At 34.6% G+C, this 70590-nt stretch overlaps 7 protein-coding genes and 1 long non-coding RNA gene across 13 annotated transcripts; 2 read left to right on the top strand and 6 right to left on the bottom strand.

The window, feature by feature from the left end:
* Positions 1-26168: 26168 nt before the first annotated feature.
* LOC132064196 (uncharacterized) lies at positions 26169-28957 on the top strand. The gene is made up of 2 exons (XM_059457102.1): positions 26169-26441; positions 28465-28957. The coding sequence occupies exons 1-2, from the start codon at positions 26292-26294 to the stop codon at positions 28858-28860; spliced, it is 546 nt and encodes a 181-aa protein (XP_059313085.1). The 5' UTR covers positions 26169-26291; the 3' UTR covers positions 28861-28957.
* Positions 28958-29634: 677 nt separating this feature from the next.
* LOC132064194 (UMP-CMP kinase 3-like) lies at positions 29635-34840 on the bottom strand. Of its 2 annotated transcripts, XM_059457101.1 has the most exons (10): positions 34673-34840; positions 33629-33694; positions 32927-32978; positions 32107-32224; positions 31655-31811; positions 31474-31554; positions 31171-31278; positions 30971-31042; positions 29962-30012; positions 29635-29851 (listed from the first exon to the last, which is right to left on the bottom strand). In XM_059457101.1, exons 2-9 carry the CDS (start codon positions 33656-33658, stop codon positions 30001-30003), a joined length of 630 nt encoding a protein of 209 aa, XP_059313084.1. In that variant the 5' UTR covers positions 33659-33694; positions 34673-34840; the 3' UTR covers positions 29635-29851; positions 29962-30000. The 2 variants fall into 2 exon arrangements, with proteins under 2 accessions (XP_059313084.1, XP_059313083.1); XM_059457100.1 differs by lacking the exons at positions 33629-33694; positions 34673-34840 and adding an exon at positions 33206-33360.
* Positions 34841-38395: 3555 nt separating this feature from the next.
* On the bottom strand, positions 38396-41639 carry LOC132064193 (pentatricopeptide repeat-containing protein At1g06270). Its single transcript, XM_059457099.1, has 2 exons — positions 41436-41639; positions 38396-39834 (listed from the first exon to the last, which is right to left on the bottom strand). Exon 2 carries the CDS (start codon positions 39602-39604, stop codon positions 38609-38611), a length of 996 nt encoding a protein of 331 aa, XP_059313082.1. The 5' UTR covers positions 39605-39834; positions 41436-41639; the 3' UTR covers positions 38396-38608.
* A 5203-nt stretch (positions 41640-46842) lies between these two features.
* Positions 46843-48468, bottom strand: LOC132064192 (uncharacterized). Its single transcript, XM_059457098.1, has 2 exons — positions 47498-48468; positions 46843-47147 (listed from the first exon to the last, which is right to left on the bottom strand). The coding sequence occupies exons 1-2, from the start codon at positions 48282-48284 to the stop codon at positions 47029-47031; spliced, it is 906 nt and encodes a 301-aa protein (XP_059313081.1). The 5' UTR covers positions 48285-48468; the 3' UTR covers positions 46843-47028.
* A 2209-nt stretch (positions 48469-50677) lies between these two features.
* On the bottom strand, positions 50678-53478 carry LOC132062091 (protein FAR1-RELATED SEQUENCE 5-like). The gene is made up of 8 exons (XM_059454735.1): positions 53095-53478; positions 52883-53048; positions 52709-52768; positions 52503-52662; positions 51842-52384; positions 51231-51699; positions 50819-50881; positions 50678-50734 (listed from the first exon to the last, which is right to left on the bottom strand). The coding sequence occupies exons 1-8, from the start codon at positions 53476-53478 to the stop codon at positions 50678-50680; spliced, it is 1902 nt and encodes a 633-aa protein (XP_059310718.1).
* A 1244-nt stretch (positions 53479-54722) lies between these two features.
* LOC132064191 (phosphatidylinositol N-acetylglucosaminyltransferase subunit P) lies at positions 54723-59285 on the top strand. Of its 5 annotated transcripts, none has more exons than XM_059457096.1 (6): positions 54723-54913; positions 55965-56030; positions 57219-57485; positions 57981-58053; positions 58520-58638; positions 58814-59285. In XM_059457096.1, exons 3-6 carry the CDS (start codon positions 57281-57283, stop codon positions 58933-58935), a joined length of 519 nt encoding a protein of 172 aa, XP_059313079.1. In that variant the 5' UTR covers positions 54723-54913; positions 55965-56030; positions 57219-57280; the 3' UTR covers positions 58936-59285. The 5 variants fall into 5 exon arrangements, with proteins under 5 accessions (XP_059313079.1, XP_059313080.1, XP_059313077.1 ...); XM_059457094.1 differs by having other exon boundaries at positions 54724-54913; positions 57233-57485; XM_059457097.1 differs by lacking the exon at positions 55965-56030 and having other exon boundaries at positions 57233-57485.
* A 1560-nt stretch (positions 59286-60845) lies between these two features.
* Positions 60846-67905, bottom strand: LOC132064189 (phragmoplastin DRP1E). The gene is made up of 15 exons (XM_059457092.1): positions 67573-67905; positions 66994-67057; positions 66782-66889; positions 66342-66443; positions 66134-66184; positions 65986-66047; positions 64925-65015; positions 64774-64838; positions 64405-64599; positions 64200-64319; positions 64043-64113; positions 61894-62119; positions 61747-61797; positions 61290-61673; positions 60846-61184 (listed from the first exon to the last, which is right to left on the bottom strand). Exons 1-15 carry the CDS (start codon positions 67702-67704, stop codon positions 61056-61058), a joined length of 1851 nt encoding a protein of 616 aa, XP_059313075.1. The 5' UTR covers positions 67705-67905; the 3' UTR covers positions 60846-61055.
* On the bottom strand, positions 62794-63151 carry LOC132064190 (uncharacterized). Its single transcript, XR_009416518.1, has 2 exons — positions 63086-63151; positions 62794-62962 (listed from the first exon to the last, which is right to left on the bottom strand). It is a non-coding gene; the product is annotated as an uncharacterized LOC132064190 (long non-coding RNA).
* Positions 67906-70590: the final 2685 nt, after the last annotated feature.

Here is a 70590-nt window from a genome sequence, read left to right as displayed (position 1 = left end):
ATATTTCTAAAAAGAAATCCGTTATGCGCATGCTTTTAGATTCGGTTAAAGGTATGATCCGACTCATTGACCATTGCTATAGCAAAGAGACTTACGTAAGAACATATGTGCGTGTTCTTGACCGATCCTGAGCATGGAAATGTGGCTGTCTCTACCCGCCCTAGTGTGGCTCCACCGGACATAAAAAGCATGCACAGTAAGCCTCGGACCCGGAAAGAAAGGAGGCGGTTTGCGAAAACCCGGAATGGCCATGACTTGTAATTTTTAATAGAGAGGCCACGACTGAATGTCCAAAAAGACTGATGGACCCGGCAAGCTGCTACAGCGGTTGGAAGGGCAGCACATCCAACCACCGTCTTCGAGCAAGGTCATGGGGAGACGAAGAAACCGCCAACAAAACTAGTACTGTTGAAAAGAGGCGAGAGGAAGACACTAGAAGCGCAGACGGTAGGAAATAATCTACTTGGTGAAGTTCATTGTCGCTAATTAGTGACCCGGCTGCTAAAGGAGGAAGAGGCACTAGTGCACCGTATAAAAGGCCTTAGAGTAATGGGAATGGGTGTTTTCCGGGCGAGAAAATGGGTTAAAACAGTTAATGTGAGTGCCTTAATACGCGCATGTTCTTTTATGTGTTGTTTCCATTACTAAGTGTTATTTTATGTGTTGTTTCCATTACTAACTCCTTGGTATAATTTGCGTGAACGAGTGTCAAATTGTGTCAGTAGTAAAAAAAGGTGACCGAATCGGCGGATTCACGTGAGCTCTGGCTTAGAGTGCAAATTTTAAATGGAGAGGCGATGAAGCAATCACAACCCGAGAAACTACAAGAGATACATGAGAAAATGACAAAAGGTAGAGGTAAATCGGCAAACCCAAGCCAAGAAAGCATTCCGACACACATGGAAAATATAATTATGATGAAAATGCCCAGCTTCTTGATGTACACGTTTATGGATTGACATTTTAGTATTTTGTCTTGTTCGTTTAATCAAACAACATATTAGTATTTTGTCTTGTTCGTTTAATCAAAACAACATTTTAGTATTTTGTCTTGTTCGTTTAATCAAAACAACACTACGGTACATAGTAACGTGTTCGATTCCATTTCGGCTTGACATAGGCATAATGTACAAATTCGGCAAAGGGCAATTCGCGGTGCCATTCTGGGGGCGGTCTTTAAATTTTGCCCTTCATATTTGAAATCTTTAAATTTTGCCCTTCGCTAAATCCCTGAAAATTTTAAAAAAATTCGCAAGGCAAAGTTTAAATTTCGCTATGCCCCCATCGACGGAATTATAAGTTATGCGGACAGATACTTATGCCTTATGGGCAACTTGACATAAGTATCTTGCGGTTCGTTATAACTTTGATAATTCTAATCCGTAGTAAAAGTTTGCTATTTATGCCCCCGTCGGCATAAACTTGAAATTTACCAAACTTATGCGGGGGCATACTTATGCCTTATGGGCAAACTTTGCCTTGAAGCATATATATGTATTTTTCAAGCATATATACCCGTATGTACAGAAGGTCGGCTTGACTTTGGAAGTTTTTTTGGATGGAATAAAATAGACTTTCAACCAAAAAAAAGTTTGCCTTATAAGGCAAAGTTTAAATTTTATATGCCCTCCCGCTTTTAGTTATGTTTAACTAAAGTCCGCAACTTTTAGTTATGCTTGGATCCGCATAACTTTAACTTTTTCTTAAAGATTGTATCTTGGATATAGTCCCGCCTTGCGAAATTATTTTTTTATTTTATGCTTGAGCGGGGGTTCGAACCGAATTTCATGTATTCGCTCATCTTTCCAAGCAAAGGGCAAAATTTAAAGACCACAATATGAAGGCAAAATTTAAAGACCACAAATTTGAGTGGCAAAATTTAAAGACCACCCCAAACGAAGAAGCAATCCGTGCAAAAAAATGTTGAAACCATCTATATAACACAACATACACACACACACCATATCACACATTCACCACACTAAACTACAACAACAACATCAACGCAACCAAAAGAGCAAGCACAACAAACACAACAACTAGTGCACCCGCAAAGAGACAACAAACACAACAACATATAACATCTACATCATACCAAGATGCTAGCTTTCTTTGTGAAAAAGTTAACCCGTTCTTACGTGTAAACGACGATTTTGTAAGTTTTTTTATATTTGTTATTATTATTTGATTTACGTGAAAACGAACGATGTAAACTTTCTTTTTTGTTCATTGAAGATACTTCCACTAACATCATGACATTTTTCCAACGACAACAACGCATGCCGTGTTAAAGTATCAAGATGACACGTGACGTTCGAGAAAAAAAAGCTCGTTTATGTGTGGAAGGCATTTATAGATTCAAAAGGTTTGAAAGAGGGAGACACACTAGAGATTTGGGTGTGTAAATGTGAGTGTGGAGATGGCATAGGATTTCATGTATTTAAAAAAGAGATAGAGATCATAAATATTGATTAGTAGATCTCTATTATTCAATTGTCTATGTTTAACATGTCCATGTATGCTACTATTTTGATTAAGACAATGATTAATGTTATGTGGATGTGATTTTGATTTTAATTTTAATTTCGGATAAATACTTCAAAACACCTTAACATCAAACTTCTTCATTCATACATGATAAAATAGATGTATATGTTAAAAAATTTGCCATAACAAAAGGCAAACAAAACATAACATAGCCGAGACACTACCACCACTACCACTATCTATGGCAATTTGATTTTTCCATTGTTTGAATTGCCACTACGAATACAAAACTTATGAACACAACAACAACACAAACAACAAAACAAAAAATGAAATTCCTATGGAACCTACCCCTTTAGTCTTCCTTGTGTCTTCTTTTTTTGTCCATCAACCTCGACCAAACCCATGTCAACACTAACCGAGATTATTATCGTTAGTAGTGATCTCATCCAATTCCATCTTCAAACTCCGATATTGCATCAATTCCTTCTCTAATTCTAATTTTGTTAACCAATTTTGGGAGGATAAATTTTGATCTTGGATCAACTTCATCTGTCCCCCTCGGCAATTTGCATTTTTGAGCACCTCAAAAATAGCAAAACGAGCATAATTTTACAAATTTAATTTTTCAATAAATCAAAAAATGGGGAGCAAAACCATACACCATAATAGGGACAAGACCGGATTTTCAGACCAAAGTTTGCATTTGCAACAAATTCCCGTGTTGACATTGGACCACGGTTCTAAGCATAGGATCACTCTCATCCATACACAATCGACCAAGGTCAATTTTTTCCATCTAAGAAATGAAAAATGACTAAATATGAGCAAGAATCACTCAGAAATTTAAAACAATAAATTTCACATGAACGAAAATTTAAAGAGAAATAAATGAGAAATAAACCTAGCTAACGAACCTCTTTCCAACGATTGGAGCGATTAAGGTGTTGATTTTTAGAGGTATAACGATTGGAGTGAAGTTGAGTTATGGAGTTTTTTTGACAAAAAAATGGAGATGGGTATTAAATGGGTCAAGATGAAGTAGTAGTTTGGTGTAAAAAATGGAGGGAGTTCAAATTAATCTTTCCATCTACGTACCGCCTTGGCGCTCCAAAACACGTCACATGCTCTTTTAAAGGTTATAACGCGCCACCAGGCGGTATTTACGCTTCCACATCAAGAAAAAGGTATTTTAATACCAAAAAAAAATTCGGGGGTAATAGGTCCAACGCAAAGGTTAGGTGTGTAGTTGGCATTTTGGTCAAACGTTGGGGGGTATTTTGACTATTATCTCTAAGTACTCACCTCAAATAAAATTTACATCAGAAACAAAATTTCAACACTTTTTTGTAGTTTAACTTGAAAAAATGATTTTATTTTCACTTCACCTAAGTATTGTCCAAACGTGAATTGTGTTATTTAACCTATTATAAATATAATAGCTTAACATACCTGATTTCACAGGTTACTAATTTCACTTATTTTGGACATGAGTTATATTTATTTATTTTTGTAGATGACTTAATAGAATAGAAATTCTTAACAATAACATATAGAAAAGTTAATCTCATATAAAAAAAAGTGCGGATTAACCAAGTCCTGTCACAGTCTCGCAAAGTAAAAGTGAAGAGTGTTTAAGCTACAACCACAACTTTTAAGTAAATCACAACAATAATTTCAATATTTATATTGATAGTTCTGCTTTGACAGATGGTTTGGATTAAAAGAAAGGAAAATAATGGACTAAAAAAAAGGGTGTTAACGGTTTTAAGACTTACCCAAAGGTCAATTGTATAGCTAACGCTCGATTAAAATTTATGGATAGTTATGCCTTTTTCCTTTAACCAAACGGGGAACAGGTACTTAATATTATTATTTGTTTGTCCAGTGGTTAATTTTAACAATAATTCAGACATAACAAAACAAAATTTCCTATAAAATATACTCCCCCGATTTATAATAAGTACCTACTTAGCTTTTTTATTATGGTCTAAAATAAGTGTCTTTTTATTATGGTCTGCGTAATCAAAAAGGATTTAAGCATATTTCTTCCAAAAATAAATGATTTTTTTGATAGTCAAGAAATATATCAATTAGGTAGTATTTAATTAAGAATAGTTTAATAATTTTTTTTAAGAGTTAGTATATAGACACTTATTTTGAACACAGGAAGGTACTCCTTCCGTCCCAATTTATGTAGTACCATTTGATCAGGCAAAGAATTTAAGAAAGAAAGAAAGACTTTTGAAATTTGTGATTCAAAACAAATTTTAGATAATTGAGTGGCGGTAAATCATCTCATAAAATTAAATTATTTTTAAAATAAAAAGGTGATTTTTTTTTAGATAAACTAAAAAATGTAAAACGCGTACATTGATCGGATGGAATATAAGCGATTCTTAGACTTTCGCTTCATAATAAGTGGTTTTTAGGTTTTTCAACTTTTTTCAAAATAAGTGATGCTTTAGAATTTCAAGATTACTTTGGGCAGATTCTTTCAAAATTGTCCTTATTTAAATAATCAAAATTCATTAATTATCTTTTCTTTTTCTAGGCATTTAATTATGTAAACACAATTTAATTAGGAGTAAATTAGTAAAAACACTCATAATTTTCTAAGGGTGATGTGCATGAGCTAAAAGAACCACTTATTATGGAACGAAGAGAGTAGCTTAATTAGTTTACTAAACTTTCACCTTGTTAGTAAAAACACATTTTAATCCGCTTTCCATTTCCCTTTCTCCTACCCTGATTTTTTTCTAAAAACAAACGGACGGAATATAAAGTCAGATACCGCAAGTTTACTAATGTAATCTATTTTGAAAAGAAAACATATACACATACGCAGCGTTTCGAAGTTCCTCAGAAAGCTATGGATTTTCAATTTGAGCTACTAATCACTGCCACAACCGCCATTTTTTTAATTTGCGGTATCAAATTCTGGTGGTTCCGCCGCACCGATAACCACCTACCGCCGCCGTTCACCGCCGACAACAACAACAACGGAAGATACTGTGCCGTCTGTCTCAACGACGTGGTCGGTGGCGAGAATTGCCAGAAACTGCCGAAATGCGGCCACGTGTTCCACGGCGCGTGTGTGGAGGCGTGGCTACAGTGCAACTGGACGTGTCCACTTTGTAGGAGGCAAGTTACTGATCAGCTTCCGAGGCAACAAGGTGAAAATGTAACTTCACGCGTGGAGGATTTTATAGTGGAAAAGATTTATAATCGTATTACGGAGAGAGTTACTTTGGTTTTGTTTGGTGGCATGTTCCTTGTTCATCCTTGAACAATTTATACAATTAGTATTAGTGTATTTTTTTTTTGGTTCTCCTTTATTATCTGGCTAGGTAATTTTCAGATGTAAAAGGTGGAGTAGTTTCTTTTCTCTCTCTTAATTCGTGTATCAAATTTAGTGTTGTGATTTGAGTTGGTATTATTAATTAGCATAGTGAAGTACTGTATATTCATCGGAGGAGATGTGTTTTTCTTTTCAATACTTGAATTTAATTGTGTAAGCTTCGGGAAAAAAAGATCGTGAAGCATAAGTTTTGAGTTATTTTTTGCCTCATCCGCCATTATTTAGGCAAGGAAATGAAAATTAATGGTCAAGAAGGAAAAAGAAATGAAGCTTTGGGTTCATATCTTCTTTCTTTCTCTTCCTATGCTGTGAATTGTAGTATAATAATGATATGTTGTAAAGCACTCCCTCCGTTTTAATTTATTTTCCATACTTTTCTTTTTAGTCTCTTTAAAAGATAAAAGAGACTTCATCTTTTCTTAAATATTTTATGAAACCCATCGCTCGAACATCTTTGTCAGTCCACTCTTTCACTAACACCCTGCCGCCTTGTTCCATTTAGATAATCTTGATTTAATTATTTTGCGTGACCTCCACACAAAACATGCGTGAAGAGCTTAATTTACGATTTTTAATTTTTATGTTTTTCTTCTTTCTTCTCTTTTCATTCCAACACTTCCTCCACCATAAACCATCAACTTGCCACCGCAACACCATAGATAAGTTTTCCCAAGATAACATTTTGACAAACCCTTCCACTACAAATTAACAAATTGACACCACCACCTTTCAAAATTTTTTTTCACCACAATAAGTTCCTCATCAAACCCAAATCCAAAATCATTCAAACAACTTTGATTCTCAACCAAACTCCCGAATACATCATGAACAAGTTCTTAATGCTCTTAAGAACAATATTTAGAACCTAATTGATTTAATTATTTTCTCTTTCCGAGCTTCTAAGCTCCTTCCATGGAGGTCACATTTTTTCTTCTTTTAAACACAAATTCACCGCAATTTTTTTCCCGAATGTAGCATATCTCCATTGAAGAAGAAAATTTAGAAGCCGCTATTGTTAAGCTCAAAAGCTTCCCGATTTGAATTTTAGGTGCCTCAAACGGGCTCCATTTTTTAGTGGGTGATATCTCAAAAGAACCGGAACGTCGTGAGGAGTTCGAATCCGAAATTTGGTTCTATTTGGTTGAGATTTGAGGAACTCGCCATTAACGTAACTTCAAAGCTTCAAATTCGAAAATTAAATTTCCGAATTGGAGGAATTTGGTAAAAACAAAAAAAAATAATGAATTGGGGGCTATAGATTAATTTTAAATTTTGAATTATATGCTTTCAAAATGGATCAAAATCTAATGAAAACAAAAAAATAAAAATGGAGCCTTTAGAAGAAAAAAAATGGTGTGCGGTAGTAGAGGTGTAGAAAGGGGGAAGGAGGGTGGGTGGGTGGGGAAGTGTGTTTAAAAAGTAGGTAATTTATTTATTTATTTTGGTGAAAAATAATTTTTTTCCTTTTCTTTTATCTTGTAATTGATTTTTAAATTATTATTTTTACATCCAATTGCCCACGTCCTATTTTAATTAGTCACCCTCCCACATCATTCGCGAGTGGATGACACTCATTTTGCAATTTTAGGCGATTGTGAAAAAAGTGTCTAAATGAAACATCCGATTCCCACCCGATGTTAAATGGAAACAAAAGTCGATTTATGTTGATGAAAGAAGCTGACTAGTATGTCCTTGGATACGTCACGACGATGGGTTTTAATTTAAGATCACAGAGTTCAAAAGATCTTTACTTTTTTAAAATCAGACAAAAAAATTAAAAGGGAAGAGGAGCATTAACTGCAAACTAGAGAATAGTATGAATTACTGAGAATGAACCTAGACATTATGGGAGAAGTGAAGTAAGAATCCATGAGGCAAATGTATGTAGAAAAATTGAATACTGTAGTAGACAAAACTTAAACTCTTCTTGATTATGTCCCGTGACAACTAATCCTTTAATATTGATAGTGTTAACAAGATGTAAATTTGCCTCTTTGAACTAGATATATAACAACAAATAATGCAAACATGTTATATTTTTACATTAAAATTTTGAGAAAAGACATCATTTGACCCTTGAACTTGGCACGAAAATTCGTTTTGGCAACTAAACTTAACTTGTATTTATTTACCCCCTTAACAACTTTCATTTTAATTATTTACCACCCTGAAAAAATAATACCACTCTCACAATGGGAGGTATATTACACTCACGCCACGTCGTTATCACGTCATTATCATGTCAAAAATTACTAACCCTTCATTTTTTGTTTTTCTTTTATTATTTTTTCTCTTTCTTCTTCTTTCCCTCTTTTCTCTTCCTTCTTCTTTCTCCTCAACCCCCCCCCCTCCGCTGCCGCCACACCTCCGCCGCCGCCGCCGTAGCTGCCATGATTGAGCATAGCTCAGTTGGTCATCCTGACCACGTCATTACCATGTCAAAAATTACTAACTCTTCATTTTTTATTTTTCTCTTTCTTCTTCTTTCTCATCCTACCATAACCACCCATAAGAACAACACCCACATCTTTAACCCACACCCACCACCACCACCATCATCACCTTTAAATTTCATCCATTCCTTCTCAAATTGGCCCAAATTGGTTATTTTGGTTGTTATTGTTAGCTATTATTATTAGTAGCAAGAACCCCATTTTTTCCATAATCATTATTCCATAACTTTATTTTTGAAAGAAAACAAAATCAAAATCAAGAAACCAAAAAATGGTGAAAATGGTAAGAAAAGAATGATGATAATATAGAGAGAAGGAATTTGTGAAGAAGAAGGCGGAGGAGGAAGGTAGTGGGGCGGGGTATGGAGCGTGGGGTGGGGGTTGTGAAGAAGACAAGGTCGTGGGGGAGGGCGTGGCGTGGGTGGGGGAGGGGTCAAGAAGAAGAAGGTGGTGGGGGGCGGGACGTAGGGCGAAGAAGAGGGGGCGGGGGGCGTGGGGTGGGGTGGGGGGCTGTGAAGAAGAAGATGGTGGTGGGGGCGGGGTTGTTTGGTGAAGAAGAGGGGCCGGGCGTGGGGTGGGGTGGAGAGAGAGAGGGTGGGGTGGGGGGGATGCATTTTGATTTTTTTTTAATTATATATTATTTTTATTTTATTTTTTAATTATATAATAATATATATATATATATATATATATATCAACGGGCCCACCTTTTTGTGTTCTTCACTCTCTTAAATTTTTTTTTTGTTTTTTTTTGTCACGTTAGCATTTGGGGTTATATTTAATTAAAATGAAAGTTGTTAAGATAAATAAATACAAAGTTAAGTTTAATACAACCGAGATGTTACTCTTAAGTTGGCCAAATAATGTCTTTTCTCTAAAAATTTTGGATCACTAATTTTTGCAGTATCAATACCCACATTATTTCCTAATTACTATATTTATGCATTATTAATTATTGCAGGACTCATCTGTCAACCAAACGACCCCTAAGAATATAATTATATGGAAAGCAAAGAGGGAGAAGCCAACTGCATGGCGCTTTGTGGAAAAACCACAAACAACATACTGGAAATGCCCCACTCCATGGCCGACCTAAACGTGGCATAACCACGTCAAGCCTGTTTGCCATGTGTAAGAGCAAAATTTGTGCCACCATATATTATTATATCCTTAAATACAAACCACTAAGGTTTCATTTTCCAAAGCTTATCATATTCTTTCTAGAACTAGAACAATATTTTATGGGGTATCTGTCCACAAATCATGGCTTAATTATTGCCTTCATGCTAAATTTTTTGTTCCCAACCTTATTTTTGCAGCGGTTGGGTGGGTGAAGAAGTATCCTGCCTTTTCATATCAGTGCAAACAATTTGGTGCTCCTATTTACCCCCTCTGCTTCTTTTATTTGTGAAGTTTTGCATTTTGCACTATCTTTTTTTAAAAAGTATTAATTATATTTTTAATTAATTTTATAATATTTTAAAATATTAGTCATGAATATCCTAATAATAGAATTAAAAGATAGTTATGCAATGATAAAGATAGAATGAAAAAAATCTCACTTGATTTGTTAAAGTGGACAAAAGAAAATTATTTTCCGAATATTGGACAAGTAAAATGAAACGCAGAAAAAATTAATAGGGGTGAAGACTATCTATAGCTGAAGTTACATGAAATAAATAAATGTATGACATATGTTTGTATATACACTTTTAATGCTGAGTTATGACTAAGTAATATATATTTTCACCTAATTAAATTAATTAATTATAATAAATTTAAATAATTTGACGTAAATACTTGATGCGTGTATATTTACGAAAGTCTTTGTTTAGTTCTTTAATTAGTGATGTTATTGATCATCAGTTCCATTGTTCTTTATTTTCTGTTGGCCTGCTAAAATCATGTGAACTCACGTGTAGGCTTCGGTCGTTGAAATTTTGAGTACATTGTACTTTGGATGTTTGCAAGCAATAATTTCAATTAGGTTTCCCCCTTTTATTGACATTTTGCCCCACTTTAATTTGACCTTCCTAATAATCAATAATGTACGTACTATGATAGAACATTCTGATCTGTTCCAAAAAGATATATTGTGTAAATTAACAGTATGAAATTTGATGGCGCAATAGTCAATAGAGTATGCGAGAATTGTTGTTTGTGTCACCGAAAAGAAAAGAACAAAAAAAATGCATATAGTACAAAAATTTTAGCTCATATTAGTATGTTCATTTTAGGTTTAAAGTTTTTTAGAAGTCTTATAATCCTAACAGAGATATATACCATTAAAGATATATAAAAAGATCTTTGATATTCTTTCCAATACTCCATATGATTAAGGATGTAAATAGTAAAAAGTCATGTGGCGATTTCACCTTGTTTTGGATTGACAATAATACTTGTTGTATTGAATTAAGGAAGGTACAAATTATTTATAAATTGAAATTGATGCTGATCATTGGGAGGACATTTCAGAGTATATAAGAGTGGTGGTGGCATTAACGGAATCTATTTTGCGATATGAATTGACAAAACGACTCATATCTAATTTGTTTCAATGATTTATTGTGATAAGATGAAAGATTCTTCTTTTAAATAGAAAAGACAAAAGTGAAAGACAAAGAAGGCTTAAAACAAGTTTTGGGTGTTTAGAATAAAAATGTAATCAGATGCCCTAGGGTTATATCCAACAATAACAATATATTCAGTGTAATTTCACAAGTGGGATCTGAAAAGGGTAGAATATACGCAGATTTTACCTTTATCTTTGGTAGGTTGTTTTTGATCGACCCTCAGCTCGAAAGAAAAGAAATCGAAATATGTTTGTAAGAAAAAAAATATGACAAAGACAATAGCAAGATAAAAAATAACTAAAAACAAAATATCAAGACAGGTTAAAAAGGAAAAGAATAACAACAGCAAAGTCGCAAGGTTGACACAGCAAAAAAAGCAACATGTAACAATAAATGTAAAAAATACTAACCATGAATACTGCTAATACTAAGGAGAAAAGGGGAAGAGATCTACACTAGCACCAATTGAAACTAGAAATATTGAAGTTCCAATGCATAAGTAATTTCAAACATTTGATAGGAACATATTACGGCATATTTGTGGAGACCATTCTAGTAAGATTTATGTTGACAATAACAACCACCAAGAACTAGGCAGTGATATCCTAGTGGAGGTTTCTTTTAAATTAAATCCACCTATTTCATAATTATCTTCTTTAATTTCCAAATGTGTACTGAGATTTAAAATGTAACAGGCTCCAAAACTCTTATCATAGAAAGAACAATTCTCTCCCACTAAATCTAGCATGGTGAACCCAAAAAAAAAAAAAAAAAGCCACATTAATTAACTGGAGGCTGAACTCCTAGCTTTACTACAAGGACTGAAATCACATTAATTTTTAATCTGGAAATAAACATTGATTAGTAATAAAAATGCTTTATTTAGGTAATGATAAGTACTCACATATATATTTTATCATTACTTCTTGATTAGTTTGGGGGGAAATAATCTTACGTGACAGATATAGGGAGGACAATCAAATCGCAGAAAATTAATTGGTCTGAGTATAAATGAACTATTATGTTCAAGACCTAGAGGGATCACAAAATTCACTAGAATTATCTCAATATAACATGATATATTTATAACATACCATAAAGTATCTTTTGAAGAGGCACATTAACTTTATAGGGATGGTCATCAGTAGTCACATGCTTGATAGATCATGGAAGGCAATTACGTTTACTTTCTGTATTGGATGGCACGTTAACTTGTTTTCTGTCCATAAGTAGAGTTGGTTATATCTATAATCATGTGGCTTGCACTTAATTGTACTCTCATAAGATACATAGTTTGGAAGCAATAATGTCGTGGCTTTAGGAATGGTCCCCATTTTGATACTCCCAATAGGTATTAGGTAGTACTATGATAGATTGATAGGGCATTCTTTATCCAAAATGATTAAACTATACATGAAATTAGATGCAATTCTTTATTTTTCCAATCAACTCAATTTAATTAATTAGGCGTATGGTAGTCTTCATTTTATATTGGATATTAATTTACATATTAAGGCATACTTGACAGTATAAATATATGGGTTAGTTAATCAAGTCTTGTTACAGTCTCACATAGGAAAAATAAAAAGTGGTCAGCGATTAAGTAATCGCAGTGCTAATATTATTGAAATTTACACGAATAGTTCTACTTAACAGATGTTTTAAATTGAAATAAAGGAAAAGAAAGGACTATAAAGTGAAAGAACGTGGAGGCGTAATGACTTGGCTTCTGGATTGGTTTTTAAAAAGAAAAGGAAAAATGAACATGCATATAGATATATATATATATATACATATACATATACATATATGCACACACTAGATGATGAAAGCCCGTGCTAGCACGGGCCCAACACAAAAAAATAGTATCACACTTTTCTTTTTAGTCTGTCTTAAAAAGAATGATATATTTTTATGTTTAGAAATTATTTAACTTGAAACTTCCCCTTTTACCTTTAATGAAATGATTTAAATCCACACAAATATTTATGACTTGTTTTATACCACAAGTTTCGAAGATCTTTCCTTTCTTTTTAAAGTTCGTGCCTGACCAAACTATGTCACATAAATTAGAACAGACAGAGTACCTTTTAGTAATATAATTATGAAATTTTTATTATAGAAAATATCAATAAATTATTTTACTTAGTCCGCTTCTCCCATATATGACTTTCCTGGTTTGGTTATCCAATTGAAAGATTTGAAATACACCTTCTCCTACCGAGTTTCATGCCATCATCTCTTTCTACTCAACAACACTGAAAAGCGCTTTCATGTGTTAGCACCTATTGTAGTATTAAATTTTTAAGTATAGACCAACTTCACCATTTTAAGAAAATATGTGTATACGTTTAATGACCGTTTATATTTCGTCTCGCGACGTTATTCCTCATTATTTGTGTGAGACGTATGTGTCTAAACTTATACCCAAAAGTATAAGTTTTAAATCTTTTGGTTTTATGACTGCTTTAGCGATTTTTGTGTTCAATTTAAATCGTTTTTTTTCATGAATTTCTCTTCTTTAAATTTTCTCTAAGCGTACCTTTACCATTTTCTAAACTTATTATCATTATTTAAATGTCCTATTTATTATCATTATTTAAATGTCCTCTTTATTATTATTTTTTTTGTAATTGTCTCCTAATTGTTCACGTGGACCTCACATTAATTTTTTTTTAATTTCTACTATTGTAAAAGAGTGAGCCCCACCTTAATTTTTTATTTTATTTCAACTATATTAGAAGAGTAGGTGGACGACGATCCAACCCACTCTTCTAATATAGTAGAAAAATATACACATTCTTTTTGAATTATCACACATTAGTATTCACCTTGGTATCAATATTTTAAAAGGCGGGGGCGTGAGGTGGAGCATTTTACTTAGTACGGGGCGAGGCGTAAGCCCCGAGACACGGGGCGTAACCCTCATGAATCTTTAAATTTTTAATTTATAATGTAATAAATAGTATAATAACACAAAAAATATAGAAAATACATATATTAATAGCTTTAAAAAATGAAAAACATGATTTGTTATATGCCGTATTTTTGTACATTGGAACAATCCGGAATTAATTATGATAAGTTAAGGACGAAACCATTTGGGCATACAAAGTCGAGATTTTGGACCTTCGATTTTATTTTGAGACATAAGTTGTTCATGAATTTGTTTGCATTGAACAATTAGGAAAATTTGGGACCAAAATTGGAATTAATGGAAGTTGAAAATCATTCATCTTTCCCTTGTTTTGCCGTGTGATGTGGAGTTGGCCCACACAAATTGTGGACAATTTTAATTGGTCCAACACTTGTGTGGGCCAAGGGAGACTTGTGCACTTCATATTATAGGCACAAAAGATGACCAACTACTTCATTCTCATCTCATTTCAACACTTAGAAAAAATTACCAAGAAGTCAAGAACACCACAAAAGAAGCTCTCGGCCAAGGAGCAAAAAAAAAAAAACCAACTTCATTTCTAGCCTTGCCAAAATTATTTTGTTGATGCTAACCCACTATTTTGAGGTCCCTAAGTAGCGTGGAAGTGTCGTTGGAGCGATCAACCCGCTAGTTTTCATTATCGCAAACCCTAGCCTATTGTGGAATTGAAGAGGAAAGGTAAGATTTGATTATGTTTTGTATGTTATAAAGGTTGTATGCATGTTGTAGTATGTTAAAATATAAGGAAATTCATGAAATATAGTAAGTTGGAATTGAGGCCATGTGTATGAGGGTTGGGCGTGTGAAGTGTGTATACGTTGTGTTATGTTTAAGTGATGAATTAAGTCCTATGTAGTATGTTGATGGTTGTAGTGTGAAGAAATGAATGAGAATTATCCATATGTATATATGTTGTGTGATGGCCGAAAATGATCATGGAGTATGACAAAGAACGCATTAATTTCGCTTAATGTTTTAGTCGTCGTCGTTATGAATTCTATGTTGGAAATGAATGTTTAATGACTCAAATTGATGTTGTAATTGTTGCGGACTGATTTGAGGTTATTGTACATTTGATGTAATTTGTATATTGACGAGAATAAAGCATTGCTAGAATGTGAATTGTTGATGCAAATCATGGTTTGAAACGGGGAATGTGTTAAAGTGAGGTTCTCGGTTTGGGACCGATTTCGGTGAATTGGAGAAATTGTTGGATTGTTGGAAATGTTATATGAATTGCTTAGAATGTCTTTAAACATTGTTGGTATGGGTTCGGGTTAGTATTTGAATGTATAAGCGTCGATATTGGCTTGAAGGTAAGCCGTTGAATTGAATTTATGAATGTTGTTGAATGATGTGAAAGAGAGCTATTAATGTTATATTGTCTTCCGGATTGGTTTTTGATGTTGCTAGGTTGGTTGTTGTTGTTGTTGTTGATTGATTTGGCCGAGTTAAATTCTCGGGGCCTATTTACGGGGAAATGCCGCCCAAATTTCTCGGAGAATTGGGCTAAAATGAATTAAATGCCCAAAATGTCTATAGCTAATGTTTGGCATATTATGAATTATTTGTGACCTTGGGCAGCCCGAGACGTAGGTTGGATTTAGCTTGAGTTTGGATCATATTGAGAGCGTTTGAGGTATGTAAAGCAACCTCCTTTCTTTGGCATGCCTTAGTTAAAAATATGGCTATGACACGAACTTCGAGGAAACTCTATTCTCGCAATCCGAGCATGTCTATGATACGCATTTGTTTCTTGGTATTCATATGTTTGATATGATGAAATATTGATCCTTATGTCCTTAGAAGTATTGATTTACCAAAGTTATATGAAAGTTTAGTTTTTTCAAAAAGGTTTTTATTCTTAAACGATTCTAAAACTACAAACGCCCATAACTTTCACAGAAAAGCTCGAATTGCCTTGAGATTTTCGTAGAAGGTTGTATGATGTTAGACGAGTGTGTTTTCCATGAGCGGGCCCAGCTTGGGTCTACACCCGTCCGTGGGTCCCGCGACGCTCCTTTATGTAATTTCGACAACTTTTGAAAGAAAATGTTGTAATTATTATTCCGATTTCAAATATGACTATTTTACTTATCTTTTGGATTTATGACAATGATTTTATGCATATGATTCCTCACGACTCCGCTCGTGCATTCTATTATATCTTTCTCCGAGTCCCGGGCCGGTTCTGTTGTCGTGCGCACTTTGTTATACTCCGTGTTATGCCGTGATTATGGTTTGCCGAGCCTCGCTCGAGGGCCGGGTTCCACTTATATTCGTGCGCGCCGTGTACGGCGTTATCTCGTGTATGATATGCGACGGGATACGGAGATTTGAAACTTTCGGTGTTATGTTGTGTTATGTCGACGGGCGCGACCATATTTTTCTCGTGCCCTATGCATGATTCGTATTTTTAAAGTAACATTGTGATATTTTGGAAATGCATTTATTTTCTCGTACTCTATTTTATACCACATTTTCTCGCTTTGCATACTCGACATATTTCGTCGACCCCCCTTTCTTCGGGGTCGCGTTTACGGTGGCGGCACGCACGCTGGTGATCCACCCGTTAGACACCCTCTTCGCCGTCGAGTGCTCCCTATTCCGAGCCACATTTTGGTATATATTTGTCCGTTGCATCGGGGTATATATTTGTTCATGGGTACGGCGGGGGCCCCGTCCCGTCATATGATTCTCGTTCGTCCGTTTGAGGTAGACATGTTTAAGGGACGACTTGTGTGTGTGTAATATTGGGAATTATTTGTAATGATTCGTATTTGAAAAAGTAACATTGTTTGCGGCTGATATGTTTGAAAATGCATTTATTTGTGTTTGAGTGCCCAATTCGTCACCTTGGGTCGTGGCTATTTGTAGACCTTTTGTCTAGTAGAGTCTTGGGCACATATTTGTCTTAGACGTAGGTTGGATTTATGCTGAGCCTTTTTCGCGGGGTGAGACTAGCCGAGCCCGTTTGATGCTCGTGCCGTATGTAAAGCAACCTCACCTTTCTCCGATTCCCCGACGGATGATGGGACCTTACGAGAGGCAATTCTTGACTCGGTTAGTAGCGAGCGAGTCCACGGAGTGCTCGTGTGAACGGGCGCGACGGTCATGATTTTCTGCTTTGTGGGCCACATTCTTCGGGTCATATATTCGTCGCAATCCGAGCATTTGTATATATGCTGTCCGGACGCATTTGTTTCTTGGTACTCATATGTTTGAGCGATTGATCATTACGAAACATTACATATATTAACGATCCTTATGTTGATAGTTCTTTGGTGATGGCGGCCCGGCCCAGAAGTATTGATTTACCAAAGTTATATGAAATGAAGATTGTTTAATTTTTGGTTTGTCAAAAAAAGGTTTTTATTCAAAACGTAATTAATGTCGTCACGGAATGTGCGGTTTCTCTCGAAACATTCATCTATATCTCCCTTGCTAATAAAATTGGTGAAGATACGGCCCGATAGAGCCCTTTGAGGTAGCTACACCGGATTGCCGCCGCATTTTTGAGATTGTTCGGTTGATTATCCGTGGCCGCCGTAGGCCGATCCGCAGTTAGATATGACCGAGTTCGACGTGATTAGACGGATTGTGTAATTGGTCCAAAGAAGATAGTCCGTTCCGCCCAACCGCTTACAAAGATCGCAGGTTTATTTCATACCTCAAGGCTAGGAAAATGATCGAAAAGGCTATATTTATCATCCGGTCCGTGTTCATGGGTCCACCGATTCTTCTCGCCGTCCCGTGGTTAATGAGTTCTTGGATGTATTCCCAAATAGAAGCCTAAGTCTTCCCCATAGAGTTTGCCATTGATTTGTTGGCATCTCATCTCTATTCCTCCGTACGAATGGCACCTGCGGAATGAAAGAATTAAAGGAGCGGTGAGAGATTTATCGGAGAAGAGGCTTTATTAAGAAGACATCACCCCGGGGAAAAAAGAAGGATGGATGTAATTATTGATTACCTACCGAATAAGGTAACCATCAAGAATAAATATCCCCTCCCAGATTGATGATTTGTTTGATCGGTTGCATATGACTATTTTCTCGACTTATCTTTGGTCGATTGTATCGGCACGAGAGGTCGATATTCTGACATTCCCATTATAAATTCGCAGTGATGTCTTTTGCCGACTAATGCCCCACTATTTACGGACCTCGATGAATCGGTATTCGACCGGCTCAGACATGTTCGTGATTGTGTTTATCGATGATATCTTTTTATTCTCGATCGATGCATCATTTGAGGACGGTCACACCGGCACGCGTATGTAAATTTTCTAAGTGTGAATTACGTGACTTCGGGGCGTTTCTGGGGCATATTATTTGGCCGACGGCATCCGGCAGAAAAGATCGAGGCCGTAAAGAATTGGCCTCTAGGCCACGACGCCAAGGTGCGTAGCTTTGGGATTAGCCGTTGTCGACAGGAGATTCGTAGAGAAATTTGCTTCGATTTCGCGGCCGCCTTTGACAAGCTTCGACTCGGCGGGAGCTAAGTTTCAAAATGGTCCGACGTTGCGAGCGTAGCTTCCGATTCGAAAGAAGTTGACTACGGCTCCGATCCGATCTTCCCGAAGGTCCGGATGGGTATGTGATTTATTGTGATGCCTCCGGTATTGGTTTGGGGCGCGTGTTGATGCAAAGACGGCGAGGTGATAGCTTATGCTTCCGCGACTCGAAAACACGAGAAAAATTATCCTACTCACGATGAGATTATTCATGCTTTGAAGATGTGGAGACATTATTTATATGGTGTTCACGTTGATATTTATACGATCATAAAGCCTCCAATACATCTTTAAACGTAGAGCGAATCACGGCGGGGCGGAGGTGGTTAAGTCGTCGAAAGATTATGATATCGATATTCTCTACCATCCGGAAAGCTAATGTATACTCGCCCGCAGTCTATGGGCGATGCAGCGTATTAGGGGTGGGCATAAACACCGATAACCGAAAAACCGGACCGAACCGAATTAATTCGGTTTTTCATTTCGGTTCGGTTTTCGGTTTTTTTAATAAAAAATTCCGGTGTTCGGCTTCCGGTTCACCGGTTTTGCTTTTTCGTTAAACCGAATTTAATTTTTTTTTTTTTTTGAAAATTTACTACATGAATACAATTTATTTTTTTGGGAAAAAAAACATAAGTAGACGATAATATTATAATATTTACATACTCTTAGCAACTAAATGTTATTAAACATTACATGACAAGTTAAATGTTTTATAGTAAATCAAATTGCTATATATAAGGAAACCCTTCGTACGTGAATAACTCCAATACCTATTTGTTGTTCATAGTATAAATGTATACAATTTCATACTTCCTCCTTATTCGCAAGATTTTTTTCCAACGTTTTTTTCTTACCTTTTCTACTTCCTCCTTATTCTCAACTTCTTTCATTGTTCCGTAAAAATAAAATCTCGCTTTTCATTTAACACTACAGGATATTGAATACAAGTATACTAATAATTTTAGTGTTGATTTTTATTATATATAGTATAATAAAAATGTTATACATAGAATAATATTCATATAATTTATTTCACCTATTATAATAAATTAGATATAACTCACATAATTTGATTATACACTATATAAAATTTTATATACGTCGTATGATTTTATTATACGTTATATAATACATTATATTTTGTATATAGAAGATATTATCTTGTATGTGTGGATGATCACTATGGTTGGATTCTAAAGTCATCAAACCTTCAAACATTTAGTCTAGCGTAAACCTCCGTAACTCGAAGCAATCAAGAAGGAAAAATGGAAATAAATGGAAAGATGTGTAATTGCTAAAAAAAAACCGAATTAAAAAACCGAAACCGAACCGAACCGAACTTCAAAAAACCGAACCGAACCGAACTAATTCGGTGCGGTGTTCGGTGTCCACTTTCAAAAAATCGAAACCGAAAAACCGAACCGAACTTTGAAAAAACCGAACCGAAAAACCGAACGCCCACCCCTACGTGCCATCGGAGAAGAGAAATAGTTCGCGAGATCTATCGCCTGGCTAGTCTTGGAGTTCGTTTGGCCGATTCTGGAGATGTTGGGGTTTCGGGCCGAGGTATCAGGAATCTCTATTACGAAGATATTAAGCGATCAAGATGAGGATCCTATTCTAGCACAGTATAGGGACACAGCCCTTGAGAAGGAAAGGACCCCGTTCGAGCTTACATCCGAGGGAGTACTATTACACAGAGGCAGATTGTGTGTACCAGACGTTACAGGGCTGCGGCGACAGGTTATGGGCGAGGCACATTATGCCCGATATTCTGTTCACCCCGGGTCGACGAAGATGTATCATGATCTCAGATGCTTATATTGGTGGGATGGTATGAAAAAAGAGATATTGTCGCTCGGACCGAATTGCCAACGAAGTTAAGATTGGCACCGTTTTTGCAGAGACGGAGATACCGACGTGGAAGTGAGAGATCATTAATATGGATTTTATTACTGTGTTTACCTCGCTGGTATGATTCCATTTGGGTTATTGTTGATCATCGACAAAATCAGCCCATTTTCTTCCGGTCTGGACTACCACCCTACCGAGGATTATGCCGTATATATTAAGGAGATTGTGCGACTTCACGGAGTTCCCCCATATCTATTATCTCCGGCCAGGTGCCCGGTTCACGCCCACTTTCGAGATCCTTTCGGTGCAGATTGGGGACGCAATTCGACAAGATTCCATCCCCGGTCCGATTGCCGAGCGCACTATTCGGACATTAGAAGATATGTTGCGGGCTCCGTGTTATTGATTTCGCAGGTAGCTATTTGCCGCCGGTTGAATTTGCTTATAATAACGCCTACCACTCGCGCATTCGGATGGCACCGTACGAGGCGTCGTATGGCATAAAGTGTAGGTCACCGATCGGCTGGTTTGATGTCGTGGCAGACCGAGTCGATTGCCCGTACGTGGTCCGTCAAGAAAGTCAAGGATAAGGTGAAACTCATTCGAGAGCGGTTGTTAGCGGCTAGTCGGCAAATCATACGCAGATAACCGCCGTCGACATTTAGAGTTTCGAATCGGAGATTGGGTATTCTCATTTGTCACCCATGAAAGGTGTTATGAGATTCGGCAAGAAAGAAAGCTTCCGAGATATATTTGCGTATTGTTCGAAAAAGGCAAGGTTGCCTATGAATTAGATCCGCCAGATTTTAGGAGCGGTCACCCGTATTCCATGTTTCTATGCTTCGTAAATGTATTGGTGACCCCTCCGCAGTATTTCGGTAGATGATATTCGTGTCGCGCAGGGAGTTATCTTATGAGGAGCAAAATTAGCCATATTGGATCGTCAGTAAGAAAGTTGCGGAACAAAGATGTGGCTTCTCGTTAAAGTGCTGGCGAAACAATAACCGAGAGGAAATGACTCAAGAAGAAGTATCCTCACCTATTTCCATTACTTACTCCAAATTCTTTACTTGACTTTGTGGTTTGATAAATGAATTGTTGGTCAATGAATAAATTGTTGTGATAGTTGAAAAAGAAACTCCCCCAAATTGTTGTATGACCCGCTGGGTTAGTTTAACATTCGAGGACGAATGTTCTAAAGGTGGGGAGGATGTTATATCCCGTATTTTAGTACATTGGAACAATCCGGAATTAATTATGATAAGTTAAGGACGAAACCATTTCGGGATACAAAGTCGAGATTTTGGACCTTCGATTTTATTTTGAGACATAAGTTGTTCATGAATTTGTTTGCATGGAACAATTAGAAAAATTTGGGACCAAAATTGGAATTAATGGAAGTTGAAAATCATTCATCTTTCCCTTGTTTGGCCGTGTGATGTGGAGTTGGCCCACACAATTTGTGGACAATTTTGATTGGTCCAACACTTGTGTGGGCCAAGGGAGACTTGTGCACTTCATATTATAGGCTAAAAGGATGACCACTACTTCATTCTCATCTCATTTCAACACTTAGAAAAAATTAGTTCTCGGCCTAAGGAAAAAAAAAAAACCAACTTCATTTCTAGCCTTGCCAAAATTATTTTGTTGTCCCACTATTTTCGAGGTCCTTAAGTAGCGTGGAAGTGTCGTTGGAGCGATCAACCCGCTAGTTTTCATTATCGCAAACCTTAGCCTATCAGAATTGAAGAGAAAGGTAAGTGATTATGTTTTGTATGTTATAAAGGTTGTATGCATGTTGTAGTATGTTAAAATGAAGGAAATTCATGAAATATAGTAAGTCAATCGACGTGAAGTGTGTATACGTTGTGTTATGTTTAAGTGATGAATTAAGTCCTATGTAGTATGTTGATGGTTGTAGTGTGAAGAAATGAATGAGAATTATCCATATGTATATATGTTGTGTGTTGGCCGAAAATGATCATGGAGTATGACAAAGAACGCATTAATTTCGCTTAATGTTTTAGTCGTCGTCGTTATGAATTCTATGTTGGAAATGAATGTTTAATGACTCAAATTGATGTTGTAATTGTTGCGGACTGATTTGGAGGTTATTGTACATTTGATGTAATTTGTATATTGATGAGAATAGCATTGCTGTAATGTGAATTGTTGATGCAAATCATGGTTTGAAAATGGGGAATGTGTTAAAGTGAGGTTCTCGGGTTTGGGGACCGATTTCGGTGAATTGGAGAAATTGTTGGATTGTTGGAAATGTTATATGAATTGCTTAGAATGTCTTTAAACATTGTTGGTAATGGGTTCGGTTAGTATTTGAATGTATAAGCGTCGATATTGGCTTGAAGGTAAGCCGTTGAATTGAATTTACGAATGTTGTCGAATGATGGAAAGCAGAGCTATTAGTGTTATATTGTCTTCCGGATTGGTTTTTGATGTTGCTAGGTTGTTGTTGTTGTTGTTGTTGTTGTTGATTTGGCCGAGTTAAATTCTCTGGGTGGCCTATTTATGGGAAAATGCCGCCCAAAATTCTCGTAGAATTAAGTAATAAATCGAATTAAATGCCCAAAAATGTCTATAGCTAATGTTTGGCATATTATGAATTATTTGTAGACCTTGGGCAGCCCGAGACGTAGGTTGGACTTAGCTTGAGTTTGGATCATATTGGAGAGCGTTTGAGGTATGTAAAGCAACCTTCTTTCTTTGGCATGCCTTAGTTAAAAATAGGCTATGACACGAACTTCGAGGAAACTCTATTCTCGCAATCCGAGCATGTCTATGATACGCATTTGTTTCTTGGTATTCATATGTTTGATATGATGAAACATTGATCCTTATGTCCTTAGAAGTATTGATTTACCAAAGTTATATGAAAGTTTAATTTTTCAAAAAGGTTTTTATTCTTAAACGATTCTAAAACTACAAACGCCCATAACTTTCACAGAAAAGCTCGGATTGCCTTGAGATTTTCGTAGAAGGTTGTATGATGTTAGACGAGTGTGTTTTCCATGAGCGGGCCCAGCTCGGGTCTACACCCGTCCGTGGGTCCCGCGACGCTCCTTTATGTAATTTCGACAACTTTTGAAAGAAAATGTTGTAATTATTATTCCGATTTCAAATATGACTATTTTACTTATCTTTTTTGGATTTATGACAATGATTATGTGCATATGATTCCTCACGACTCCGCTCGTGCATTCTATTATATCTTTCGCCGAGTCCCGGGCCGGTTCTGTTGTCGTGCGCACTTTGTTATACTCCGGTGTTATGCTGTGATTATGGTTTGCCGAGCCCCTCGCTCGAGGGCCGGGTTCCACTTATATTTGGTGTTATGCCGTGTATGGCGTTATGTCGTGTATGATATGTGTGTGACGGATACGGAGATTTGAAACTTTCGGTGTTATGTCGTGTTATGGCGCCATCGACAAAGCGGGCGACCATATTTTCCGTGTCTATGCATGATTCGTATTTTTAAAGTAACATTGTGATATTTTGGAAATGCATTTATTTTCTCGTACCTCTATTTCGATTATGACCCGTATTTGTATACCACATTTTCTCGTTTTTTGCATACTCGCACATATTTCGTACCGACCACCTTTCTTTCTGGGGTCGCGTTTCTTACGCCCGCGTACGTACGCACGCGCTTGGTGATCCACCGTTTTAGGACACCCTCTTCGTCGGAGTGCTCTCCTTATTCCGAGCCACATTTTTTGGTATATATTCGTCCGTCGCATTTGTATATATTTGTTCATGGGCACGGCGGGGCCCCCGTCCCGTCATATGATTCTCGTTCGTCCGTTTAGAGGTCCGTGGACATGTATGGGGTTATGCCCATTCGTACGCTGTGTGTGTATGATATATGTTCCGGGCGATCCCATTCGTCGGTGCCTGCGTCGGCTTGCATTTGTATATGTTTTGGGCCGATGCGCCATTTGATAGCCTTGCCGGCTTTGGATATATATGCCTTGTGTTTGAGATGTGTTTGCGTCGATATATTCTCGAGACAAATGGATATTTATGTCCGTATAAGCCATCTCGTTTGCGACTCGGATTTGTTTGGGTGCCCACCGGCACTAGTCACGCTCAATGGTCAATGTGACAGATTAAAGAAACTCATAGAAAACAAAACTTCTAACATGATTTTAGTATAAATAATCCAATGATTTAAAAGTTATTATGAGATGCAAACCAACTCTAACATCTTAAGTTTCAAACAATAAAAGACTCACAATATCTTAAAGCATACTACTATCATACTATGAAATTTACCTCCCTAAAAGAAAATAATCAATAAAGTTTATCATATTATAATTAAAACATCACTCCTTCATGAATAAAATAAAATTACTTTCAAATAGCAAAATAATAAACTATGATAAATTGAGACATATGACAAAAACGTGAAGACCAATGACAAGTGAAGATGTAAAACTCGGCTATGTATTTTTAGAAGAAATGTTAACTGATATTCACCCTCACAGTTTTCTCAAATAGTAAATATGCAATACTACGGTTTGTTATTTAAATTACTCTCAATCGTCTTATTTCTATAGATGAAGAAAACTATTAATAATCATTCATTTACTACAAAATTATGAGGGTCAATAATGTTAACTGAGGAATTTGACACATAATTTGTGTAAGAACTCTTAGGCGAGGCCCGAGCTCTGGGCGTTATACCTGTTTAGGGCGTACAGTCGGGCGCTTAGTGCGTAAGTCTCACAGACCTAAACCCCACATATAAACCCCGAGGTATTTTATCAGTACCCCGCTCCGGGGCGAGTCCTGAAACGAGTCCCAAAATCGCCTTTTAAAACACTGCTTGGTACTTGCTTAATTTGGATTCATACCAAAAAAATTCAATTTTGAAGCAAAGCGGTTTAATAACTTTAGGACTCGATTCAAAAGCTCTAAAAAGGAATGAAATGCAAGAGATAATCTCACTCTAATTCTTTTAAATCTAGATTGATTTATAAAAAGAGAAAAATCGAATATCATCTCACCTTAGTACTCTTAGTGACATATTCTTCTATTGATGCACAAAAATTCTGTTGCCGCATTACAAAGTTCATTTTCTCTCTAATTTCAACAATTTTCCATGAAAACCAAACTTGATTTTTATTTATAACCACGCTTCTTCATTTCTCTTCTACTCCTTTTTTTTTTCCAACAATTAATCCAAGAAACATCGATTAGAGTCACACTTCTTCTTTCCTTTATTCAACTAATATTGAATTGAGTTGATTGATGTCATTCACTCTTTTTTCAGTTTTTCCATTGTTCGTTTCAATTCGAACAAATATACACTAATCTGTCTAAAATGAGGTAAAAGTATTCTTTCCAATACTTTGTATGAAGCTCATTTTTTCACCGTAAAGTGCAATGTAATAGTTGTACAAGTACATAAGTAAAAGTTGTTTCTGACTAACTTGAACAAAGAGGGAAATATTTAATCGACTAAAGTACTTTCTTTTCGTGAATGGACTATAGTATTTTATACCCAAAATTCGTTTACTTTAGTAAATTAAGAGAAATTGATTATTATCTTTTCAATTACGCTCTTATTATTAAATAATTATTTTTCATTAAAATCCATATTTTTAATACATAGTCAATAGAAATAAATCAGTAAAAAAATACTTAATTAATATTCTTTAAGGAAAGGGACAAAATGCATATGGCACAAGTGACAAGTAAAAGGAAATTGAGTTGAGGGAGTTGGTAAACACTCACAAAGACATTACTTAGTACTCCGTCCGGATAAAAAAAAAAAAAAAAAGTATCCACTTAAAGATTCTTTTTTTTTATCAAAAAAGTGTCCGCTCACTAAATCAAAAAACATAATCAATTTACGTTTTTTTTCCGAGTGAATAATTTTTAAAAGGTATGCAAATAGCTAAATGGACTTTTTTTTTTTTTTTAATCCGGAGGGATTACTAGTTTCTTTGTTGGGTTCATCTTCAATGTGGAAAAAAAAAAAAAAAGTAAAAATCATAATACGGCTATCCTATGTATTGTTGGTTCATTTCTTTAGACAGGAATATGCAAATTAAACAACGAGCATACTGAAGAATAGTGAGCAAGAATGGCTACTTGTTCTTCTTTATCTTTCTCCCTTTCGTCAGAATTGCTTCCATCTGCCTCTACACACAAACCCAATTCCCTTTCATGGTCTTCTTCTTTACCCCAACTCAAACTCTCCATTCCATGCCCTTCAAATCTCTCTCTCCACAAGGTATCTTCTTTCTTTCTGATTCTTGGTTTATTTTGTTAGAGAATCTTTTTGGTCCTGTAATTTCTTGCTCTAATTAGAATCAACCTGTATACACATTTCATATTTGTTTTTATGAAGAGTGAAAAGGCAACATGAGATGAGAGACAAAATTTTGAATTCCATATACTAATTAAGTATGTACCTTTAATGAAATTGGAATATTATTGACTCTAGATAGTAACTTAGGTCAAACAAAATGTGAAGGAGGGTGTAATAGCATGTAACCACTTCTTCGAATTTATGCTTAATTGCAACTGTATGTTTCCACCTTATCCTGATTGATTTATTTGCCCCCCTTATTTTTTTGTCTTTTGGATTGCCAAGGGGGCTTAGCTGAGGAGTAGGCATTAATTGTTCAGTTTATCAAGATTGGTAATGAACCCTTATATCAGTTGATTCAAGGAGATTTTTTTGCTTTTTCTTCTGACATCTGCTTGATTGATGTGAATTAACATACAATATTTTGATATATTAGAAAGGAAAAAGGAGCTGGATGTAAAAGAACCATCCAACTTCTAAAATTCAGCTGAAATGACAGTGTTCCTTTTGAAAGATTAGATCTTTATGCGATTTAGAATTTTTGAGACATTTCGCACGATCAATTTGAGAAATTCTGAAGCAAAATGAGAGAGCAAACCCCATTCTCAGGCAAAATAGAGATTTGACTGTTATGGTTTCTAAGTTTCTGAATGATGAAACCTCCTTTGGGGGAGGGGAAAAAGAAGGTGGTCGAATGAGGACATAAAGGTGGGAAAAGGAATTGTTCAAACAGTTGTAAATATGTTCCGTTTTCTAACATAGCTATTTGTATTCTTAAGAGTCTAAATATCTGCACATGATTGTAGGAAAGTAGAGAGTGCTCGATGAAGTTCCTGATCCGTGTAAATATTATTAGACCAGAACTTGAATATATCTGCCTAATCTAATAAGACCTTTTTAAAAATTGTAACTGAATGCTCACTGCTGCTTTTATGCATCCTGACATAAGGTTAGCTCGGCCCACTTGTATTGCATTTGCATTTTGATTAAGCTGTTAATGTAAAAGATATTCATACATTGAGCTTCAGAATTGGCAACCAACTTTTTTTTTTTTTTAAAGAATTATGTTAGGATAGAGTTAATACGTACCAGGCACAAGATAAGCCAAGGACTTTTTGGGATAAGCCAATTCATTTGGAACCTTGTAGATCCACTCTTTTTCCTATTCAAAGATCGCCCCTTGGCTCTGTATTTTCACAGCCAGAGTTATTTGCGAAGAAACCTTGTTGTAGTTTCATTCATTATCTCACCTTTATCTGCAATTATATTCCGCAAAGCTATATTCACCTGCAGAGGTTTCCTTTTATGAGTATTTTGAACAATGTTTTAAATCTCTTGGTTGAACTTATATCGTGCTTGACTTGGATACATGTGCCTGTTATGTTCCTTTTATTATATAATATTAAATAGATGTGCTGGTTTGCGGAAAATAACTTCTAGAATTGAGCATATGTGATGTACAGAGATCGGTCATGTGAGTGAAATTTGAATATCTTTATCCAGCTTTTCAAAAAAAATTGTAGACTTCAAAATCGTAATCGTATTCATTCTGTTTCTTCATCGCTTACCTAATAGCAAAGCTACTTCTGCTAACTTTTTTCTGCAAGTACATATCTTTTTGACAAAGTCGTGGTTAGAAGAGAATTTTTTGTTTTAATAGTATAAAGAGGTCAGGAGACAAGATTCTTTCAAGTTGGAGAACTTTTAATCTATGAAAGAGGTTTATCTTTTGGTCGCATAAGGTGCTTGCTCTAAGAAGAGATAAGAGTTTGGATCAAAATATGAGGTATTCATAAAACATACGATTTCCGAAAGTGTGGTGTATTCTGACATGTTTATATCCTAGCTTAGCATGGATAACAGATAGAAACAATAGGACTTAGAAACTGCTGCATGCATAGATGTTTCATGCGGATTTGAGAATGTACTTATTCATGTCTTGTAGAAATTTGTCATTGAGGCTGCTTGGACAAGAAGATCTCGGAGTGAAGCTGCAAAAAGGCCCAACAGGAAATCATGGAAACAAAGAACAGATATGTATTTGAGACCTTTTTTACTAAATGTTTTCTTTTCAAAACGATTTATCCATGCAAAAGTCATGCATCGAGGAACCAGCAAGGTGATCTCTGTTGCTACCACAAACGCGAGAGACTTAAGGAACTCATTGCCATCCCTTACTGATAATGATGCTGCCAGGGTTATAGGCAAGTTGATTGCAGAGCGATCAAAAGAAGCTGATGTCTATGCCATTGCATACGAACCCGGGAAGAATGAGCGGATAGAAGGCAGACTTGGGATTATTCTTGATACTATTCAACAAAATGGCATCATATTTGTTTAAAATTTCACTTTGTGTAATTCTTACTTGCAACTAGCTATATTAGTTTTTTCAGGATCAGTTATTCTCAGCTATTGGAACATATACGTCTTCTTCTGTATTCTTCAGAGCTCGTCGCCGTAGCATATGATAGTGTTACTAGTCAAAAGATTGTTCTATTACTGCAGTACCGGTGGGAATATTTACCTAGAGTGTACAGTCTTTCTTGGGGAAAATGCTCTGACAGGATCAAGATAGGGCCATTGTTCTCACATTTGCACAAATGAGAATGGTGCCTAACTAGCCGAATTACCGAGTTCTAAGGATTTATTCATCATAAAAGCTAAAAAAAGAAAAGAACTGTTTTTGTTTAAATTTTGTGTTCCAACAGTTCTTCCAACACAAAACAATCCCTCCAAACCAATTTGTTCTCAGTAAACCATATGCATCTACTTGTTCTCCGATATAAAAGCATTGCTTACTTTTGTTGGTATGGTTGCCGAGAGTGTCGAGACAGCCTCTCTATCCCTATCCCCCAAAGGGGGGGTAAGATTTGAGTATATTCTTCTCTCTTCAGACCCCAATTGTGGAATTACACTAGGTATGTTGTTTTTGTTGTACTTTTGTTGGTGTGGGTGCTGAGTTGGGGGGACGAGGGGGAATGGGAGGATGTAAAAGCATTTCTGGATCTGTCAATACTACCATACGTTAAGCCCCAATTCGTAATTCATTCACAACAGGCCCAAATATGTGTGTGTGTGTGTGTGTGAGAGAGAGAGAGAGAGAGAGAGAGAGAGAGAGTGAGAAACTCATATAATCTTATTTATCAAAATTCAGTCTCGACAATGAAAACCATACAGAGGCAATAAGCCAATAATACAACATCTTCAAAAGAACAAAAAATATCAAAAAGAGAATTTTGCCATAAACTTCTATAAAAGTAGAATCTATAAAGATACATCGTCTTGCTAAAGGCACCAGAGCAAGCACCAATATGCAAACAATACTGGTATACCTGGGGAGAATGGAATGCCATAAGAAAAGGTTAGTTAACAGTACAATCAATTCCGAGAAGCAGAAACAGATCACACATTAAAGCAAGGCCAAAGTTGAGTTCTCAATTACCATAACACTTAATCGTAATGCCTCTCTACTAATGAATTCTTAGGCAGCAACCTGTAACATACAAGAAAAATCTGTACAAAATTCCCAGAAAAAGAAAGTAGAAGATATGGAGAACCAAAAATTAATTATTTTGACAAATAAATATAGGTCAGTAGGTCACAATGGAAAAACAAAGATCTACATGTCTGCCATACCAATCAGTTGCGAATATACTTTAGCCATGTAAGTGTGTTTACTTTAGGTTCAATGCTTTTTAGGAGTCTCTTAGCTCTAGTAGGGATTTTTATGCCGGCAGACAATTGGAGAACTTCTAGTACTTTAAGTGTTCTTTTTGTACAATGCTAGTTTGAGATGAATTTTAATTGGAGAAACATGGTCAGTGAGAATTAATATAGCGGAACCCAACTTGTTTGGGAATGAGGCCAAGTTGTTTGTACAAATAAACTGGGGATCTGCTCATATTATGAGCTCAATCGACAGCCAACCACAGTGAATCATCTATCTACTCCACTATTATGGAGATAATTCTCCTGCACAAGGCAAAGTTTAGGAGCAAATCTAACCAAAACAATCATGATAAATTAAATAATGCTCCAAAGACTCAAAAATATATGCATACATTGTTTGAACTCTTGTAAGGCATGATCATAAAAAATTGACAGTTATTCCCAGCCCCAACAAGGTAGCAGTAACTGGTAAGTTCTGCGTACGACCTACCCTCCCCAGACCCTACTTGTGGGATTACACTGTGGTTTTACACTTTAGAAATGTTGTTGTTGTTGTGATCCCCAGCATCACTTCTAACAAGTTCACAGGATTCTCAATACCTAGGTGTTAATTTACACTGATCCCATAATGTAGAAGAGATCTAGCTCTGCATTAGCCCTAACATTTGCAACACAGGAAATTTACTTCCAATTATGATACATATGCCAGATATCCTTTTCCATGCAAGTTACTAGGTATTAACATCCTTGTAATGTTTACTAAGCCATCATTAGTACTTTACCTTCTCAGCAGCTGGGGCAAAAACAGCTTTAACTGCTTCAAATACTTCTCCAACAGGCTTTGCAGCATCAATCTGAAGGCAAAAAAGATGTCAACTTCTGTTTATTATGCAGAGTCTCTCTCTCTCTTTCTCTCTCTCTCTCTCTGCGAGGTGGGAGGGAGGGAAGGAAATAAGTAAAGAGGCTGAAAGATAAACAGTACCTTCCGAACCTTCCCCTTGGAGTTGTAATATTCGATAACAGGTAGACTAGATTCCATGAAAACCTTGAATCGCTTCCTTATTGTTTCAATATTATCATCTTCTCTTCCCTATAGAAAGAAGAATTAAAGTTTATGAGAAGAAAACCAAAAACAATACTAGAAAAGAAGAAACAAGAATACCATAGAAGTTTGAAGAAAACAATACTAGAAAAGGAAATTACAAAGAAGAAAGAAGAGTACCATAAAGTTTTAAGAATTATAAACATGAGGAGAAGTCTTCTACCAAGAAATTATATGTCTAACCTGGTTCCGACCCAAAAGGCGTCTCTCCATCTCTTCTTCGGGACAATCAAAGAAGAGCACAAATTCAGGCTCAATTCCAGTCTGGAAGACATTAAAGGATGATAGTCAAATTTTAACAACTTTTAACGAAATAGGAGATTTATCAGGATGCAGCTAAAAGAGGGTGTACTGAGGAACTCACAACTGCCTCAAAAGCAGCACGGTTCTCCTCATTGCGGGGGAAACCATCAATCAGAAATTTGTCATTGCCATTTTCCTGAATTGCTCGTTGGAGAAGCTTAATTGTTACTTCTGATGGTACAATTTTCCCTTCTTTAATCATGTTTGAAATCATCGTCCTGTACATAGAAGAAATGAACAGTTTACAATGCTGACACAATAAGCAATACTCTAGGAATTTGATGAAATACAAGCAAAACTATGACAGTTTAAACTATATGCACCACATTTAAAAGCACACTAATCCTTTGTGTGCAATAAACATTGCTTGAACAGCTTTTGAACAAAATTCAAAGAGATGATGCAACTTAACAAAGAGCTATTATGCTACTACACAGATTGTTGGTTGAAGTTAACAAGGGTAGAAAGTACGGAGAAAGATAAAACAACACTATCAAAACACAGATATCCTACCCATTCTCTGAACCAGATTTTATTTCTGCTCGAAGAAGATCACCAGCACTTAGATGGGTGTACCCAAAGTTTTCAACAATATTAGTACACTGGGTGCCCTTACCACTGCCTGGGCCACCTGTCCAAGTTAATAGGAAAACAAATCTTAGCACAGGATAAAAATCACATATCAAGGGTACAAATTGCATCAACAAATATGCTATGTCCAATGCGGATGTGTATTTGATCCACAATTCCGTACAGTTCGCATCCCCCTCGGTAATGTCCTGATAAAATTTTATGGACAATGTCCGGACACAAAAATTTGTTCTCGAGTGAGTATGATAAAGAAGAAGCGGAGCAACTAGTGGAAGAGTATATTAAATTTTAGACCCTTCAAGTTTTCTTCTGTTAACTTGTATGTAAATAATCAAAGATGAAGCTCCGTTACTTCAGAATTTCAATTCTAGCTTCCTGCTTCATTTGATAAAGCTGGATGTAAAAGGCCAAAGGATCCGGATGGGCATACAGCCAGTCGTGTATTAATACAATAACTGGATTCTGGCGGTTTGAGCAAAAGGAGTTAAAGACTAGTGGTGTCCCATCCTAAAAGTTAAACAATTTATAACTGCCCTAAGGGCTGCATTATAATTGTTATTAGTGGTAATAATAACTGAACATGAAGATCGGATAGCGGCTACAATGGGAAACATATGATTGTCCCATGAGTTCCACCACTAATCCTCACAACTACATATAGGGCCAAAATACTTTCCCATTCTATAAGGTGCAGTATCGAGAATGCCACAAGATCATGTGACGTTGATGTTGAAAAACTCACCTAGAACAAAAATAACAGTGACCTTCTTGTTGGTTGGCAGGCTTCCTGCTCCCTGCAATTCATCATTAAGAAAGAATATCAAACTAAGGAGCATGCTGCATCTGTGCGGTACTACTATTTATCAAGAGTGGAGGTAGTAACTTATGTAGGGGAAAATTTTCTATATTAAAAATAATATTCTTGTTATAATAGAATTAATGCCTAGCGAGAAGAATTCATAGAACTATATGAGAACTTTTTACAAATTTAGAACTTAAGGGAGGAGAATGGGAGTTGGACCCTTATTTCCGCTCTTTCTTGGTGTTGCTGTTGGTACATGCATGCTGCAAATCTAGAAAATCGGTATCTAAATTCACAGTGCAATTGTTGTAGCCCCATCTGTTGTAAAACACCAGAACTGGACACCGCAACTCCACTATTTAAAGCCTCTAAATCTCATAATTTTTTCAGCAGGCTTTTTTAATTATAGTAGAATATTTGTGAATTCAGATTATCAATGGAGAAGTTAGTGATAGCTTAAAGGTTAAGCATCCCTCCAATAATGCCTTCTAGTGCAGAAGGCATTGTACCCTTTTTCAGATTCCAGATTCTTAGATCATATAAAAATGAGAACTCATTGACAATAGGAGTGGACACCAATAATCAAGGTAATAAGAATATTCTTTAGATATATGAAGCACATTTAGTTGTAAAGAAATCTACCTGGTTAGCAGAATCGACAACAGTCCCCATGGATGTCTGGTAAGTAACTTGGTCTTATGAAATTGTCTGCAGAAAGATAGTCAATTGATTACTCAGGAACATTACATGCACATTCTTCTATGTTTGAAGTAAGTGAAACAAAGAGAGATGATGCCGACACTAAAAATATAGGGGGGTTGAACATCATGAAGGAACAGACTTGCACTTTCATTTCTGCATCACGAGAATATATACAGATCGGATAATGGAATCTTAACTTAAATATAAAAGAGCTTCAGATCACATAAGAAAATTGAACGTGCTCACATTAGAAGGCTTAATACTACAGCTCCTAATTAAAAAAAAAAAAAAAAAAAAAAGAAGATCCAATTGACAAAGCGAGAGGGAAAAAAAAACTTTTGTAGTGCTGCAGCCACAATGTCTCCAGAAAATGTACATTACTTAGCTAGAACTATATAAAACATCAATCTTTACAATAGATGACAATCAAAAGCAAAAAGCCAGAGCCCCACGTCACTAAGTATGTTTTGGTACATGCACTCGCCTTAGCATGAACAATCACTCCGTCCCAAAATAAGTGTCACCCCAAAAATCACGCCCATTAAGAAATTAATAGATTACAATTCAGATCACCCCCCCCCCCAAAAGAAAAGAGCATAAATCAAGATTTTACACGAAAAACATTGAACTAAAATGAGCAGTGGGTGCAAAATTGAGCAGACGCAAAACGAGATGAAATTGCAAGAGATCAATTAAAGTAAAACCGACAAAAAAGGAAGCAAATTCCTAATCAGATCATCAAAGCAAAAAAGCGCCAAAAAAATACAAAATCAAATCTCAAGAAGAAGAACATGGAGCCTAATGAATCAACCAAATGAAATCCACGCAGATCAGACACTAAAATGAAGAATTCAAAAATGCAGTAGTAAATCGAACAATGCCAGTTTGAAATTCAAATTCAGCTAATGAACGAATAATTAAATCAAATCAAAAGGCGTAGATCGGTAAATGAGAAAATAGGAGAAAGCGAGATCTGAAGCTTACCAAATTAGAGATTTGTGTGAGGCAGAAAAAGGGAGGGAATGTAATGAGAAGAGGGAGGTCGGTAGCGTGTTTGAGGTTTATTTATAGGGCCTAAACGAAACAACTGAAATTTGGGGCAACCATTTTGAACGGTAAAAATTCTTCCCTTTTCGCTTTCTCACTCCACACGTTGCGTTGAATCGTCAGTCTTCCTTCAACTTTTTAGTGAATCGACTACTTAACATTATTTTGCAAATCACATTTTTGGAATTTCTAAAACAGAATGATATTAAAAAAGTTATCGGACACGTAAATGGGAGTCCCATTTTATGAACTACTCCCTCCGTCTCAAAATAAGTAGCCGTTTGGCCATAAAAATTATTCACTTTTTTTCGAAATTTTTTTCACTTTTTTTACTTTTAGGCGTTTGGCGTAAATATTCGGAATACAACTCCGGAGTTGTATTCCGAATAATAAAAATAAGAAAAACTTACTTTTTAAATTTTTTTCACTTTTTTACACTACATTTCACCAAAAACTACAATTTCAAAAAAACTACTTAAACACAACTCCAACTTCAAAAAAAAATTCCAAAAAAAAGTGAATTTATTTTGGTATTTATGGCCAAACGGCACAAATGTCATTTTAGAAACAAAAAAAAAAATTCAAAATAATTATCGCTTTAGAAATTCAAAACAATACTAATTAGTAATTGCTTCCAACAATATCCTTAAATTAAAGAAATATTTTTTATTAATAGTATTAAATACTCAAGAAACATCTAATAAATAGCGGCAATTTAATAAATAATACATTGTATTTATTATTTTTCTTAATGGCATGAAGAGAGCTAAAAAGACACTTATTTTGGGACGAAGAAAATATCATGAATTCAGTATGTACAAACTGCAGATGCATCCAAACTCAGTATTTTTAATGTGGTATACAAATTTAACAATTATTAGATCTAAATTCATAATTTTAAGATACATTGAATTCAGTAGAAGGAATTTAAACCGGATACATCATTTTTGACATAAACTAAATAAGAAGGGACATATTCAATTTTTGATAGGATTGTTTATGTATTTATTTTGGAAGTGGCTTGTCGGTAGAGGAAGAAAAAAAAAGGTTGTTGTACGAGGATCGAAACTTGAAATAAGAAAATAAAACTGTGAGCTACCATTCATTCTTCAAATAGACAATCACAAATTGTCTCTTAAATAGTATTTAATCTTTTGTTTATGCTCATGACTCGTTGATAGATCCTTTACACTTGTTTTTCCTCTTTGTTTTCTTCTTTTTGGCAAACCAAAGATATGCTAATATTTTTAATGGCATGTAGAGAAAGAGCTGGTTTGGCGTTTAGCTAAGTTCCAGAGCTCGGTCTATCAAAATAAAAATTATTAAAAACGCGGTGGTTTGCAGGAGACATTGTTTACCCTTAATAAAGATTTGAATTTTAATTATTTTTTATTTTATTTAGATCTATTGCGTGGTTCTAAAAAAAACTTCACTTACTAATGAATTATGAATCTGAATAATTAAAATTTAAACCTTAATTAAATGCAAACAAATAGTAAGGTATACCAGCTCTAAGAAGGAAATATTAATAGCGAAAATTAAATTAAAAGCTTCGTGTAATAAATGATTATGATTGTGGTACTTCACCCCCAAGACTTGTTGTGACCAGAATTACCAATTGGTAGACCATCATATCTGTCCCACTCCTTTACCATCAATTATTATTCTTACCTAATTCTTACCTTCACATACCTGGGTCAATAAACCCCATGTTCTAGATCTTGACTCCACAGAAAAGAGAGAAGAATATAATTACTTAAAACAACTATTGTGTGAGACCACAGACTACAAATCTAGTAGTAGTTTTCTTTTGAAACAAAAGAACGTTTGATTCTAAAGCAGATGAGACCAACAATTAGCTAAAACATCTCTTGCTAATTGCTATTCAAGCCCGTCATATGTTGTAATTTGCAATAAAAACCCATAAAACTTGTTATGATCAATTTTCTTATTATGATTGTCCAATTAGAATAAGAAATTAGCAATTGTAAGATATGTTGTTCCCTAATCCTTTTCGTAATCCCATTGTTGGTAATTTTTAATTAGCACTCTCAAAGTGTGTATTCTACTGTTAAAAGGTCTGACTTCAACATTGAAATACTTTCGACATTTTTTCCAAATTAAAGAAATATTGTAAACATTATATTTATATACCTCATATAAGAAAATATGAAACTTTAAGAAAATATGAAACTTTAAGAAAATATGAAACTTTAACGGAAGAAAAGGTCAAAAAGAGTACTTGTCAAGACAACAATTCGTTGAAAGTTCAATGATAGTAACTTTATAGTCCAGCAAATTCCAAAGTTCAATGGCACGCTTAAAGAACAAAGTTGCTTTTATGCTTGCTAACATGCTTCCATGTGATAAAAGCTTTTTTTTCTTCTAAACAAATTCTTTCCCATATAGGAGTAAAAGAAATTCAGAAAGGTCTTTATCACAAAATCCTGAAAATAACACGCACCCGGATTGATTGCCTAAATTCTTTGGCTATTGGCATTCTAAGCAGTTGTTAGAATATGTAACTTTCGCTCGAAAGAATATGAATATTACAATAGCAAATAGAATAATCTTGGTTTTTAGTAATGACAATAGTGTCTTAGCCAACTTGCCGCACCTCAGGTCCTCAGCTATTCCATCGGGTACCTGTATCTTCCACCAGTAAAAGTACCAAGTTACTCAATCTACCAAAGACTTAGACATAAGAAAATTCCAGTATATATATACTGGCTATTGGTCATATACATCAAAATGTAACTTCGTTTCAAATCATTCTAGATCATAATGTACAAGCACTCCACTTTTACCCAACTGTTTCTCTATTGGGGAATGCTGGAAAAGGACCTGCAGACATTGGAATCTGGTTAAGTACCGGATTGCCAAGTAGAACTTTTCAATTCAACTTTATTCTCTCATAAAACTTCTACTCATTTTATTTAAAACTTGTCATGGTTTTCTTTGTCATGTAGATTTCAAAGGATGACATTGGACAGTAAAAAGAGTTCTTGATTTTAATAGTTTATCACATGCTTTTCTTATATCTTAATGCAGAACTTTAAACTATTGAACCGAAATGAGAAGTCATGATTTACAAATTCAATCAGCTACATTTCAATCTCAAATTAATTGGAGAAGCTATACAACTTCTGTATCCAAACATTCAACGGATTGATCCTAATTAGATTGTTTTTTACTGTTACAATCAATTTATCGCAACCCTCTTTCTGGTCGTGCTCATTAAACAACTTCATGGGATATTAAGTGACAGATCATCGGATGCTTTAAGGATGAACTGAATAAACACTAAGCCATGAGAAACCATTTGATTCGCATACCAGTGGAATTGGGTCCTGGAAATCCAAATGGGCAATTGGTTTCTATTTTTTAGTATTCAGTTAGGAAACAAAATACAGCAAATTCTCTTTTCCACTCTAAAGACTGAAGTCTACGTCCAAACATTCATAATATATAATTAAGTAGAACAATTTTTCCAAAGCTATATGTAGGAGATTAGATATGTGTAACATAATTCAACTAACTTTTCTGTGTTTTCATTAACAATGAAACCAAGTTTACTCATATGAAGTAAAAGGTCATGCCACTAAATGATACTCCACAGAAGCAGAAAGTGTATAATTTTCCGTCTAACACATATAAAAATGCACAAAGAGCTTTGAGTTTCATAAACTAATCAACAAACAAAAAAGTGATATACAGTACCCGGGTTCTGAGAGGACTCCCCATGGAGCTTCTGAAATTACAGTCATACTATTATAACCACATGCTCCTTCAATCTGGATAATGTTCTTGATCCCTTTCATTAATTCTTTATGCCTTTCTACAAAGCTTATTGTTTCACATGTATGCACACAATTATGACCTTAGTTCTGCAAATCTCTGCCTAACAGCATTGGCAAGTTCCCACTCACCAATATTTGCCAGACCTTCAACAACCTTTTGCCTACACCTTATGTATGGTATGAAGCCTCTCTGGGTCATTTCTATCACAAATTTTCCAGCCAAAATAAATTGGCGGTTCTCTACGCACCCTTCAAGGACTAACTCGTAGCACTCGAACCCAACATGCACACCCTCATTTTGTAAAAGCTCAATTACTTCAATTGCTCTCCATATATCTTTGTTCGCCCGTATTGCTGCCAAAGCTTTCACCAAAGTTTCTTTTCTGGGGCTCAAGCCATATCTCACAACCATTTCATTCAATGTCTCTATGATAGCAGACGTCATTCTTAGCTCGGACAAGTTGTCAATTAAAGAACCATAACTTTCCAAATCCGGAATACAACCAGAACGGGCCATGCCCTTCAATACATTAACTGCTTCATCTATCTGATCGACCTTACAAAGCGATGAGATCAGGTAATTGCAAGTGCCACAATCAGGGGTATATCCAATATCCTGCATTTCCAACAATATGCTTGAAACAGAACGAGATTTACTCCGACATTCAAGCCATGCAGTGGAGAGGAGGAGGTGAGTTTGAGGTACCGGAAGGCAGCCAGAGCGAAGGGTACGCTGGAGAATGGCAAGAGCAAGTGGGAGAGGATTTGAACTTTGGAGGGTATAGGAAAGGAGAGAGGAATATGCAATTCGAGGTCGAGACCGAGGCCTGATTGGAGTAAAAGATTGTAAAATTTCACCAACAATTTGGACTTTTGTGTTTTCGCGGAAGGTAGATAAAAATAAAAAGGGATTCGGATTATGGACTTTAGAGGAATTTAGAACATCAGGAATCTGTTCATATCTTTTTGCTTCCACCACAACTTTAACGGATTCTTCAAGCATTCTTGCTGAAGAGATAAAAGAACGACAAAAAGGACGAACAGACAAGTGTAGCTTTGCAGCTGCCATCACCCAATCCGGGTTCTTCTTATCTTCTTTTCCCTCTCAAGTGTAAATAAAATTAGTCAAGCTACGTGTGAACTTGCCAAACACCAACAGTGTAAGCAAAACCTGCAAGGCTACTCTAAAGCAAAAGCTGCAAGGCTACTCTACAATCGAAACTAATACTGGAAGCTGTTTTTTCCAATTGGAATGAACAGCTTAGCCTGGCTCAGAATTAATGCTTGAATTAATCACACCTGCGGAAGGGGTAGAGCGTTATGAGTGATAATATTTTATGCAGCAGCCGGACACATGATATAGCAAAATGCATGAAGAGCAGAAAAATCTGATAATACTCATTGTGGAATAACATCGAGCAGGGAACAGGCATAAATGGGATGAAAAGAACTAGAAACCAAAAAAGAAAATTCCTGGGAAATATGCAAATACATTATTCCGAAATTGCAATTCACGAAACACAGTTCATAACACTCTATCTATAACATACAGGCAGAGAAAACTCTTTAAAAAAAATAGTTTTTCTGTCTCAAAAAATATTATTTTCGTTAGTCTGCCAATTAATATTTATTATATAAATTTACCTATAATTAAATTATAAATAATCTGATTGTGTAAATTATCAGTGCACAAAACTTATACTTTGTGTGTAACATATAATTTAACTTAGTGAGTATTCATATGGTTGACTTCAACGTGTTCATCGTTTCTATTTACCCATCATGGTTCAAGATGCGAAAACGCAACCTTTATCAATACATATATTAAACTTGTCTTTCTCTCATTAACCAACATTACAAACCCTGAATTAACGGGTCCATCCGCTCCATTTCAAGTATATTTCTTTTTCTTCTTATTACATTTTGCAGCTAGATCTTTGAAATAATTCCCCATTCACGTCGCTCCTGTATTGGGCAAAATACGGAGTATACAGTTGTATCAATACGGTTGAGACACGTGGCATAAGGGATAAGACATTAAATGAGCCCGCATTGTTACTACCGGTTGCGGAATCATGGTACCGGAGGAAGCGACAGGTCCGGTGTGGCACTACACGTTCTCCGGACCAGGGACGCAACGGTCGTCCGTTATAAGGCAGCTTAAACGTTACAGATTCAATATTATTACATTTTATTAGCCCTCTTCATTACCCATTATTGTCACTCATTAAAAGCTCATTGTGAGCAGGGGCGTGATACATGGAAAATGTGCCCCCTGCTCTAAGTATAAAAAAAGATAGTCATTCCATTGTAAAGGACACGAGATTCAAGCTAATATACTCAATTCTCACTATTATACTCTGTGCAATTTCTATTTTTAATTGCTTATTTATCAAGTTCCGGAGCCACGGCCTACCTTGGACAAAGGAACCTCAGCCCGGAATTAGCATCGGCAACTCAGGCTATTTCTTACTCTTCACTGTGTTTACGCATATTTACATTATTTCAATATCAATATCTTAGTCATACTGGTTGCTCTGATCCACGTGTCCTTGGCCACGTATATAAATTCAACTGAACCGTTTTACGGGTAAACAGACCCCTCACGTATGATTCTTAATTAGTTGGACCTTAAACCCTGGTCTAGTGCGAATTTACTATTTGACTTTTAATGTCCAATCCTCAAGGGTACTTCTTTCTGATTTTAATTCAAGGATCCTTCCCCAGCCCAATTAGATGAAATTGAAACCCTATTAATCTAACTCCCTATGTATCACATTACAAAGACACTAAATCAAGTTTAATCAGGAAAACGGTCTAAAACAGGAGCAACAAATTGATGAAACGTTTACTAAACTAACAAAATGAAATGAAGTAAGATGAACGCAGAGAAACTGGACCTTTATGAAAAATTTCTTAGAACTTTGATTGACAAGAACCTCTCAGCCAGCAGATAAGTACAGCAAACTTTAGACGATGTAAGGTTTGGTGTAAGGTGGCTGCCGCTGGTGGTGTTTTTGTGGTTGAGAGGATGATTTTGTGTGCGTATGGAGCTATTTGCGGTTGTCTAGAGGGTGGGCTTTTGCGAAACTGAAATGGTCTCGTTTTCAAATTGCAGATTCGTTATAATCTAATTAAAAAATGTTTTTTATAGTTTTTCTCTCTTTCGCAAAATAAAACTCATAATTCAGAAATGCGATTTTTTTGTTATTTAAATTATTTTTCCCAAATTAATCTTATGAAACCTGAAATAAAAGGCAAAATGCCAAAATTTGACCTAAAAAATTTTTAAATATTTAAACGACATGTGAGAGTGAGATGGTTCGAAGAGATGTGAAGAGATGTGCAGATGTCCTGGTAAGAACGTGCGAGATGTTGGTCATATTAGGCTTGAAGAGGGATAGAGGTAGGTCTAATAAGTATTGAAGTGAGGTGATTTGGTAGGATATGTTTTTTCGATATTTATACGTTGTTCCTTTACCTCGATTATCTTATTATGTTATTTCTCGAGACACGACCGAGTGTTTATCGAAAACACTCTCTCTATCTTTTAAGGTAGGAGTGTGGAGGTCGAGAATTAGAAATTACACGGGTAAGTAAGTAGTTGGACGTATGTTTTTTTTTATTTATTTATTTCAATAGACCCTTGTGTTCTTCCCGCCCTTCCCCCGATCCCCCCCCCCCCAACACCAACATAAAAAATAAAAAATAAAAAAAAAATTGGCATATTAAAATCTTAAAATTACCTTTTCAACTCGAGTATTGGTATTATTCTTGTTTTTTCTTATTTTAGATTTCTATTACTACATGTTGTTCCTTTAGCCTCGATTATCTTATTATGTTATTTAAAGTTTTAAATACTTATTAAACTACAATGCTACCGACTCTTTTTATCGTATCTTTGATTATTAAAAAATAAACAATGTCAAAAAAAAAAGTGGTTTATCGAATAAAATTTATATACACAATATAATAAAATTTTATATAAACTCTCTATCTTTAAGGTAAGAGTAAGGTTTATATTCAACTCTAATTAAAAAAAATTGTAAAAAAATTATGAGCTATTAAACAACATCCGAACCCCACTTATGAAATTACAAATTTATTTTGTTAAAAAAAAATTGTTGTCGATGTTGTAAAACAGTATAAAAATTAGATATTGACACTTCGTAAATCTAACTAGCTACCCCATATTTTGCCAAGAAGAAGAGTGGGGATTGTTTATTTATTTATTTATTTATATCTATATATAAGCACGATATAAAAAAAAAAAAAAAAATGGTTTTAAATCGTCCACCTCTAACTCATGGTAAAAAAATAAAATAAAATAAAATAAAAAGTGAATCCCATATTAAAAGATTAAGCAATATCCATATTCAAAAAAAAATAATCTCAAAATATTCATAGTAAACATATAAGTTAATAATGGTGATTAATTTTTCAAAAGTATATATATATATATATATATATATATATATATATATATATATATATATATATATATATATATATATATATATATATATATATATATATATATTTTGTAGTTCCACCCCATGAAAAAATATCTTACCTCACTCATTAAGATAATAATATAATCAAATTAATTGAATATTGTTACTTAAAATACTTATAAAATAAATTAATTACTTTTTCATTTTTTCCTTACTCTAATAAATGTGATATTTATTTGTAGCATCACTAATATAATAAAGTTTTAATATCCTAAAAATTAATCGTGTTTTGAACATAGAAGATGCGTATTACATTCACAAAAGGCATTTTCCAATGTCTTAAGTTTCTAATTATATACGGAGCACTATATATATATATATATATATATATATATATATATATATATATATATTATATATACATAAATATAATACATACTTATGATAGGTTAAGTAAAAAAAAAGGATAGAAATTTTATACCGCATCTATGCCCATGTTATATGACACAATATACATAATCACCATATGTATGAAAAGTTTAATAATGGACGTTTTTAATTTCTACTTTGTTTCTAGGGGAATGGTAGTTCAAATGACGTTTTTACCGTATTTAGAAGTAGTTAAAAATTCAATAAGTATTGAAATTCTTTTAAAAGGTATTAATAAATTTTCGTTCAAATTTAATTAACGCGTAGTATATATATATATATATATATATATATATATATATATTATCCTTTTTCTTAAATAAAGTCATATAAACTGAAACAAAGAATATAACATCATGGCACAAATTATTGAACCCGTGCTACCAAAATTTCTATCTTTAAATACAAGCTGACTTTCAAGAATATGTTGTAGAATATATCAATATTTTTAATCATAATTGCATAAAAATAAAATTATAAATATATATTTTTCAATGTCTTAAGTTTCTAATTATATACCGAGCACTTAATTTATTAGGCACGGGTTATAAAAAAAGGATATCTAGTTTTCATATTTATACTATATATAAGCATGGGTTCGAGGTGGTTTTGTCGTCCACCTCCAACTAATGTAAAAAAATAAAAAAATAAAAAAAAAAAAAAAAAAACGTAAACCCCATATTAAAAAATAACCAATATAAAAAAAAAAGAAAAAAAAAAACGTGAACCCCATATTAAAAAGTCAAGCAATATCCATGTAATTCTCAAAGTATCCCCCATTAAGTCAATAATGGTGATTAATTTTTCAAAAGTAGTTCTAATATATTATTATCAAGCTTCATTTTTTAAAAGTCACTATTGCAACTGATTACATTTTATAGTTCCACGGGTGATATCTTACCTCACCAACTGTAATTCTATAATCAAATTACTTGAATATTGTTACAACTGAAGAAAAAAAATGTGAACCCCATATTTTAAAAAATCAAGCAATATAAAAATAAAAAATAAAAAAAGTGGACTCCATATTAAAAAATCAAGCAATATCCATGTAATTCTCAAAGTATCCCCCATTAAGTCAATAACGATGATTGATTTTTCAAAAATAGTTCTGAATATATTATTATCAGGCTTCATTTTTTAAAAGCTACTATTACAATTGATTACATTTTGTAGTTCTACGGGTGATATCCTACCTCACCAACTGTAATTCTATAATCAAATTAATCGAATATTGTTACAATTGATAAAATAAATTACTCTTGATATTTATCAGAGATCGTTTAATATCCTAAAAAGAAACTAAGATGGGTATTATATTCACAAAAGGCATTTTCCAATGTCTTAAGTTTCTAATTATATGCGGAGCACCATAATAGCAAGAATAATTTATTAGTACATACTTATGATAGGTTAAGTAAAAAAAAAGAAGATAGAAATCTTATAGCACATCTATGCCCATGTTATATGACACAATATACATAATCACCATATGTATAAAAAGTTTCACATTTTAGCCTAGGGAAATGGTAGTGCAAATGATGTTTCCGTATTTAGAAATAGTTAAAAATTCAATAAGTTTTGAAATTCCGGTTCAAATTTGATTAACGCATAGTTTAAAAAGTGTCTATTAGCCTTTTTCTTAAATAAAGTCATATAAACTGAAACAAAAAAATAACATCATGGCACAAATTATTGAACCCGTGCTCCCAAAATTTCTATCTTTACATACGTGATTTTCAAGAAATATTGTAGAATATATCAATTCTTTTTATAATTGCATAAAAATAAAATTATAAATATATGTTGAATAAAATTATAAATATATGTTGGGCCCGTGCTGGCACGGGCTCTGGTCATGAGTTGGGGGTGATTTTGTCGTCCACCTCCAACTCATGTTACAAAAAAAAAAAAAAAAAAAAAAAAAAAAAGATCCACCACCCCCAAACTCATGTAAAAAAAATGTGGACCTCATATTAAAAAAAATCAAACAATGTCAAAAAAAAAAATTGGACCCCATATTAAAAAAAAAAAAGCAATGTCAAAAAAAAAAAAAAACGTGCACCCCATATTAAAAAATCAAACAATATTCATGTAATTTCCAAAGTATCCCCATTAAGTCAATAATGGTAGATTCATCACACACGCGTATCAACCCATTAATGGGAGCAAATGAAATTATTGTATAGCAAAAAAATGAACCCCATATTATTAATTTTCTTCAAAAGATTAAGTAGCCAAACCATACAATTTCCTTTATTTTCTTATATTAGCGTGAGATCTAATCTAGATATTTAACTCCATTGTACTTGCTATTCCGCCATGTTATTTATTTGTTATGTTTACTAAAATAAATATACTTAAAATATTTATATTTTAAAATAAGATAGAATTTAATTACTTTTTCATTTTTATTCTTACTCTAATAAATGTGAAAAGAGATTAATGTCGTAAAAGAAAAAAATAATATTAAATGGAGATCAAATAATAAATAAGGTAAATTAGTCAAATTATAATTCTAATTAACGTTTCCTTAAAAAAACGTGCAAAAGACAACATGACAGGTAAAATGAGCTAAACCAAGAATATTCACCAAAAATAAAAAACAATAGTTCTTCGTTTAAATAGAAAATCAAATTTCTACTTTGTTTCGTTTTAATATGTAAAATTAATTTAATAATTTGAATTAGAATTATCCAAATCAAAATTTGATAAAAAATAATAAAGTATTTTTTAGGTCCAATCTACATACATTAACAATAGGATATTTTACACCTTTAAATTAATCGAATTAAAATTCAAAATATCAAGTGATACTTAAATATTGCTATTATTTTATCTCAAAGAGCTATTTTCTTTTAAACAAGTCTTCTCTTTTAAAAAGTATTAATAAATTTTTGCAAATTTTGTATTCGAAGCAAACACTAATATAATAAAGTTTTGGATACAGAGCACAAACTACAATGTTATATTAATCGTGTTTTGAATACAGTGTATATATATATATATATAATCTCTTGATATGCTAAATATGACAAGTAAAAGTAAAAAACTTTAATTACTGAATCGCTTCCCAACAATCTGTTCCGGGTTCTTTTAGATCTGATTCTAAATTCTATTTTAGGAAGAATCCAACATAGTTTTATACCCATGCTGCCAAGAGATAGAGTCAAAATTGAATTAAGTCCTTATGATTCAACGAAAGGGTGTATAATTTTTCGACTCCACAACAATGATTTGAAGAATTAGTTTTTCAACTTCACCATTATTTTCTTGATATGCGTAATACAGTGGAGAAGTAAAAGTGAACGGAGGGAGTATTTATCTACTTTTCGTTCCTTTAACCATCTTTTCCTCTCCTTTTAACTCTGTCTTTCCAAATGCCTTGAAGAATACAAGATTGCTATAAACATGAAAATATTTCAAGACACAAAATTGACAATTCCTTCAAGTTCTGAATTTCTGATACAATTTTTTTTTTCTACTTTTTCCCGAGTGTAACACCGGAAAAAAAAAATCCCCAAGTATGGGCAACATGAATTAGTAATAACTAGTTTAGGAAGATAAAATACAGAAATGGAAGAAAAATTAACAAACTTAATAAAAAGATTCATCGTCTCAATAGGATGCCGTAAGAAATGGCCCCAAGTGCCAAGATGTACAGTAGTTGCAGTCTTGGAAATGAAGATGCTCTGTAACTTTCAGCTAAGTTTATTTCTCTGCCCCCAGCTGCAAAATTCAACATAAACACACTATTATTCTAGAGGAAGAATTCTGAATCATGGTTTGTCAAATACATTGCTGCTTAAAGTATTTCTGACAAAAAAATATTTTTGAAAATAAGCAACAACAATACAGTATGATCCCACAAGTGGGTCTGAAGAGGGTAGAGGTATGCAAACCTTACCCCAACCTTGAGAAGGCAGAGAGGCTTTTTTCGGAAGACTTTCGGCTCAAAGACAGGTGAAAAAGGAAGGCAGTAATAGCAGCAACAAGCATAAACAACATCAAGATAAATTTTTGAAAATAAGCAAATTTTAAGAGTGTGGCCAAACATGAAAGTATGTCTCTTTACTTACCACAATCTCTGGTAGAATTATTAGTGACTGAGCAAATGCATTGTGCCATCTCAGTCTCCACATCAAATCCACAAGTTCCACCAGACTTAATACACCGTTCACATCCTGTATCCGGCACACTAAAAGACAACTTCATCCCATAAAGCCAATCCAATGGTCCAACACCCGACAATTTATCCGTATTATAAACACTCGTATAATGCGTGCAATCCAATATATCCATACTCATATACTTCACCGTTTCGTAACCCGTGAAACAACAACCTGGCGTACTATTCGACAACATATGAAACAACTTAAACGAAGTGCAAGAACTATAAAGCTCGTCACAAGAATGTCCTGAGAAATTAAAACATTGTGACTTGTAATGGTTAAGTACTGGCGAATCGATTGAGCAGTTGAGGAGGATGAATATTGTGTCGGGTGAAGGAGGTATTATAGCTGACTGAATTTCGGACATTTTGAACTCGTGGTGAGGTTGTAGGATTGAACAAGTGGACATTGCAGGATCGAATATTATCATGGTCTTTTTTTCGTAGTCTATTGATTGGACTTTGTAGTTTCCTGATGGTGTAAGGTAGAATAAATCAGTGGCGGAGCAATTTAGCATGTGGCGATACTGTGGCGCGCCACAACCATCGTCAATGCTAAACGGGTAGTTTATAGGAATGTTGTTACAGTAATTGCGACATGTTGAGTGAATTTGTGGGGATTGTGATAATAGTAGCAGAATGAGGTATATTGTTAGATGATTGAATGTGAGAAAGAGTGATTTTTGGTTAGCCATTGATAAGGTGAAACCGTGAAAGAAGGGACTTTTGTGAAAAGGTTTTAGATATTGAAGAATTAACGTGCTACAAGAGGTAACTTTTTCACACGTAGATATCAAGATTTGCAGAAAGCAAATGGTGAGCAGCTGTCCCCAATTTTCTCTATGAACAGTTGCTTTTTTGACCGTTGCGCGCCGTTTCACACTTTCACTGGCTTTTTATGGGCTCCACACTGGAAAAAAATCCAAGTATTCGATGATCAAGCAAAGAAGAATTCCTTTTTCTTCTTTAAAGAAAGGAATAAAGGATAACCCCATTAAATTTCGTTTCTACATTCATTTTCCTGATTTCCGTTTGGCCAAATTGCTGACCATAGATCATATATCGTTGGAGTGTTTTAACAGTTTTTTTAAAGGGGAGATAGGGGAACTAAATGGCACAATTTTTAACCATTAAGGATGAAGGTAAATGTATTTTTTGGAGGTAACGCATATGACAATAGCAAAAGGGCCAAAGCAATTAGATACAGCGATTGAAAGAAAATGAGGCAATCAAAAGCAGCAGTAGTTTATGATAATAATGTCTCACAAAGAGACATCATGTAGGAGCTCAAAGTCAAAGGAGGAGTCAGAATGTCAGATAATATACACAAATCTACTTACATTTACAGAAATCATACTATATAGTCCATGATATTGGTGTCACCACCTTTATACACTAAACTCGGCAACTCGCGTTATGTCCAAGATCTGAAAAAGGATTGAATCACATTTTAATCTAATATACGCACTCTTAGCTGGTTAAATATACTTCAGTAATTACGTACCACGAGAACCAGAGTTTTAGTCCTTCCGTTCACTTTTATTTGTCCACAATAAATTTTCAGACACCCCAATAATAAATAAAGTGCATATTTTACCATGATATCTATATTGAATTTATAAAATGATTTGGAATGAGTACTTTATGCTAAGGCTAAAATAGAAAATACAAATTTTTTTCTTAATATGCGAAAATGGACAAGTAAAAGTAAAAATTTATTTTTGAAATAGTGAACAAGTAAAAGCGAGCAAAGAGGAGCCTTGAGTCACTCACTATAAGGAATTCGGAAATCCAATAAGATATTCTAGAGTGATGTACCCCTTTAAGTGAGAAATTACCTTTTCAACAAATGCCCTTTTCCAGGCAACCGTTCTCTTGCTAAATTTCAGTGCTCTGAGACATGTCTTCCTCCAGTTTGAAACTACCTTACAACCAATTGATTGATATAATTCTAATTCATTTCCTTCTGCATATTCAAGAAACAAAAAGAATTCACTTGTGTTCTTACATATGTGGTAGCTTTCTACCATACAGTAACTTAACCTCCATCTTGGATAAAGATCCAGTCAAGGTTGGTCATGTAATGTTCAATGGCCCTATAGATTAATGACATGTGTACCATTGAAAAATACATGATGGAGATCCATTTTAACTCAAAGGATTATTAAAATAATTAAAAATAGTAAAATACACTAACGGTTGGCGTGTACACCCACGTTTCTTACCTTTTAAACTGCAAATATGTTCCTTATTTTAAACTGGAAACTAAAGGAAAGTGCACCAAACAGTTATTGTATACTTGGGAATCCTTCATCCTCTCCTTAAAGGATTCCATGGGAATGGTCTTCTCTTAATTATCTTTTTGAAAAGAAATTTTATAATAGCACGTTAAAATACAAATACAAGTATTAATCTTTTCTCGGTACTTGGTGTCAAATATTGTCAAATTTCTTACCAATAATTTTTCCTTAATCAATGGATACCTCATTTAGAGAAAGAAAAACTAATGAATTATCTCAGAATATAGTACTCAACGCTATTTATTTTTTTAACTAATCCAACTCCACGATTGGAGTGTCACGGTCATGATTTTGGCTAGCTATTGTAATATCAAAATTAGATTTTACAAACCATCCCATCGATCCGATTTCTCTTTGACACTAGTACAATTTGATATTATCTTTAAACTATAATATAAGAGTGAATGTGGAAATGTAACACAATATCACGATATACAATTGATCGATTCTAAAAACCGTTGACACCCCTACTCCACAAAATATTTGGCATCTCACAAGATTGCGAACGCTCCAAATGACTTATACTTAGGCTATAAAAGGTTCAAATCTAAAATATAAAACACAATCAAAGTTGCATCATTTTGCAATGCTGCAAGTATGGTACTGAGAATTCACAATATCCTTCTCTTTCTATCACCCTTTTTGCAAGGATTGGTGAAAGTAAGAATACCATTCTTTATCCATCCAATTAAATTGAGTATAAACGATACTCAAGTTGATTAAATATACATAACATTCAATCTATAGAGTGCCAAAAAAAAAGTCAACGCGAACAAAATTAGCATAGATCATAATGTATTATTATCTTGAAACTTTTGCGATCCTTGACTCTCAAAAAGGTTTGCCTGCAAAATGTAGACAATTTTAAAATGTTAATAGCTAAATGTGTCCTTTAAAAAATAAAAGTAAAAACTTCATCCAATATGAACCTGATCAGGAGGAACTGAATAAGACCTTTGTGAATGTGCATCAACATTAAAGCAAAGAGGTTCCTATGCAAATGACAAACATGAAGTTAATTGAAAATGAAATTATATATATGACTATTTTTTTTTAAAAGCAGTTCATTACTATTACCGTAAGCATTTGAGTAAAGCTGGGATATTCCATCGAAAGAGAAAACACTGAATTATGGGATAAGCTAGCACACGTCATATTTTGAGAAGCACTTAAATCAGAATTCTCGAAAATGGTTCCCGTTGATACACCAATTAATAAAAAAACATAATGTAACTGAGTAAACATTGTCAGAGTTGATACATATGTCAGAGTTGATACATATATATATATATATATATATAAATGAGACATTCTAATCATTGAAAAAAAAATTTGATATACCTGATTGAAAATATTTGCATTATCAGATAGAGTTCTATCATCGGCTCTCAATCCAATTTGGTTAACGCGACTTGACTTGTTTCCTAGAGCTTTCTTGCTATTTGCATTTGCCTCAAGGCAGCCTTTGTCCCTCTTTTTACGTCGCGTCCCATCTTTCTTTTTTAAGCCTTTGGCTTGTGTGAGGATATCTTTGCTATTATTTGCTTCTGATAAATCTTTTCCTGAACTGCTAGTACAAAGAGATGGAGCTGTCACCTTCATGATTTCTTTCAATTTTGAACTTAGCTCATTTGCACACGCTATTGCTTCCTTATAGCCATCATCTGTTTCAGAAGCTTTTGCCGCCAATCTAACAAATATAGGACAAAGAACTCTATAACGATTCATAGTGATCAACTTCGGATCCTTGATCTCTATGTCTTGCCCATCAACTTCTTTAATATCTTCGGCTTTTGCATCTATTGTCCACCTTTTTAAAATGTACTCAGTGGAATTCTACTAACTCCTTTTTGAGAATTCTTATTGTATGACAAAATAAAAGCAAGTACAAGATATATGGCCTATCTCTATCACCCTAACAATATACTCTCGAGCATGCCCATGCTTAATACATGATGGATAAATCGTTCTCCTCACATCTATTCACTTTCATTGACAAAGATTTCATATATTCATCTTGAAAATATGTGAAAATATGTGATGTATATACCTCTCTAGCATGAGCCAAAATAGAGACTTGTGCTTTTAATACCGGAAATCGTTGTGATGCATCACAAGTATCTTGCAACTCATTATATCTCTTATCCTTAATTGCTCGATCGTAATGCTTAAAAAATTGCACGATATTGTAATCAGACTGCAAGTAATCCTTCAAATCACCATTCAAACTTTCACTCAATTGTGTGCTATTCATACCACCTGAAAAAAAATTCTTTCCGTATGCCGCAAATAATTTTTCTCTTAATGCATATATTCCTTGCAACCATTCATTTTCATGAAGGTTATATTCACCAAGCATGCTATTCCAAGCATTTATAAATTCGTCCTCATCCACATAAATGCATAGTGTAAAATCACCACGAAAGGAAGCGTACCTTTTATAAATTTGATTGAGATGTTTAGTTGCATTTTGCTCCATGTGCCAGACGCACAACCTGTGATGAACTTCAGGCATCACGAGTGAGATAGCCTTACTTATAGCAGCATCTTGATCTGTAAAAATTGTTACCGGTTTTTTTTTGGGACATCGCTTTGAAAAATGTCTCAAACAACCACTGAAATGACTCTGAAGTCTCATCATACATTAAAGCAACTCCGAAAACAACCATTTTCCTATGATTGTTCAATCCAACAAAAACCAAGGGTGTCTGGTAAGTGGTATCAAATGATAGCATATCTCCAAAAGTCTCATAGTCTATTATCATTTTTGAATCTGCCCAAAATATATTTGTGATCATGTCATCAACATCCAACTGTACCGCAGAAAAAGAAAGATGGGTCGTCAATTCTCTTCTTCTCAAAGTATTCTACTAGCACTCCTGGACGAAACAAAAAAAAAAAAAACATAGTTACCATTTTTCTAATATTAGAATCTAGTAGAATTAAGAAGTTGTCATATATTTCTTATCAACATTGTGTGTAAGTTTATTTACCTGCTTCCCCTTGTCTTATAGCTTTTTGTCGTTTTGTTCGGAGGTAGTTCTTCTGATCTAACTTGGTGTAACCCAAATTTACTCTGCCGCTAGCTTGAAGACTCATAAAATCAAATGTCGCTTTAGAAAATAATCCAGAGGATGCTGCTAAATCTATTTCATGAGCCTGTATTTTCTTGAATTTATCTTTTATCAGATGGCAACATATGGACCATTGTCGGTGGAACAAGAGAATGATTATGTTCCAACTCAACTTTAGTAATACGGTACTTTCCCATTGACTGACGGGTAACAATAATATGAGCTTGACACCCTGTTCGAGTTTCTCTTCGGGATTTTTTAACTTGTTCTTTTTGTTTATCATTCCTACGAAAACCCTCCTTGTAACATGTAATCTTCCGTGACGTCACATAACCTAATTTCTTATTTGTATTGACGTACTCTCTGCGAACACTAAAACCAACCCTTCTTGCATACTCATTGTAAAAATTAAGTGCATTCTCATCACTATCAAACTCAAGTCCAAGTTTCGGCTCATAATCTACTAGCCCGTGAGAGTTACCTTGTAAAATTTCTTCTGGAGTAGTTTCACACATGCTTTCCCCCAAATTCTCAATTATACTTCAAAATAAAAATCAACACATTATTCAATTCCGAACAAGGAATCAACGTGATACTAGATCAACATCAAATAACCAAACTTTAAAATAAACAAAGGAATCAAAATTATACAAGATCAAACATTAACTAATATTAAAAGAGAAGAAGAGAGTAAAACCTTGTTTTCCAAAAGAATCACTGGAAACCTTAGATTTCTTAGGAAAAGATTAAAAGGTACTTGTAAAAGATGAATAATCCCATATCATTTAGTGATATGTATTATCTTCCAAATGGAAAGAGTTTTGGCGGGTCAAAAAGTCGGGCATAGATTCCCGCCATCTAACTTCTTTTTTCTTTTTTCTGAGAAAATATTATTGTGCACTTTGCGGCTTTATTTTGAAGTTTAAAAGGTAAGAAACGTGGGTGTACATACTAACAGCTGTTTTTAATTATTTTAATAATCCTTTGAGTTAAAATGGATCTCCACCATGTATTTTTTAATGGTACACATGTCATTAATCTATAGGGCCATTAAACATTACATGACCAACTTCTACTGGATTGGATCTTTATCCCTCTATCTTATAGTCTTATTTTGCTGGCTGGCAGGTCAAGTATAATAAATGTGATCCTAAATTTGACTCTGCTAGTCGCTGAGTCATCATCTCCTTTTACTCTTCTAAGTTCGGTACAGGAACTGCCTCTGACCTTTTTCATCATAAATTTTTTCTTACATTGTTCTTTGAGTATAAAACTCTGATTAATGTTGAAAAACCCACTCACAAAGCACACATTTTGACCCATCAGTTTACATTTACCAATTTAAAAAAATGGAAATAAAAAAACTAAACCAATAGAAAATAACAAAGAAAAAGAGAAGTTCTTTACTTATATTAGGTGGGCCCGTAGTCAGCATAGGCTGCCTAACCAGTTCGAGAGCAAAGAAAGGATCCGTCTCATTTGACACTAGTATTGATTATCAGCCTGATTGGATGGGCTTAAAAAAAATTGTTTATAACATATAAGTAAAAAAATAATTTTTGTGTGATTTTTTTTTTAGTTTATAAAAACCATGTTTTCAACATATATAAGGATAAACTTAACACACAAATTATTTTTTTGCTTATTTTAAGACAAAAAATTCTTATGTTTTGTAGAAAACACTCAAAAAAGTTCCTCATTTATTGCTTATCCAAACGGGCTCTATATGTTATTTTTAAAATTTTAGCCTCTTCCGCTCCATTTTGAACGTCTGACGCCTCTTCTCCTCCCGTCTTCATATACTTCCGTTTCTCTTGATCAGAGTTCGATTCTCACTTCTTTTACGGTATTTTTGCAGCTATTCTTGTTTCGATCAGAAGTTTAGTAGTGTTTGTGCTATGATAAGTTTCATTGGAAGTTTAGCAGCACATCTTGTTACACAATTGACTAGTAAGTTCTATTCCTTAATTAATTTCTCTAAATTGGTAATATTAGAGACCTTTAAAGCTGTAATGAATAATACCTGAAACACACTCCTATGTAAGTGTAGACACGTAATTTTGATTCTTCCCGATATTTCACCTTATAGTATCTAAATATTTCTTTTAATTTTGTTTTTCTCGATGTGTTGCTTTTATTTTATTCTATTTTTTTTTTTAATAGGCTTATTTGCGAGAATCAAAAGAAAAAAATATTTACTATTTTTAAAGTACAAATTTTGTGTTTTAAAGAAAAAAATTATTACAAGATATGCTTTATAGGATTTAATTTTGCTTATCCAGTTATTTATTTTAGATAGTACTTTTTTTAGTTATATAAGAATAGTTATTAATTATTTTTGTTTTAAGTTAACACAGAGGGAAAATGGAAAAGATGACAAAAAGGGGAAGATATTTCCCTAGATTTAAGCTTTCTAAAAAAATAAAAAATAAAAATAAAAGTGGACACATCAGCATAACAAATGGGGATCATCTTTTTCTGTTGCATGGCACACAAAATAGAAGGGGAGGGGGGCCCACATTTTTATTTTTTTGGTTTCGATTTGTTTTCCAAAAATAAAATATATTTATCTGCACACATCACACAATACACAGTGGGGAATCATTTTTTCTAAGAGAGACAAACGGACAGATCAGAAAAAAAAATAATCATCTTCTTCTTCATTACTATCCCCATACCCAAACCACCACCTCCACTATTTCTTCACCAAAAAAACCAGTCATCAAACAGACCCATAAACGCCACCGACGTGTTCCCCTGTTCTTCGTCCAAACACGACCTTTAAATACCCCACAAAAACCAAAATAAACCATCATCGAAAAAACAAACAAAAACATGCATGAAAACCTAGAAATTCTACCCTTCATCTCTGTTTTTCGGTTAATTTTTTAGCCAGAATTGTGGGTTTGAATTCGAAATTAACCATGTCGAATTCAGCCACAGATTTGGGTTAATTCGTTGGGGTTTCGCTTTTTTTTTTTTTTTTTTTTTTTTTGTCGAGGTCGTCGGATTCCGGTCAGGCATTGTTTCGGCCCTATTAGTAGATGCAAAGTTGATTCAATTTGAGGTCCATTTCTAATTCCTTCACTTTGATATTATCATTTTTGTGTATTTTCTTGAATGGATTTGTGTCGTTTATCATGAATGTGTTTGGTTGGTGCTAGTTTCATGACAACATGCAATTTGCTTTTGATCTTATTCTGCTCACGTCTCAGTGAACTGGTTTTGGAATTAATGCACTATTGTAATTAAAACTCAAGTGGGTACTTAGATATTAGTGTCTTATTATTTGATTCACTCGACTTTCATTTGGTAGTATAGATTTAAATGGGCTACAGTGGGTTAATTTGAGCATAAAAGGATGGATTTGGGCTGTTGGAAGGTTGACCATTCAAAATCATATTTTCGGGGCTTCGTATGACGTATTATTTTGTTCTTTGATACGTGCTAGATCCGATTTAAACATAGGCAAATTGGACATTAGGTAGGCAAATTCTAGGTCCGTTTATATGCGTGCCTGCTTTACTCGTTTTTTTTTTTTTAAGCACATGTATTCATTCTTGGGTGGGATGTCCCCGAAGAAAATTAATGTAAAAATGAAGGCCGTTCGTGGAGAAGACCCCGGGACGTCGGGGATAGCTTAGTATAGTTTAGCGTAGTGTATGATAGGTTAATTTTCTCTCATTTTTCTTTTATTTCGGGTTGTAATAATTTAGACTTTATTTTTGAGCTCTTCTCATGTGTGTGTGCTTTGTTTGTTTTATCTGAGTTTATCTGATTGAGTTTCTGCTTAAGCCAATACGAAGTCAACAAAGCGACCGTGCTTGAACCACGGGACTCGAGGGATGCCTAACACCTTCCCCTCGGTCAACAGAATTCCTTAACCGGAATCTCTGTCGCTGATCAGTTTTAGAGTCAAACCTGTTCTTAAAAGGATAACTATTTTAAGGTGACTTGGCACACCGAAACCCATTGTCAAGTGGCGACTCTTGTTATTTTGAAATAATCCCTTTTAAAACAAATTTTGGTCACTTTCGATTTGAATACCCTTTTAACATATAAATTATTTTTGTGTGAAAAAGGGGTGTGACATATATAAGGATGAATTCCTGGTAGCTAGCTCCTTCCATTCCATAATTTCTAGAACTAACAATCCTCATTGTTGTTATGCTCTGAGTTGCTTGATCGGTGTTTTCTGGAAATGGCTTAATCCTGGAGGCACCGTGCACTAACATCTCTGCTTTGGGTGTTTTGGCATTGTTGGGACAGGTCTAATTCTTATTCAGAGGGACGCTTTGGCCCTTCTGAAATCTTGTGATGCTGGAAGATAAAGGTTGGGAAGATCCTCGTTCCGTTAATAGCCCTAGAAGGATCTTGAGTTTTTCCAAGAATAGGAAAGCCACTGTGTTCTTTCCAGATTCAGATGACAGAGGCTCTGGATTTGGTGTTTCTGGAGACCAGGGACCCAAGACTTCTGAAGTTTATGGATTTGTTGGCTCCATTACTACTGTTGTTGCTACAGGTATCCCCATCTTTAAGAAGCATAGCTTGTTACTCAGAACATATCCTATGATTGAATATGATGTGTTTGCTTCAGATTTCATAGTTTGGCAATACAGTTGAATTTGTTACTGTTATAATGTGATGCAATCTTCTTATTTGGAAATGCCCATCATGGCATGAAAGTTACTTAATTCTTATCTTTTGGTTCCACTGCTTCGCCTTCCGAGGAATGCTTCTGCCCAGGCATCACCGTTATCTGGATAAAGGGCAGACTATGCTAACTGATTTTTCTTGGGAGTTGAAATCTCTGGATATATTACTCTGCAAATATTGAAAACAACAGATGCAAATGCTAATTTTCATTTTTCTACAAGATGTTGTCTGTTAGCTTACATATGTTGTATGTATGTCTGCTGTGATTTAACCTAACTCCGCTGGTACTCCAGTGGTCTCAACGGTCATTTGATTTCATGCATACGGAGTCTGATTGGTTTCTATTATTTTCCATGAGCAGTTCTTTTTCTGGTGTGGGCGTATCTTCCCGAACATTGGTTGCATTCTTTGGGAATTGTTTACTATCCAAGCAGGTAAACAAGATGTACTTGCAGGCTTGTGTCATCTTTACATCTTGTCTCAAAAAAAGCCTTTTTTAATTAGGAGATATTATTAATTTCATGGTATCATAGTCCAAATTTACTTACCTGGCTTGTCTGAACCAGAGCCAGAAGCTGGCTCTGGTTGAGCTTAATTTATTCCAATGTCTGGATCTCTTGTGGCGTTTGGTTGAAAAAAATTGGGATTTTTTAAAATGTTTTGAACAAACACCTTGCAAAGAGGATGCGTTATATTTTGATAGATATGCTCTTTAGTTGCATTTCAGAGATTGATATATATTGGTCCAACATTTTAGAAATTTCAACTGCATGAAAGGGACTTAAAGCATTTGCAGAATGCTTGAGAGGAAAAGAATTTTCTTGGCAGAATAAGCTGGTTACTTACTAATTGTCACAAGATATATTTAACATCCTGTTAAATTGTTGTTCGTTTTTTCAGGTACTGGGCATTAGCTGTGCCAGCTTATGCGATGATGACTATAGTACTAGCTCTAGGATTTTACATTGGTCTCAACTTCTTGGCTACCCCTCCTCCAACTTCTTTCAGCATGATATATGGTAATTGTAACCTGACTTTCTGGTCATGACAGTTGAAAGGATTTTCCATGTGTTTCTGTCTTGATGCATGTAAAACACAAATTTAGCATTGTTTGTGAGAAAATGTTATGTATAGTTGTTTTTACGTAATGAATGGGGTCTAGCTCTTAATGTTTGCTTTCGCTCTTTTCTGCAGATGAATTCACGAGAGAACCTTTACGCAATGGGCCTCCAGTAGACAATGATGAGCAACCTATAGAGCCTATATCTGATATTCGGATTGATCAAATTAATGACCTCATGTTCAATCCAAGATGAGAAACAATTATCAGTTTCATTTCCTTCATTTTTCAGTTTCTCTTTGATTCACCCAATTCAGGTACTTGGACATTAAAAGTAATATAGATGTGGCTTCTTCTATACCTTTTTGACATCCATGTATCGAGGTTTAGAGGTACTCATTTGCTTTCCATCTGTCTAATACCAAAAAACAGATACAATGGAAAGCAAGGTAGATTACTGTTGGGGAAAAAAGATCAATTGACTTGCCACCTCCTCCCCCCCTACATCTTTTGTATTAAACATGCTGCGAGTCAGTTTTCCTGTATCCATTGTAATGATGGCAAGAGTTCAATTAAATATGGAAAAAAAATAGCCTGTACTTTGTATTGTGTGTTGTGCTCTCATTTTGATTCTCTGTTATGTTTGATGAGTTCTCATCTGTAAGTTTCTTGACACTAATCGGTTAAAATCTTAAATTCTAGAGAGTGACAGAGAGAGGTCATTGAATTGAGTTCGTTTCAATTAGAATTCGTGTTTGTCCAAAGCCAAATTTGTAAACAGTATAAGGCCACACCCTTGATTCTCAACTTGTTACATTAATGTTGAGTGGTTTAATTTGCATACACTGAAATGCAAATAAGTGACCTGAAAATAAGGTAACTTGCTACAACATTATTAAAAGTACTATTCTTCACATTATCAGGACATATGAGTGAAGTCCTTATTTTAGTAGACAGATTGGTATTAGCGGAAGCTTTTGCAAAGTTTCTCAAAGAGACCCTCCTAGCATAACGGAAGAATCAACTGTCGGTGGAGATCAATTCTCCTGCTTTGATTGTTTTGGTAGAGTATTTTTCCTTTGCTCGTTGGTATTAACAAGGTGTTTACTGTTTAAAAAATTGACTACAGAGTTAGGGGCGCCTTATTTTTCGTCTTTAAGTAACATATGTTTATCCAAGTATAAGTAGATGGGATATCAATTAGAGGCGGATCCAGTATTTGAAGGTTCAGGGTGCCACCGTTCAAATAGGGTAAACGGGCGGTTTCTTCAAAATTGAGTTACGGTTCGGGTTATTTATCTATTTTGATTAATATAGACAAATCAAACGAATATGCGGATATCGGTTAACGATGCCTAAGCGGCCCTTTTTTTTTTTTTTTGGTAGGAGTAAGAGGCCTTATCCTCTAAAACTTTGAGAAAGATAAATATTTTGTACGTTAAAAATCTGAACCTCTATAAACCATTTAATACCGTTATCTCAATAGATTCATACTCTATTTTCCTGATGTATTCTTGCAGATACATAGTGTAGAAAGAGTCAAAATTGTAGCTTGCGGAAAGATCGAAGCAACGTTTAAATTTGAAAACTCTTAACATAATAATATTCATCATTTTAAAACTCGAATTTGTTTTAAAATTTTGAAATTTACGATTTACATATATATTTTTTAATATTTATGTGACATTTTAAAATTTAGTACTCATTGATATAGGATACGCACTCAATGCACGCATAAAGAGATTAATACTTAAAGAAAGAGGAAGTAAAAAAAGCCAAGAATTAATTAAAGCATAAAAGAGTTAAACTCTTTTGGATTAACAAAGAATAGCAAGTTAAAAGAATTAAAGATACAAAAACTGAAAAAGTATAGAGCTGAAGCGTGCATAAGGAAAAAAAAAAAAAAAAAAAAAACATGCACAATGGTACTGCACGCAGGTTCGATCTTTAGTCGCAAGAGCGGCAGGTTATGCCCTTTGCCAGTGGCACTTTTCACTCTTTTGTTCTTGGGGGTGGCAAGACTTATATATATTTCATTTCTTATACATATCCGCATATATATACCAAGTTTCAGCCGAGCGGTCCGGGTGCCGTGGCATCCCCATCCATCCACATAAATCCGCCTCTGATATCGATTAAGTACAAAAAATGGGAGGAGCCTTCGCAGACGGGCAAATGGATATATGGTATTACCTCAGTTCACAAAATACATAATAAAGCAACAATTCATTCCAAGCCAAATAATGCGACAATAAATTCTACAACAATCAAAGAATTTAGGCTGTCAAACGTTTGAACAAGCAGCAATATCGATTCACCCAAGTCGTGAATTTTGTGGTAAGGCATCATAGAAGAAAGGTCTCACGCGCAATTATCTCATCGTACCCATGCTACAGAATCAATCTCATCTCTTGCTTTCTTGTACAGTTCAAGCCTCTTGACACATTGCATTCTTCTCTCCATCAATGCAGGGTCTTCATCTAACAATTCTGCAAGTGCCTTCCCCTGATAAACATATTTTCATATTTTTTAAAAAAAAAAAAAAAAACTGTCAGCACTCGTACAATCAAGAAACCACTAATTCGGTGGGGATGAACACGGAGATTGTACCTCTTTCCTCCCAATCTGAGTGTAGAAGTAGTTTAACAAAGATTGTTTGGCCTCCTTCACTTGACAATAGACCACTGCTTTGGGGAGTGTGTTCCTCAATGTATCAGACACCATATTCACATATGATGATACATTTGAACCTATCCGCCGAAAGTGATTCTCTCCATACCGGTCTACAGCAGCAGCAGCCTCCGGCTTTCCCCCTTTCTGGGGAGTGTGTTCCATCTCCTGAGGGAGTTTTCTGAAGAAATCCACTGTCAAGTAAGCAGATTCCATGTCCACTAGTCTGACTACCGTTTTTCTACCTTCATCCCGAAATTTTTCCAAGGCTTCATTAGATGCTGCAGCTATTGCAGATTGCAAACTGGGAAACCGCTTCAACTCCTGCTCCTCCAATACATTTAGAAATAATACGAAAAGGGAGAAGGGGTTAGGTAGGAAATAAAATTTAACTCACCTGACATTCTCCCATAGATTTTCTTACTAGTTCCTTCAACACAAAGTGAACCTGATATGTAGTTTTGAGGGTTAGTTGTATGGAGACTTCCGTTGATAAGGAGCATTAACCATTTTTGACACTGATAAATTTTGAATGATTACTTACAGCATCAACAGAGGCTTCAGCTGGGCCTCTGAAATAATTTAAGGCCCCGTCAATGAGCCGTCTATAACCTTGCTCAGGTGCTATCAAGTGAGGCTGGTAACCATCTGCCTCTGAAACAACTTTCCTCACATTTTGCACAGAAAGATATCGGTCAAACGGGAGTTTTCTCAAAGCAGCAGGTAGTTGGTTGTCAAAAACTCCATAAATTCGATCACCACCAGGTCGACTGATTGACAAGAAGCGATTAATACATGTTAAATATAGTCTAGGTGCAAACCAAGCTATAAACTAGAAGTAAATATTGAATGTTTATCCCTTACGGACAAGATAAACGAGTGTGACGCGTCTACTATAGATCTTTTTGATTTTTCAAGTCCTCAAGAGGGAAATTTCTTCAAATTCCTTGCGTTTTATGGGTGCTATGTCACTTTTGGTGGTCTCTTTTCACTCTCTGCCAAAACCTTCTTTCAACTCTACTCCCGACCTTTTTGATTTTACAAGTCCTCAAGAGGGAAATTTCTTCAAATTCCTTGCGTTTTATCGGTGCTATGTCTATAGTCTAGGTGCAAACCAAGCTATAAACTAGAAGTAAATATTGAATGTTTATCCCTTACAGACAAGATAAACGAGTGTGACGTGTCTACTATAGACCTTTTTGATTTTTCAAGTCCTCAAGAGGGAAATTTCTTCAAATTCCTTGCGTTTTATGGGTGCTATGTCACTTTTGGTGGTCTCTTTTCACTCTCTGCCAAAACCTTCTTTCAACTCTACTCCCGACCTTTTTGATTTTACAAGTCCTCAAGAGGGAAATTTCTTCAAATTCCTTGCGTTTTATCGGTGCTATGTCACTTTTGGTGGTCTCTTTTCACTCTCTGCCAAAACCTTCTTTCAACTCTACTTTGTCAAAAACTCCATAAATTCGATCACCACCAGGTCGACTGATTGACAAGAAGCGATTAATACATGTTAAATATAGTCTAGGTGCAAACCAAGCTATAAACTAGAAGTAAATATTGAATGTTTATCCCTTACAGACAAGATAAACGAGTGTGACGTGTCTACTATAGACCTTTTTGATTTTTCAAGTCCTCAAGAGGGAAATTTTCAAATTCCTTGCCATTTATGGGTGCTATGTCACTTTTGGTGGTCTCTTTTCACTCTCTGCCAAAACCTTCTTTCAACTCTATCCGACCTTTTTGATTTTACAAGTCCTCAAGAGGGAAATTTCTTCAAATTCCTTGCGTTTTATCGGTGCTATGTCTATAGTCTAGGTGCAAACCAAGCTATAAACTAGAAGTAAATATTGAATGTTTATCCCTTACAGACAAGATAAACGAGTGTGACGTGTCTACTATAGACCTTTTTGATTTTTCAAGTCCTCAAGAGGGAAATTTCTTCAAATTCCTTGCGTTTTATGGGTGCTATGTCAAACTTTTTCACTCTCTGCAAAACCTTCTTTCAACTCTACTCCCGACCTTTTTGATTTTACAAGTCCTCAAGAGGGAAATTTCTTCAAATTCCTTGCGTTTTATGGGTGCTATGTCACTTTTGGTGGTCTCTTTTCACTCTCTGCCAAAACCTTCTTTCAACTCTACTCCCGACCTTTTTGATTTTACAAGTCCTCAAGAGGGAAATTTCTTCAAATTCCTTGCGTTTATCGGTGCTATGTCACTTTTGGTGGTCTCTTTTCACTCTCTGCCAAAACCTTCTTTCAACTCTACTCCCCCCCCCTCTCCCCCTAAAAACACAAAAAGTCCAGTATATAAAGGCATGAATAAGTTCGAAAAATGCCTAGTGAAAACCCGCAAAGAACAAACATACCCTCAACATGTGTCGCTAATTGATTTATTCCCCTTGTGCTTTGGTCTCCACTATGGTTCCTTTTGATGTCCTTACAATAATGGAAGTTAGATTATGTGTTACATTTGGTGCTCTCTTTCCAAAAGTCTTCTTTCCACTCTACCCATCTGCCCCCAAGAAAACCAAAAAAATCCCATAGATAAAGTCATGAATAAGTTCAAAGAATGCCTACTGAAAACAATCATAAATGACGAGTATTAAGCTTGCCACAATATGGGACTAGCAAGTCTTGGGCCTAGTTTCCCTATTTTTGGAAAATTAAGAGATAAAAGAAAAGAAATCCACTTACCCTCCATCTAGATGCTCCTTAAATATCTTATCAAAAGCACGGCAAAGTTCCAAAATAGTATAGAGTTGAGCCTGTAATAGACCAGTTCGGTTTCTGAGATAAAGGAAAATCTCTAAAGCCAACAGTAGCAACGAAAGATACAGAAATCAGAGCTTACGCCTGCATCAACAGCAATAGGCCTTCCAAGGTGGTCCATTTCTGATTCAAGTTCATCTATGCTTTTATTGATAAGTGAGGTGATACTTGGTATTCTTCCCTTAATAAATTGTTCCAAGTGCTGAAATGGAAACAAAATGTGAATATGAACTCTACCTAACTAATTTATTTAGGAACTCCTTACATGAAAAGAACTAAAAGTATACCTTTGACAGTAGTTTTGCAAGGTACTCTGAACCCATTTTACTAGCCAGATGCCCATAATCCGGACTGGTAGCAAAATATTCACGCTCCTTTCTTCTTGCATAGATCATGTCTACATTTTTGTTTATGTCAGCTTGTGAACGATTCACAATACCAACCCAGGGATGTTGCAAACGATAAGATCTTCCTTCAAGAACCTTAAATTCAAGGAAAATGAATCAACTACTCGTACAACAACCTGTGCTACCAAATTATAGCATATAAAGGAAACATTGACTCAGAGAGTGAGATTCAGTTATCCTATCTGATTTATGAATCAATTAATATAGATATGAAGTTCCCTGGTAATATAACAAATAAAAAGAACTCACATCTAGAGCATTAGTGCCTTTGTCCATCAAATCTAGCTTGGTCAACACTCCGAATGTCCTCTCACCTACATGGGTTGCAATGTAAAACTTCATAATTGATAATGACGAACATTGTACATTCTCCCCAAACGTTAATGTCAAAAGAATATACCTGTTGGGTCCACTTCCCTTGCAAGTTTTATTGCGTCAGAGGTGGCAATATCCTGATTGGCAGGAGAAACTGCTAGAATGATGCAGTTGGGCTACATGAGACGAAAATAGATCAGATGAAGAGAAGTATACAAACCGAGCACATGTCAGCAGAATGATAGTTCCAGCAGCAAGCCAACTTATGTATGGAAATAAACGCGATAACTAGCAAACAATTAGAGACAACCTATTTTTCACACTGCTGAATGTTAGTAGCAAACCAACCATGCATGAAAGTAGCAAACCAACCATGCATGAAGATAAATGGAAAAACTAGCAAATAATGTGAGTAAAGACTTGGCCTAGTTTCATTCCAATGAATTTTCTCGATGACACAACTTGACAAATTCACAGAACTGACAGCAACAGAAAACCTAGCAAACGATTAATGTGTTCACCAGCTCATAGTCACCAATATAAGAGTTGCTGTTATTTGGCATTATGTTCCACACTAACTGAACATTGCTTGGAGATCCAGTCAAGGGAACGACACACTTTACATGATTTATATTCAGAATAATTATTCTGACTGCAAAAGGTATATAAAAAAGTTTTCAGTTACTCATTATTTAGTTTCTCACAATCCGTGACATGTAGCATTCTGTTTTTTTTTTTTTCCCCTTCAAATACACTATTCAAACTGAATCACCAGATGTTAAAGGGAGGAATGTTTAGTATATTATCTAAACAAGAGTATTTATCTCACATTTGTGGGTTTTGTCTACAAGAACAAGAAAACTTCCAGGTAAATTTTGTGAGGGCTGCAGTCATTTTGTAAATGTAGTTATATTGGAAATCTTGGAACTCCTAAATCCTAACTAGTTAAATCTCCAAGCATTTCCACTCTTAGAAGACTAAATCCTACATCACGTATAGATGGGAAAGCTTTATGCACCATTTGAGGTTTAGTCTCTCTCTTTATGAGTAACATCTCAACAGTCAATACTAATAAGTATCTCTACTTTTTTTCCACCACAGAAAGAAAATAGAGCATAATCAGAAAGTAAAATTAATTTTCTTTACCTTCTCAACATACGTTCGAACCATGTTTTCAATGTCTTCAACTATAGTCTGAGACTGCCCCTCTGCAGTAATGAGTATTGTTGCATTGAAAACAGCTTTGATAAGACTTAAAAAGAACGCAAATAATGAAGGGAAGCATGGAACATACCAACAGCCACTTTTGTTAAACCAGGTAAATCAATCAGTGTTAAGTTCACCACTGCCAAGACAAACGCACAGTATGGAGTTAGCATGATAAAGAGAGAATTTTATGCCCTTTAGAACAGTCACCCTACTGATGGAATGTGGAATAAGATTACTTTTTGGGAGCATAAATGAATCCTTAAGCACATATAAAGAAATCATGGACATCATACCATTTGGAGAGTATATGCTCAGGTGGATAGGAACAGGAGAAATCATCTTAGTTTTCCCTGTGATTCGATCAGTTTCATCCGCAATCTCCTTCCGCACCATGGCTGTTAAAAAAAAATCATAATGAAAACACTTATTTTGTCGAATGAGAATCCAGTACTCATAGGTAAAACTGTTGATACATGTGCCTGAGGGCACACATACATGTCACTTCACATGCACACACACATTTAGAAGAGTGAAAAAAAAAAAAGAACAAATAATTAATCGTCTGTCTCCATAACTACTCTTCTATGTACAACTGAACATGTTTCTTAGCTATTTCAACGTCATTAATTGTCATGAAATAGTGAAGAGTTTAGATAAATTCAAAAAGGGGCAGGGGAGGATTAAACTATTGCCCCAAAAGTAGAAGAAACAGTGGAGGTCATTTAATATGTACCGAAATCTGTGAACTTTCTTCTCGGCATATGACCAAACTCTGCATATTCCTGCTGTCCTTCATCAGTCTTATGAAGCTGCAGCACCAATGGTCTCCTTGTGACAATTCCTGAATAAATAACACGGACAATTTCATTCATAGCCCAATGTAATTCACATAATTATGATAGAGAAAGAAGTATGATAAAGATAAAATAAATCAAAAGAGCTCACCTGATCCACGAGGAAGAAAATCTCGAGCTACTATACTTTCCAATACAGATGACTTTCCAGAACTCTGAATTAATGCAAGCAATCAGCAAAAACAGTATTAGCCTATTACCATGAATGACAGAGGTAAAATTCAAAGTTCCACCTTTTCACAACTTGAAATCTAATCAGCACAAAACCATATTCAAGAATCTCATTTCCTTTGAATTCACAGACAACAACTAAAAAAAGTTACTCTAAGAACAATCAATAGCAGAGGTAAAAAAACTAAACATAACCAAAATTCCACCTTTACATTACTTGAAAATCTAAATCAGCACAAACCCATATTCAAGAATCTCATTGCCTCCACATTCAGCAAAAAGTAGTAGCAAGAAAAAGCTTTTACTCTAAAAGATCAACCAACAGCAATGGCACAAAAATCAAGATTCCTCCATTTTACAACTTAAAATCAAAATCCAACACAAACCCATATACAAGAGTCTCATTTCCACCTTAATCAACATGGATCTACTGATTACCAAGCTCCCCAAGTTAAATCCTATATAAATCAAGAAACTCAATTAAGGTAATGGGACATACCTGACCACCAACAACTGCAACTGAAGGAAGAGCATCCCATAGAGAAGAAAATGCATTATCACCACCACCATAGTCACCAAGAGCTGTACAAGCTCTCTGAATTCTATTCACCAAACCAATTAAACTCTCCATTAGTAGATATATTCCCTTTCCCTTTTTTCTCTTCTTTCAACTAAAGAAAAATCCTAAACCCCAGATCTGTATATCTGAAGAGAAAAGATTGGTAATTTTAAGAAATCAAGATTTGGAGTTGAAAGTGAAACTGTGTAGATAGAAAAGGGAAAGGAGCCAGAAGGGTCTTTGAAATTTGGACTTGGTTTCAATTTTATTTCTACAAAGGAAATAAAGGGTTATATTGCGACATATGCGCATTTTTGTCCATTATTTTGATCTATGTGTGGCTGTTAGGAGTTGTACCTTTCCTTTTTTATTTTTTCAGTAGTCCTATCTTTTTGCAACGTCTTGGACATTTTGAATTTTGAATTATGTGGGTCAGTTTACTTATAGAAAGGACCCTTTTCGAATGAAAATAATTTTCACCTTAATTTTAGGTGTCAAATCAAAATTTTGTGTATTTGGATTTAAAATTGCACCTTATTATTTGCAGTTTTACTTCAGAATTAGCAGTAATGAAGTATCGGAGTTCTAATCCTCATAAAAATTCTACTACGTTTTACTACTCTATTATTTTTCTTCTTTTACAATTTGCGTGTCAACCGCTTTTTCTTCAAGGTGGGTAAGTGAATTGGAGCTCAACAAATTTGCAAGAAAATGATTTCTCTCTCTTTGTTTTTGATACTTGATTGCCAGGGCTAGGACCTTTCTCAGATAATCCATATTATTATATGTAAACTATAGTGAATTAGTCCGCGCTTCATGTAGTTATAAAAGACACAAATAATTTAATAAATATTATATATATGGTAACAATTTTCATACCTCAAGCAATATTTACATGTTTAAACCAAACAAAATAAAAACACAATATTACATGTTGTCCGCAAAAGCTTCCAGATGGCTTGGCTTTTATAAATGGACAATATTTGTAATATTAATATACACATTTAAGTCAAGATTTTTATATTTTTATTGGGAGTTTCTCCCTACATAAAAAATTAAAAAAATACAAAAGATACACCTACTCGACTGTTTCTATATATACGCAGGCGTAAAAATTGATTCCATAGACAAAAAACGTTAAGAATTCACATGTAATCATCTTTTTTAGATCAATATTTATTCTTGCAATTTACAACGACTTTAAAATAAATTATATAAATACGCCATTTCTCAAAGTTTAAAAAAAAATCTTAAAATAAAACATACACGGGTCTTATTCCTGTATATAGAATTTTTAATATTACTTTATTCTCTCTCCCTCCATGTTGCTTTATATTTATCAATTTTCACCCGATGCATATTTTTGCTAGTTCTAAAAACTTAGACATAACAAACACCAAATCGAGGATATTTTTCAATCATTAAATTGTATTCCTTTTAAGCAATCAATTATAAATTTTGAAACTTAATTAGTAGTTAGCAGACTTCCAACTATAAATTACTAATTTGAACCAAAAGAGACTGCAAAATTACAACAATCATAAATCCATATAAAAATTAAACTTAAGAGCCTTCATAGAGGTACGTAGGAAAAAAAAATAAAGAAGAAAATAATACAATACTCATATCATTACGACCTTAATCATTAGAAAAGAAGAGAAAAATATTGAATCAATATATAATTTTTCAAGCTCTTGTTGATATCCACTCTCAAGAGCCTTATGCTTCTTCAAGTCAAACAAAAGCATGATTATAATGGGTAGAGTATCATAAAACAAAAAATATGAATTTTATACTTCAAATCATAAGTTACAAATTTGAACAAAACGAAATTATAGACTTACAACAATCATAAATTCATATAAAAATTGAGCTTAGGAGGCATCATATAGGTACATAGGAAAAAATAAATAAATAAAGAAGAAAATAATACTATGCACACATCATTACAACCTTAATCATTAAAAAATAGAAGGAAAAATATGGAATCAGTACATAATTTTCCAAGCTTCTGTTGATATCCACTCCCACGAGCCTATCACAATTCAAGAGCCTTCTTCTTCGAGTCAAACAAAAGGATAAATATAACCGCAATGAAAATGGAGAATAACCTTGGGTAGAGGCTCATGAAACAAAAAATATGAATTTAAATAGATAAAAATGAAGGAATACCACAAGGCATCTAAAACTTTTAAATTAAATATGTAGGGATTATGAATATGAAAACTCGAAGAACATGAGAGCTATGAATATTATTGAAAGTAGAAATTTAATAGATGAGTTATGGAGGTAAAGTTTCTGAAGTGAGTAAAGGGTGAAAAAAGACAAATGAAGGAGAAAGAAAATTGCAAATCTTATACTGTAGCATACTACGTGGGTCAGTTTAAGAAAACGGACACAACCCTATTTATTAGTTGGGCTTTATTAGGCACATCAAACGGAGCAATATTACTAGTATTTTTTTTCCAGACTTTTTTTCCATATTACTCCATTGTATTAAATATATTGAAGTAGAAAACACAAAGTAATGAAAAAAAGGAGAAAAAAGATAAATACAAATGCTGGCCACATAGAGGCACCACATCACCTTATCTATGTCTAACTTTATTATTATATATATAGATGTGACCTTAACGGCCTTCGAAAAAGGGTGGAATTAGAGACAAAAAAGTTGAAAAAAAAAAAGAAAGAACAAATTAGATTTTATGCATTTTTTTCTCTATAACAACCAACTATTATTTAAATGTCAAATGTTGTTATAGATGTATAACAGTCATTCTCTATAATAGCCAAAAAAAAAAAAAAAATTGGACCCAGTGATGCTGTTATAGAGATATTTGACAGTAGTTTTTGCAAATAATATTTGGCTGTCTGAATTTATTGAAAATAAAAAAAAAAAAAAAAAAAGTGAAAACAGGTTTTTAGGTGTTCTTCAAATTCCAAATACAACTTGAAGCT

Source organism: Lycium ferocissimum, chromosome 7, assembly GCF_029784015.1.
Source record: "Lycium ferocissimum isolate CSIRO_LF1 chromosome 7, AGI_CSIRO_Lferr_CH_V1, whole genome shotgun sequence".
Taxonomy (NCBI): domain Eukaryota; kingdom Viridiplantae; phylum Streptophyta; class Magnoliopsida; order Solanales; family Solanaceae; genus Lycium; species Lycium ferocissimum.
The sequence above is the reverse complement of the archived record's forward strand: the minus strand, read 5'-3'. Positions and strand labels throughout refer to the sequence as shown.

Coding starts and splice junctions, on each gene's coding strand:
- LOC132064196 (XM_059457102.1), top strand. CDS start 26,292: ATGGCTACTTGTTCTTCTTTATCTTTCTCCCTTTCGTCAGAATTGCTT. Junction 26,442..28,464: donor CAAATCTCTCTCTCCACAAG/GTATCTTCTTTC, acceptor CATGTCTTGTAG/AAATTTGTCATTGAGGCTGC.
- LOC132064194 (XM_059457100.1), bottom strand. CDS start 33,304: ATGGGGCTACAACAATTGCACTGTGAATTTAGATACCGATTTTCTAGA. Junction 32,979..33,205: donor AAGAAAGAGCGGAAATAAGG/GTCCAACTCCCA, acceptor GATGAATTGCAG/GGAGCAGGAAGCCTGCCAAC. Junction 32,225..32,926: donor CACTGTTATTTTTGTTCTAG/GTGAGTTTTTCA, acceptor TAACTTGGACAG/GTGGCCCAGGCAGTGGTAAG.
- LOC132064193 (XM_059457099.1), bottom strand. CDS start 39,604: ATGGCAGCTGCAAAGCTACACTTGTCTGTTCGTCCTTTTTGTCGTTCT.
- LOC132064192 (XM_059457098.1), bottom strand. CDS start 48,284: ATGGCTAACCAAAAATCACTCTTTCTCACATTCAATCATCTAACAATA. Junction 47,148..47,497: donor TAATTCTACCAGAGATTGTG/GTAAGTAAAGAG, acceptor TGAATTTTGCAG/CTGGGGGCAGAGAAATAAAC.
- LOC132062091 (XM_059454735.1), bottom strand. CDS start 53,478: ATGTGTGAAACTACTCCAGAAGAAATTTTACAAGGTAACTCTCACGGG. Junction 53,049..53,094: donor CTCTTGTTCCACCGACAATG/GTCCATATGTTG, acceptor AAGAAAATACAG/GCTCATGAAATAGATTTAGC. Junction 52,769..52,882: donor TATAAGACAAGGGGAAGCAG/GTAAATAAACTT, acceptor TGTTTCGTCCAG/GAGTGCTAGTAGAATACTTT.
- LOC132064191 (XM_059457097.1), top strand. CDS start 57,281: ATGCTGGAAGATAAAGGTTGGGAAGATCCTCGTTCCGTTAATAGCCCT. Junction 57,486..57,980: donor TACTACTGTTGTTGCTACAG/GTATCCCCATCT, acceptor TTCCATGAGCAG/TTCTTTTTCTGGTGTGGGCG. Junction 58,639..58,813: donor TTCTTTCAGCATGATATATG/GTAATTGTAACC, acceptor TCTTTTCTGCAG/ATGAATTCACGAGAGAACCT.
- LOC132064189 (XM_059457092.1), bottom strand. CDS start 67,704: ATGGAGAGTTTAATTGGTTTGGTGAATAGAATTCAGAGAGCTTGTACA. Junction 66,048..66,133: donor TTTAACAAAAGTGGCTGTTG/GTATGTTCCATG, acceptor TCATTACTGCAG/AGGGGCAGTCTCAGACTATA. Junction 64,320..64,404: donor TTGCAAAACTACTGTCAAAG/GTATACTTTTAG, acceptor TTTCCATTTCAG/CACTTGGAACAATTTATTAA.